Source organism: Pinus tabuliformis, chromosome 3_1 (genome assembly GCF_031772625.1).
Source record: "Pinus tabuliformis cultivar Carrire ecotype Pingquan chromosome 3_1, CPIR1, whole genome shotgun sequence".
Classification (NCBI taxonomy): Eukaryota; Viridiplantae; Streptophyta; class Pinopsida; order Pinales; family Pinaceae; genus Pinus; species Pinus tabuliformis.
Window position 1 is genome coordinate 624,474,357 of NC_142301.1, and position 72,089 is coordinate 624,546,445.

Below are 72,089 nucleotides of genomic sequence, written 5' to 3' on the forward strand. Positions count from 1 at the left end.
GTATGAAAATTGACCCCTAAAAAAAAAATCATTATTCCAGTATCAACACTTTTTTTCTGAAGCTATATTTTGCAGGAAAATTTCGTAGAAAATTTCGTAGTCGCTGCCATTTTTAAAACAACCGCAAAATTGACACCTAAAAAAAAAAAACATCGTTCCAGTATACACACTTTTCGTTTTGAGCACTGTTTTTGTGGTTTTTTTGGGGTTTTTGGGCCAGAGTTCTCGTTTTGAGTTTATAGTTCCCGTTTCAAAGTTTACATTGTTTTTATTAGAATGTTAGAGTACCACACCTTCTCAACCCATGGATTCCCCCTCTTCTTAAAGTTCTCTCATGGGGATAAAATTTGCATGATATACTTCTTCAATAAGTTTGAAAATGATATCTGTAAATACACCCAAGATGTGTGCAAAGCTAAGGAGTAAGACCTATAAATAATCTTGTGAAGTTTCCTAATATAGAAAATGTTGACGGTGATCGATTTCGCAAATAGGTACACATTTACCACAATTAATTTTGATGGTGATCAAGTGAATGTTATCATTTCGAACACTTTTTTATGTTTGTTGATTTTCTATATTCTTAACGTAATATTGATGGTAGAAGTAATAATAATGACACCATCTATATATTAATGATGATGGTATACATGATACATATTCTATTCAACGTAATTTGTGATTCATTGAAAAAACATGGTATTGAATTCAATCAAAATTCAAGCCAATTTAAATCCCCGTGATCATTCTTTTGTTTTTGTCACTTTCACACGAAATAATACATTAGACATTGTTGGAATTTTTATTAGATTGGATATGTAAAAAGAGAGCGCGATGGTGTTAGGGAATGTTGACCACTCTATTTATCAGTTTGTATAATTGAATCAAGTCGTTCAATGATGTAAATTTAATTTAATCCATGAAAATAATATAGTGTTGAGTGACGTGCAAAGATGTGCATATGTTTTGTTTATTGTTACATATTTTAAAGAATAATTTGCTTCTCTTAATGACAATAAAAAATCAATAGGTGTTTAAATATATATGGACATTTCTAATCTACATTCTCTTTTTGAAGGTTGGGATTGATAATGTTGAAGATTTGATTTCATTTGATTCTAGAATTGTTTAAGGATCTATATATTTGTACTAGGGTCATTGAAAATATATTTGCATTTGATGGAATTAAGTAATCATACTATTTTATAGTTGTGTAGATGATGAAGAATTCATTAGGGTAGAAATATCATACCTAATGTATTGGTTTTTTAAATTGGAAAGGTGTATTGGGTGTGTATTAATAGGGGTTAAATAATGTCATTTTTAGATGTATTTTCCAATATGTAGTTAAATTAAATATATTGTTTAATATTTCACGAACGCATGTGATATTTTAGAGATTTATTGAGTAAAACCCCATAAAATCCACATAAAATTGTGAAAACATAATTAACAGTTATATTAAACATTAGAAATATATATATATATATATATATATATATATATATATATATGAGTTAAAAGGGAGGAATAACCATTGCAACCTTTGAGATCATGGTACCCATTGATAGTGATAAAATTTGTGATTTTTTTTAAAGGATGATATATTTTACTTCATGTTCATTTTATTTAAACATTAATTATTTTTTATTGTTCATGTGGCACACACAAATCTATATGTATGAAATACCATATATGTGTGGAATAGTCTTGAATGTAGGTCATGGGTTTATTGGGGTTGTAAATGCTAAATAATTAAAGGAAAGTAAAACATTATTTGATGCGATTAGAATAAAATAAATAAATAAGAAATAATAAAAATTATGATTATAACAATTTTATATGTTTTAAGAAATTATTTATTTAAAAACAAATTGTGAATTATTTTCATTTTTTTAGTACATTTAGGTATATAGTCTAAGCTAACATTATTGTTATTGATTATGGTATAAAATTACATAATTCTAAAAATAAATGCCCCAAGCTGCCATTATTGTTATCTTGTTAATGATGATGGTATAAAGTTACATAATTATCAAGAATGACCATCAAATAAAATGTTTTAGATGAAATTATATTATGATAGTTTTTAAGAATATAATATTTATTTAATTGGTTGCATGAATTTTTTTTAATTTAAGATATGTGGTTTTTTTAATAATTAGTTTATAAAATTATATATTTTGTATAAAACAATATATTGTTGAACAAAATACTTTATTTAAATGATATTATTTATTAAAATAATATAATTGATAAAAAAATCAATTATTTAATTAAAATAATCTATCAATTTATCCACATCTATATGTTGTATATATATATGCTTTATTGAGTAATTTGTTTATAAAATTATGTAGTTTATATATAAAACAATATATTGTTAAAGTGAATATTTTATTGGGTTGAAATGATATGATTTATTAAAATAATATATTTTATTAAAATCAATTATTTAATTAAAATAATCTATCTATTTATCCACATTTCATATATATATATATAAATATATTTTGTTTATAAAAATATATATTTTATATAAAATAATAAAATTATCTTTTAATTTGTTGAAATGGTATGGTTTATTAAAATAATTTGGTTTTTATTAAATGTTATAAGTTTTAGTAAAATGATGTTTATTCATATATATTTTTTTTCTAGTTAAGACTAACCTAAGTACCCACGGGGGATTTGAACCGGTGACCTATTGCAAGGAGTGCCTTAACAGCGCATCCATTCACCATCAATCCAAAGCCCCGTGGGCTTTATTCATATATTTTTTAAAGCTAGTACAAAAATATTTTTATTAATATAAAATGTTTTATATGGATAAAAAATGATTGTCAAAAACATTGATATGGGAGTATAAGTTTCCAAATAGATGGACCAAAAAAAATTGAAGATTATTAAAAACAAAATCCTATAATTGTCATCGATGAGGCTCATCAATAGGTAAACTATATAGGTCATAACGTCACTTTCTAGCTTATTAAAATTGAATTTTCTCCCATTTATTTACATATTTCATTTTATTTTGCTTAGTGAGAAGGGTGAAGGTGAGTTAGTATGTCATGTTGCCTAATATGTATTAAATGCAGGAATTGGAGCAGTTTTGGGTTGACTTAAGTGCAGGAATTCTATGTGGGAATGCAAGAGATATTTTAGGAGATTGGTCTCCCTCCTTAACTCCTCAAATCATTTTAAGATTCCTCTACCATATCTCATCAGCTCAGAGTTACTGGCAGCCAAGCAAGCTGAGTCCATTGGCAGCCAAGCTAGTGACAGTTAAGAAGGAGTCATTCTCGACTTAGGGAGCCAAGTCTCCCTATTTTCTAGGGAGTTGTTGGGAGCTCCATTTTTCTATAAATAAGAGAGTCAAGGGACTCATTAGGATTCGATTTTTTGTTGTAGCCAAGAGGCCATTTTGAGCTAAAACATTGTGATTGTTATTGTTATGTTGTAAGTGAAATTTTGAAGATAATGAGAAATTATATTTTGATCCATAACTAAGTTGAATCAGAGTGTTGAAGCTCTTGGGTTAGAGCCTAACCCTAGCAGCAAAAGTTTCTCTTTTTGTATTTGTATTCTTAGATTAAAATGAGAGTTAGCTTCTTAAGTTTATTTATGTTTCGTTTATATTAACAAGTATTTGAATTATTGCTTAACCTAGTTTCCATTAGTTTGAAGAGGTAGATCAATGGTGCCACAATGAAGGAAAGCACTTCAGAAAATCTTGTGACAGTGGCCTCTATCTCATCTCCCTCATCAGATCATGATTAGAGGGCCCCACTCTCATAGCCCCCAAAACAAAGTTTGTCTTTTGGTCATTGCATAGATTAGGGTTCGTTCTTAGCTAGATCATTGTTGATCATTTCTTGGAAGCATCTGCAATTGTTATCTTGTTTCCTTAAGTTTGTTGCAGCTTAAAAGACATTCCATTTCATAGATCTAGTCCTTAACAATAGATAGATCAACTTTCTCAAATTCAATTCATCTTTTCCATGTTGACATGTAGTGATGCATAAATGAAAAGAAAAGTAGGTTTTGTTGTAGGGATTGTTGATCTACAGGGAGGCAATCATCCAACCAGCTTCACCTAGGTCATCTCCACCTTTTGCCAAGGAATACCAGCCCATAGTCTGAACCTCTTTTTTGCAACCACTGTGAGCAAGATACCTTAGGCAAATCCAGCCTCCTTGGAGTGTTGGGCTTAGTCTTGGGTAATGTTCACCTTCCCTACACCTTCTATAACCATCATACATCTCTTCAATGCCTCATCTCACTTTTATTTCCCCCCTAAACCCTTAAGCTAACTTCCTATAGAAGATTAGGACATCTTGTAGCAAGTTCCTATAACAGCTACATGATCTCATGTAGCAACCCGTTTGACCCTGTTTTGACCAAAGATGGTAGTATAAGAGTAGGTAAGGCCCTCATATTGGATTCCATGCCTATTAGTGAAACCTGAGATCACATCTCACATGCCTTCTCCCTCTGCAAGATCAGAAAAAATAGCATAGCATTTACATTTCTAAATTTAGCAATTAAAAGATTCTTTTTTTGCAAATGTAAAATGAGATAGTTAGTGCATGTATGTAGGAGTCATAGAATGATAGAACAACTTTCCATTTCAAAATAGTCCTAATAGCTAGAGGATAAATTGCAAGGTTAACATAGTTCTTTTTTGCAAGTAATTTGTGTCATTTCCTAGCTAGATGATTTATGGCATTTCATAGAATTTACCATTCAATAACTTTCATTTCCTAAATAGGCAAGCATTTACTTTCTTGCATTAGAACTATATTTACATTCACTCTCAGTAGTCAGACTCCTTCTAGTTAATAGAAGTCTGGTCTAGAACCCTAGTGGTCTAGCGCACCAGTTGAGAAGTGATATGAGTATAATTTTGCATCTGCTATGTATATAGCACTGTCACCTCCAAGTTTGTACAAAACCCCAGGTTGATAAAGTAAATCTGATAGCCCTAGGAGTTGCAACATCCTTGCTACAATACTGAGGCTCATCCCTTTTTGGCACCATTGTCAAGGAGGTGTCTAGGTAGTTGTAATTTATGCTTTTCTTTCTAATTTACATTTAGTAAATCGCTGCAATTTCGACTTTCTTTCTGTTTTGCAAGTGATTCTGGAAAAGACCTAAAAATAAAAGAAACTTTATTTCATGCCTCGTAGGAGTAGAGACAATTTAGGGGAATTTTTGCCAAATACCCCCACACCATCAGGCATTCAACCTTCCCTCTTCTTCGGTGGTTTTCAACTTCCCTTTTTGACTGCAGGAGAGTTAGAGGACCCATTAGTTCAGCAACCAAATATATTTGAAGAACCTATTGGGGAATAAGCAAAAGAAACCATTCCACACACTTACAACATTGCTGAAAATAGAAATGAAGGTGATTTTCCCATTAGAGTGACTAATGGAGATGCTAGGATGAAAAAAATAAGCTCCTCTTCCCTTCCTCACTAAAATGGCTTAACCTCAGAGGCATTGATACCTTTTTGTCTGAGTTTTTTGTCATCTGTAGTACTTATGACTATACCTTTGATGACCAGAAGTTGAATTTGTTCCCATACACCCTTAAGGATGCAACCTTGTGCTAGTTCATTGGTTTACCAGGGAGAAACATCACCACCTAGGCTGAAATGCAAAAATCCTTCATTGACAAGTATAGGGACTATTGTAGGTCCAAGGACATCAAAGAGGAAATCTTCATAATGACCTTGGGACATGATGAATCCTTGGATGATTATGAAGGGCCAGATGCACCCTTGATCCTGTATCACTCAAGTTAGTCCTTCTTAGAGAGATCAAGGAAGATATCCTAGAAACCCTAAACATGTTGTTTGGAGGGGGAATCTATCAGCTATCTTATGATGACATCAAGATAGTTTTCAAAAATCATTCTAGGGCTGCTAGAAAGAAGGGTAGGGCTAATCAAGCTTTGGTCAGTTCCTCTACCTCCAACACATCTATCAAGAGTGAAATTGGAAACATGTTGGAAGACTTTAAAAGTGAAATGTTGCATACCCTTGCTCTGCAAATGGACACCATGTAGATCAAGAGGAAGCAGGAGGAAGCAGAGAGAGCCTTATCTATTTTTTTCCCTATATGCAATAGAAGGAGCCTGAGAAATGAATGTCTGTTGAATGTTATAGAGGTCTGGTCAATTTGTGAGGAAAATCACTCCACAAACAAGTGCCCTTATCTGTTTGGATTGAAAGTTGTATATCAAGGAACTGAAGGTGGGATGAACACCTCTATTATATCAACCAAAGGAGGCTTCAAGGACCTTGACCATACCAACAAGGCATGCAAGGGGTATCCTATTCATATTACAATCCCAATCAGAATGCATCCCTTCCCCCTTAGTGTTCTCCTGATCATCCTTCATGGTTTAGACCTTCTCCATGGTCTTATGCACCTCAATACCATTCCCAACCTGCCAATCAATCGTTTCATCCATATGCTCCCCAAAATCCTGAGTGGAATGCCTCATAATAGTGGTGGAAGCCCTCATTCAACCAATCTCCAGCCATACTTCCTCCACCTCCATCTCAACCATTGCTCCTTCATCCTGCTCCACCTAAGCAACCTTAGATGCCTGCTCAACCAAATCTGAACCCGAAAAACAAACAGGCGTAGCAGGACTATAGTGGAGAGACATCCTACCCTTCCTATGCTATGGAAATTTAAGAAATCAACCTCCAGTCTGGAAGAGTGCATCTAGATAACCAACCTCCACCTGCACTTGAGGAGCTTGAATAGGAAGAGGAAGAGAGTTTTCCTAAAGCCAATCAACCTCATTTTCCTAAAGACTGATACATCCTAGTCAGTACACCCCAGAGGAGACTGAACTTCTGGGAGAATTGAAAAAGTTGTGTTAAAATCCCACTCCTCCAAGATATCAAGGATGTCCCCATCTACAACAAGGTAATCAAGGAGAAATGCTTCAAACATCCTGGAAGGAGAAAGAAAGACACCCCTACCATTAATGTCATTGGACAACTATTTGACTTAATGCTTGGGAGATTGATTTTGCCAAAATATCTAGACCCTAGAAGTCCTGTGGTAGATATGCACATTGATGGGTTCATTTTCCCCCACAATTTGATTGATCTTGGGGCTACCATAAATGTGATGACTAAGGAGACCATACTCAAACTAAATCTCCAAGGATCATTGAGGAAGACCACAACATTATTGCAGCTTGTAGATAGATCCATGGTAGCTCCTGAGGGACTTGTTGAGGATGTGATGGTATCTATTGATTCTGGGAGTACCCTATTGACGTATTAGTTCTCCATCCCAAGACCAAATTCAATGGTTATCCTCTCATCCTTGGAAGGCCATGGATAGCCACTGCTGATGCTTACATAAGTTGCAGGGATGGGAAAATGACCATTAAGAATGGGAATTTGTCCAAATAGTTGGTCTTGTACCCTCCTTCTCACCATCCCTAGAGCATGAATTACCCTTATGGTTGGAAGAGGAGGAGGGAGATGAAGTATACCATACCACATCCTACCCAATTTTTACCCTAGATTATATTATAGGAGGGGGCAACCTGATGAAGATGACCTCATTGATCAAATCCTCCAGAACCAACCCCCTAGCACCATGCCTCTTGATGAGCTAGTGAAGAAATCTGAAGATAACCCCTGGACTGATTTGTGCCTGGTTGACTCAAGTCTTGCTCATATCAAAATGGTAGAATTTGGTCCATCTAAAAAATTGAAAATAAACCCCTCTCTCAGCCCATTAGGAAGAGAGATTGTGCAACATGCTGAGAGATAACTTGGATGCTTTTTCTTGGAGCTATAAGGAAATGAAGGGAGTGCATACTTCAGTGTGTATTCACCACATCTACATTAATGAATGATGCAAACTAGTGCACCAACCTTAGAGGAGAATGAACCCAGCCCTCAGAGACATAGTCATATAAGAATTGCAGAAGTTGTTAGATGTAGGGTTCATTTACCCCATCTCAAATAGTAAGTGGGTGTCTCCTCTAGTTCTGGTCCCAAAAATAATGGAAAATGTAGGGTCTGTGTGGATTACAGGCAATTAAACAAAGCCACTAAAAATACCATTTCCCTCTACCTTTCATTGATAAAGTCTTGGATGGTCTTGCACGAAAGAATTTCTTCTCGTTCCTGGATGGATTCAGTGGTTATAATCAGATCTAGATAAGCCCATAGGACCAAGATAAAAACACATTCACTTGTCCTTGGGGTACCTTTGTTTATAGGGTCCTTTTTTTTGGATTATGTAATGCCACTACGACTTTTGAAAGGGAAGTTCTGAGCATCTTTATTGAGCTAGTCCATGACTCTGTAGAAATCTATATGGATGATTTCACTCCCTATGGGTGTGATTTCCTTGAGGCTCTCTCTATCTTGGGCAAAGTATTTAATAAGTTCATTGAAATTAAACTATCACTTACTCCCAGGAAGTGTGAATTCTTGATGAATGTAGGGACTGTTTTGGGTCACTCAATATCCCAGGAGGACTACAAGTGGACACAAATAAATTTTCTATCATAAAAAGGGTCCCTACTCCTCAAAAGCAGAGGGATGTTAGGAGTTTCTTAGGCTTAGATGGATATTATTAGAGATTTCTCAAAGACTTCAGAAAAGTAGCCTCACCTTTATTTAGAATGCTAGCCAAGGACTCTGAATTTTGCTCGTCAAAAAGTTGCCAAGAGGTCCTAAAAATCTTGGAGGACAAGTTGACTACTACATCCATACTTTGAGGCCCAAATTGGGCTCTTCCTTTCCACATCCATGCTGACTCCTTTGACAAAGATATAGGAGCAGCTCTAGGCCAGATAGATGACAAGTTTCCTTATGCGATTTACTTCATTAGCAAAAAAATTTCCAAGGCTGAATTAAACTACAATGTGACTGAAAAGGAACTCCTAGTTGTTACCCATTTCTTGTACACATTTAGACACCACATCACTGGTTATCAAAACTTTTTGCATACTAACCATGCTACTATCAAATACTTGATGATCAAGCTTGATGTGAATGCTAGAATTATTAGATGGTTTCTTTTATTACAACAGTTTGATTTAACTATCATTGATAAGTCAGGTAGAGAAAATGTAGTGGATGATTTTTTGTCTAGACTTTCTTTGCGTGTGGGTGAGGAAGGAATGGTTGATGATCAGCTTCCAGATGAGCATTTATTTGCTATTTACGTTCTCTCCCCATGGTTTACTGACATAGTCAACTACCTAGTTGTTGCACATTTCCCTCCAAATCTGTGATCCAAGGAAAAGAGAAGAATTGTAAGGAAGAGCACCCCATTCACTTGGATTGGCGGAAATCTCTTCAAGATAGGCCCAGATCAAATTTTGAGGAGATGTGTCAAGTAGGAGGAAGTCTTTGACATCGTTCTAGCCTGTCATGATGGGCCTTGTGGAGGTCACTTTGTAGCCAAGAGGACAACCTTCAAGGTATTGCAAGATGGATACTACGGGCCCACTCTCCACCAAGATACAAGAAGATACACCAGTCGATGTGATCAATGCCAGATAATGGGGAAACCTACACCCAAGATGAAATTCCCTTGCAACCTTAGGTGGCTCTAGATCCATTTAACAAGTGGGGCATGGATTTCATTGGGCCCATTGATCCACCATTAGGGCAGAAAAAGTACATAATTGTATGCATTGATTATTTGACAAAGTGGGCTGAGACCAAGCCTGTAAAGGTAGCAACAGAAGAGAAAGTGGTTGAGTTCTTAAGGGAGAATGTATTTTACAAGTTTGGGTACCCTAGAGAACTAGTCACCAATCAGGGAGCTCAATTCACATCACATCTGATTGAGAATTTGTTGAGGCATGTTACAGATCCATTTGGGCACATAAAACCCAACTTACATATTGATACTATTAGGGCCCATCAACCCCTAATGCAGTTGTTACATCCCCTAAAGAAGTTAAACATTAGAATGCCTCACTTCCCAAGAAGTTCCATCACTGAAAACATCCAGAAATTGCCTCTAAGAAGATCAGTGTAGGTAGGCCTTCATTAGGGTGCGTTGTAATGCAAACCATACACTGTCAGGCTGCTATGCAGTGCACTTGGTCCCTCTTTGGCCTGCGCTAGGCAAATTTGAGCGAATTTTCATGAGGGTTTGAAAGATTCCTTATCCATTGGATGCCTCTAGAAGTTTCTCAAGGCCATCCACTCCTTTGAGTTCACATTTGGATGAGGAAAGGAGTTAAGGAACATCAATTCCATTATCCCTTCTTCCATGGACCTAAATTCGAAATTTAGGAGTGCATTCATTATCACCATTCATGGCATAACTTCCTCCATTCACCTATAAAAAGACCACTCATCTAAGTGATCAGGGGCTGGAAATTATTGAGATATAGGGAGATGGTGTTGGTGTGAGATTTGAGTTGATTGCAAGTAATGCAATGATGTCAAAGTGTCTTGCTTGTTGTGAGGAGAGCATGGGATTGAATTGGAGAGATGATGCTCAGTCAGGCAAATTGGGTTGTAATTCTTCCTTTCACTAATAAAGTGTTCAATTTTTTTTCCATATGCTTGTATTGTCTTTTGATGCTTTCATATGCTTATCATGTACTTGGTTCCATGCTATGTTTAATCAATAGATCATTATCATATGCTTTGATGGGTTCTTGTTTCTGTCTGTGTGCAGGTACTTCTCAAGCGGCTTAAGTATGGGAAGGAGCAACAGAATTGGTCAAGGGAGATAAGGAACAAGTGGAAGCTACAAGTAGGTTCTCTGTTCTCTTATTTTATCTATTTTTTATAGAAAAGGTAGAGAATGCTTTATACTATTGTTTCTAAACTAAGATAATAGTCTAAAGGGTTAGGCGTTTATCCAAGAACACTAAAATCTCCCAAAACAAGGTAGCATAAGACAAAACACAGGAAGTCAACTACCTATCATCCTCAGGGAAATTGATAAGTAGAGGTCACTAATAAGGCATTGGAAGGAACCCTCACTAAGGTTATGAGAAACAACAGAAAATATTGGGTTGATAGACTAGTGGAGGCCACTTGGGCCTATAATACAACCTAGAAGACAACCACTGGCTTCACCGCTTATGACTTGGTCTATGGAAATAAGGCTCTGATCTCCATTGAGTTTGAGTACAACACTTTGAGAATGGTAGCATAGTTACATTTGGATGTTACAAAGGCACAACAAGAGAGACTACACTAGCTGAATCGTCTGGATGAATTCAGGATGCAGGCCCTCCTACACACTGAAGTTATTCAAGTACAGAGGAAGGTTTGGCATGACAAGAACATCAAGGACAAGGTTTTTCAGGAAGGGTATTGGGCTCTGCTATATGACTCCAGGTTCAAGGACTTCAAAGGAAAATTGATGACCAAGTGGTTGGGCCCATATCTAATAGAGAATTTCTATGACAATGGGGTTGTTCAAATCAGAACCATTGATGAGGAAGGAATTCCCTTGCTTGTCAATGGATATAAATTGAAAGCCTATAAAAGACCTTTGTCCAGGGAAGAGTTCATCAATACCATTAGTAAGGAGGTAAATTTGATTAGAAGTGTCTTAGCTTCCAGGTCACTCAATTCTTGCTAACTGTTTTTATTTTTGTGAAAAAATAAAAAAACAATAAGGGGCCTAGATGAAAACCTCTATGAGGAATATGAGGCCAAATCTTGGGTTGAAAACCTCCTTGAGGCGGCCCAAGAGTGAAAGAAGGAAGAAAAAAAGATCCCTGGGTGAAAAACTTCTTTGAGGTGCCTAGGGTAGGCAGACAGGATGGAAACATCTTTTGGGGTGACCTACATTTCTTTCAAAAAGAAAAAGAGAGAAGAGAAAAAAAAAACCAAAAACTCCATGGCAGGGGCCTCAAACCTGCCCACTAATAAATTCTATGATTTTGTAGGATTTCGAAGGAAATAAAAGATTCAGAGCTATAGGTACAACATGTCAAGAATCATCTCATTTCTTCCTCCATCTGCTTCATCCAATTCATGCCTACCATGTCCCCATCACTCATATCCATTTTCAGGCATCATAAATCAATTTTTTTTTTCTAGCTTGCTACAGGATGTCCTCTAGTTGCTACATGAAGATCCTGTAGCACTATTCGATGTCTTGAAATAATATAGGAAATGGTTCCTGATAGGAAAATCACTATGCAGGCCTATTCTAGTTTGAGTTGGGACCCTACAGCTCATCATACCTCACCCATCATCAATGTTCCAAGCCATCATATCCATACCTAGCTCTATTCCATTCAACAAAGCACAGGAAAATGAAAAAAAAGAAAAAAAAAAAAGAGGCCCAGAGGACATGTCCTCCATTTCCTTAGCCATTCACCACTCCACCTGAGCCTTCATCATCATTATCGAACCCCTAAACCACTACCCATCCTCCCTCTAACAAAAAACATTGAGTAAGGAAGAAGAAGGCAGCTATTGTTTCTTCTATAGCAGCTAATGCCATCACAACAACCAGCCTAAGCCTGCATTGTCCTTCACAACGAGAGAAAAGGGGAGCACCAACATCTCTGAAGACCTTATTTCTACTAGCCAGAGCTCCACAACAACAAGGATGTACCAAGCACCTGTAGACATGGAACAACAGGCAGTCAGCTACATAAGCAGGAGGAAATTAATAGGAATGACAAAAAGGAACACTTACCTGAGCAGTAGCACAACAGGCCAATCCTCTAGCATGCATCGATCAACAAAGGTAGGCACAGGTATGGCCACTCATCCAACTCTTCCTCGAGTATGATATTATGAAAATGTATAAATGTTGAAAAAAGTTTTTTTTTATAAGTTGGAGGTGGCCAATCAACTTGGACACCCTCAGCTCGTGATCAAAAAGAGAATTCCTAGTCAACATGCCATGTTGGAGTGTCAAATCAATGGGCATCAGTAAAAAAGGTGGTCAATTCCATTATGTAGGAGTGGGTGATGATTACGATGGAAAAGTGCATGATCACCAGTGGTGTGCCAACGGTCCGAATTAGGAAATCCTGTACCACTGCCAGCCAACACAGTGCTCCAAGCCTCGACCATAAATATCATAAAATTCCAAACTTTCATGCACTTTTTTCTCATTTCGAAATCAGAGAGACTGGGACCGACTAAGAAGCCATCAAAGAGTCAAACCATGTTTTGGCCACCCTACAAGAAACAGAGCTACAGGAAGCTAGAGGAAACTCAGAAAGCTACAAGAAGCACTGGAATTCCACAAGAAGTCTACAAGGGGGTGCCTAGGGTCAAATTGGTCAACAATTCTCATAATGTGTAGATCATCTTCCGGATTCATCGCATTAGGTTACTTGTTGCTCGACGTTTCGAACCATCAATGATGGTTCATCTTCAGGATGTGAAAGAATATGTGGAAAACTGGTCTTATTATTCAATTTAATAAATAGATGTAAGAGATGCATTTCTGACAGATATTAGGGATTATTAATCTATTAATTTATTATTGAATTTTTAATCTGTAATTTTAATTATGTTCTTATTTTAATTGTTTAATTAAAAACAACATAAGTATATAATTAAACCATTAAAATAAGAATATAATTAAAATTATAGATTAAAAATTCAATAATAAATTAATAGATTAATAATCCATAATATCTATCAGCAATGCATCTCTTACATCTATTTATTAAATTGAATAAGAAGACCAGTTTTCCACATATTCTTTCACATCCTGAAGATGAACCACCGTTGATGGTTCGAAACGTCGAGCAACAAGTAACCTAATGCGATGAATCCGGAAGATGATCTACACAACTATGAAGATCACAAAAACCTAAGAGATAAAATTCTCATAATCCGAAGCATCATAGTGAAAATTAAGTGACACATCTCTCCTACATTCATGGTTTGATAACTAAAAAGAAAAAAAAGGAAAAGACTCTGCAATCTTCTAGTAGTTGCAGGGGGGTGGAGAATTAGACAAAATTTTGTGAAATTTAAGGGAATTGTGTGGATATAGAAAAGGGTATAAATTGCATATATGTACCAAAAACATTTTAAGCTCTCATTCACCCTGAAACTAATACTGAAGCTAGCCAACAAAACCTCCTGCATTTAGCTATAACTAGAGAAGAGAAATGGGAGGGGGATTCAATAGAAGAGAACCCATAAGTACATCAAGGATTCACCTTCATCCCCCTTGGTAGATATCTTTAGGAGACATCACTGGTTGGGATTTTTTGAGTTTCTAAAGGGGTACGATGATGATATAGCCTATCAATTTCCATGACACTAAACCCTCAAGCAAGAGCAAGTGCTAACACTATGGTGAGAGGGCTCTCCATTACAATTAACCCTGATGTGATCAACAGAGTAACCACACTTCCTCTAGGGATACAATGGAGAAAAGAGGACAAGCCTAGCAACACCTTTGCTAATAAAAACTTCTTCATAAATGATGAGAAGACAATTGAAGACAAAAATGGGGTCAGGAGGGAGAGTCTTTCCAATCCTTGGGATGATGTGAGCTACCACATCCTCAAATATATTTCTTGTGAAGGGAGGGTTAGTGTAGTCTATGGCTACCAATTCAGACCCCTCCATGAGTTGAGGTTCAAAGATGATTTCCTCATAAACCAAAGGATCAATATGCCTTATTTCTTTTTGCATTCAAATATAGACATGAGCCATAAGGTACAAGAAGGGAAACAACATCCATTAACACATCATGGAATCATTAAGATGATAATGGAGGATGCCTTGAGCCAATTGAGAATTCATGTTCGCTGGTCTACATTTAGAGACATGGATAGAGAGGTATCCTTGAAACCCAAGCCCTTGAATATGGTGAGACCCCAACCTCTAGTGATGAAGAGGAAGCATAAGAAGAGGAAGAAGAAGAAGAAGAAGAAGAAGAAGAAGAAGAAGAAGAAGAAGAAGAAGAAGAGGAGTCAGAAACAAAAAAAAAAACAAAGAGGAAGGAGGTGAAGAAGAAGAAGAAGAAAAAAGGAAGTAGAGATAGATAAAAACAGAGGAAGAAGAAGAAAAAGATTTAGAAGAGGAGGAGCAAAAGGCAGAGACCATCACTGAGAAAAACACTGCAGAAGGGGAAATATATCCAAGATTGTCTCCTGAACCCACATAAAAGGAGGCAGTTGCTACCTTGGTTGACTTGAGCACACCCCCCAAGTCCAAGAGCAAAAGGTAGAAGTAGACTCCCCTCTATTTTAGGACAAGAAGAAGCACCATGATCAAGGAGGGGAAGCCACAAACACCTACAAAAGCTCCCATCATAATTGAAGAATCTCCAAACAAGCAAGAGGAGCTAGGTTCCTTAGTAATGAAGGTTGAGGAAGGCACATCACTGCAAGAAACCCCAAAAGCTACCATTACCTATGTAAGTAAGCCTATCACCAGGTCAACATCATCTAAGGAAACTAAGGCACCTATAACCCTCCCATAGAAAGGAAAGGGCCTGATTCAGGATCCCCAAATAGTGCTACAGGAAACATTGTCAGGGTTACATGAAAGACAATCAGAGCTACAAGAAGGACATTAGGGGTAGAAATAAGGCAAAGAATGAACCCCTTAGGTATAGGAGGGGGCATATTCTCCAAATACATTTGAGGGAGATGTTCCAGAGTTGCAGGAGCCTATCCCAAAACCAAATTTGATCTCCTACTACTAGTTCATTGAGGGAGTTAGAGTAATACGACAGAAATTTGCAATCCCTCTCTTCTTTGAGTTTGAAAAATAAAGGGAAAGAACACATCATTGGATGCAAATTGTGAAGTCAAAGAAAGTAGAAGATGTGGGCCATATGGAAGAAAAACTCCTAGAGATGGGCAGGGAGTTGAGTGAATTGAGAGAGAGAGAACGCACCATAAAAAAACCAGTGTAGGGAGAAAGCACATGGATGAGGAGGAAGTTTCAAGAAAAGGAGAGATAATTGGCCACCATGGAAAGCCTCTCCATGGAGGGACTTCAATGCAGGCTTCCATCCAAATCATATGGAATATATCTCAAATATCAATGGAAGCAGTTTCAAATCAAGACATTGGGACAACAAGGGACTATGACATTCCAAGATTATAGGCAATTCATAGAACTATGTGACAAGAGAACCCTTGAAGATAAGGCCAAATTATTTTAATTCTACCTACACAAAATTGCATTGGCAAAAATGAGTTTGTGGGACCCCAATGCAAAGTTGGGGAACTTGTAACTGATGGCCCTTTGATCATGGATGAGCCATGAGGAGGCAAGGGTTGAGGAAGTGAAGAGAATAGTAGAAAAAGAGGAAGGAGAGCCGCTCTACATCAGAGAAGAACACATAAATTCCATGGATGTTACTAGTAACCATAACATCATTTCCAATGATGCTCACCTTGCACCAAGATACATAGCTACACAAGAATAGGTCATCTCCCATTTTGAAAATACTTTAAGGTTATTAGGGACTAACCTGCCACACAACCTTCGGATCAGTGAGTACCATTCCCTTAAGAAGTTGAGAAATGCATTGGAAAGGACCCCCCATATAAGAATGCCATGTAGAGACTAAAGATCAATTGGATTGGACTAAAAATCGAAGTGGGAAAGAAAGAGATATTTTAGGAGATTGGTCTCCCTCCTTAACTCCTCAAATCATTCGAAGATTCCTCCACCATATCTCATCACCTCAGAGTTACTGGCATCCAAGCAAGCTAAGTCCATTGGCAGCCAAGCCAGTGACAGTTAATAAAGAGTCATTCTCGACTTAGGGAGCCAAGTCTCCCTATTTTCTAGGGAGTTTTTGGGAGCTCCATTTTTTATAAATAAGAGAGTCAAGGGACTCATTAGGATTCAATTTTTTTTTGTAGCCAAGAGGCCATTTTGAGCTAAAATATTGTGACTATTATTGCTATGTTGTAATTGAAATTTTGAAGATAATGAGAAATTATGTTTTGATCCAGAACTGAGTTGACTCAAAGGGATAAAGCTCTTGGGTTAGGGCCAAATCCTAGCAACATAAGTTCCTCTTTTTTATTTTTATTCTTAGATTAAAATGATAGTTAGCTGCTGAAGTTTGTTTATGCTTCACTTAGCTTAACAAGTATTTGAATTATTGCTTAACCTAGTTGCCATTAGTTTGAAGAGGTAGATTAGTGGTGCCGTAGTGAAGGAAATTACTCCAGAAAAGGTTGTAACAGTGGCCTCTATCTCATCTCCCTCATGGGATCATGATTAGAGGGCCCCACTCTCACAACCCCAAAAACAAAGTTTGTCTTTTGGTCATTGCATAGTTTCGGGTTCATTCTTAGCTAGATTTATGTTTATGATTTCTTGGAAGCACCTATAGTTGTTATCTTGTTTCCTTAAGTTTTCTATAGCTTAAAAGGCATTCCATTTCATAGATCCAATCCTTAACAATAGATATATCACCTTTCTCAAATTCAATTCATATTTTCCATGTTCACATGTGGTGATGCATAAATGAAAAGAAAAACTAGTTTTGTTGTAGGGATTTTTGATATACAGGGAGGAACTCATCTAACCAGGTTCACCTAGGTCATCTCCACCTTCTGCCAAGGCATACCAACCCATAATCCAAACCTCTGTTTTGTAGCTACCATGAGCAAGCCACCTTAGGAAAATCTAACCTGCTTGGAGAGATGGGCTTATTCTTGGGTAATGTGCACCTTCCTTACACCTACTATCACCTTCATACATCTCTCCAACACCTCATGTCACTTTTCTTGCCCCCTAAGCCCTTCAGCTAACTTCCTGTAGCAAACCAAGACATCTTGTAGTAGATTAGGAAATCATGTAGCAGTTTCCTATAGCTTCTACATGATATCCTGTAGCAGTCTGTTTGACCCTGTTTTGACCAAAGATGGTAGTATAAGAGTAGGTTAGGCCCTCATATTGGATTCCATGCCTATTAGTTCCACCTGAGATAATTTTTCCCATGCCTTCTCCCTGTTCAAGATTAGACATAATAGCATAGCATTTACATTTCTGAATTTAGCAATTAAAATATTATTTTTTGCAAATGTAAAGTGAGATAGTTATTGCATGTATGTATGAGTCCAATAATGACTGAACAACTTTCTATTTCTGAAGAGTCCTAATAGATAGAGGATAAATTGCAAGGTTAGCATAGTTCTTTTATGCAAGTAATTTGTGTCATTTCCTAGCTAGATGATTTATGGAATTTCACACCATTTACCATTTAGTAACTTTCATTTCATAAATAGGCAAGAATTTAGTTTCATGCATTAGAACTAACTTTACATTCATTGTTAGTATTTAGACTCCTTCTAGTCAATAGAATACTGGTCTGGAACCCTAGTGGTCTAGCGCCCCAGTTGAGAAGTGACATGAGTAGAATGTTTCTTTTGTTGTGTATATAGAACTGTCACCTCTAAGTTTGTACGAAACCCTAGGTTGATAAAGTAAAGTTGGTAGCCCTAGGAGTTGCAGCATCCTTGTTGCAATACTGAGGCTCATTATTCATCATTTACATCCACTGTCCAACAAGAAAAATAATGCCTATAATGCATCAAAGGAAATTAAACCACAGTGTTTGATGCTCCCAAGAGCCACAAAAGAAAGAAAACCACCAACAGAACTACGATGGAAAAATTGTAACAAGGACACCATCCCTTTGTGAGAAGAACATAAAACAAATTCCTTACGAGATAAATACCATTGCATGTTGTAGAAAACATACAAAATGCCTTGTCAGATAAAGGTTTCCATTGCTTTTAGAGTTGGGAGACATAGATACCATTGTTGCCACCTCAGTCAGAGATGACCACTGGAAAGAGGGGGATGTATTAGACGGTGGAGAGGTATTAGTTGGTTGAGAACTAATAACAAAAATAGGCTCAGTTGGCTCCTTTGAATCAGAATCAAATAGCACATATTTCTCAACCTTTCGCAAATGAGACACTATATCATGCAAGAAAAAACATATTTTCCTGAGAATTTGTTTAATATCCTCTTGACCTACGAAGATTGTGTAATTGTCTACTTGCTAAGCTCTCACAACTAGATGAAAGAGGGTATCCATATATTGATGCACATTAAGGGAGTGGAGAAAATGCAATCTCCTCTTTCTAAATTTCCCAGGATTGAGAATCCATTTAAAATCTTCAACACACACTTATGAATCAAAGAAGTAAGGCGTGCCACCAAGAACTCTTAATTTGAGGTGTAGACTTTCCTTTCAAACCTCTAGTTGGACCGAACAAAAAAAATCTTGCAATCGAATTCCAACTAAATAACTATGTACATTGAGAAGTAGATATTCTTGCACCCCCTCATCAACTTGTCATTCTCTATCGAGGGGGCAGAGAACTTATAAACCACTCTAACCTGACCAACAAAAAGACAAACTAGACAATACCCCAAGATTTGGACCCTTGACCAGAGCAGAAGTATTTCATCACCAATTTGTAATAATTGGAATTCATGAACAAGAGATTGCAAGCTATAAACCCATATGACTATTTACAGAGTGAAAATAAAAGTTTTGAAAGAACAACTAGTACGATAACTTTATGTAAGTAGAAACTCAATGTCTCTATGGAAATGAGAAACGATGACCAGAAACTCTTTCTTACCCCTCAAGGAATACATCAAACACACACACACACATATGAAAAGTGTAGGATACCACACACTAGAGACTAGGGTCGACCACAAAGCATAGGCTTGGGACGAAATAGATAAATACCAAAAGCATTAAAAACAAAACCCCCAATTACCCAACTAGACTATAGGAGAGGGAAATATTACTAAAACCATATGGAAAAACTTCTAGGATACCATATGACACAAACCAAGACAGGAGAATTAAATGAGATACCTACAAAATTAGTTCCTTGTAGCGTTGAGGTAGGAAGAACCATGAACAATTCAAAGACCAGTCCTGTCGTAGTGTTGTGAAATAATAGGATAAATAACATTGGACCCCTTTTAAAATCCAAAAGGATATGAGAGTGTTGTGAAACAAATCCAAACTTCTGTCAAAAAAGTAGTGACTCCTCCATTTACAGAAACATGGATTCAAATGACCCCAACACACAATGTATACCATGCCATAGGAATAGAACTGACCAGGTGTGTAGTTCTTCTCACTTCCATCCTCGATCACGTCGTCCCCTTGCCACCCTGTCGTCGATTCCATGCATTTATAATGATAGGACATAAGAGAATGATGCGAGGTGGAAAAATAATTTTCATGACATTGCAAGACTAGGAGAGGACAAGTGTTGGTACTAGCACACTTCTTAAGAAAAACATTCATATCCTATTGCATCCTTCCATTACTGATATCAAAGCATACATCACCCAATTCCTCACATGAATGATCCAATCCTACCATGTATACACCACCCATGATTACAAAGAAACGAAGGAGTGTGATGAAGGGAATAAGACACACACATCCACCAACTTGCACCAACCATGCCTACTTATGAGGAAATGGCATTGGTCGGTAGTATCTAAGCAAACAAATCTTTTCCTCACACGTTATAATTATGGGAGGAAAAATGTCAAATATGGAACACATTTCAACATGAGAATATCGTGGTCATTGTTATCACCCCCATCGGTGATTATTTATAATTTTTTTAATGTAATATTAAAATTGATTAAGAGAAAAAGTTATGGAAATGCCAAACATGTTATAATTCAAATATTAAAACAAAATTTGCCTTAAAAATATTTAAATATTCTTTTGGTAAATAACCAATATGTTAGTTGATTAAACGATATGTTTTAATGAGATAATTTAACTTTTTTCTAAATTAGTATAAACCTATTTTAATCATAGTTGGTCTAGCAAATACTATTGTTCAAATTGAATTTTTGAATGAATATATGGATTCACCCACTTGAAAATTTCCTTGGGTACTTGAGTGTGTAGACTACATAGTTTAAACTTGTAAATTCAATAAATCTTTGTTTAATTTCACACACAAATGACCCAAAAATATATTTGGGAAATGGCCAAAATGTATGATAGTGAGACTATTTGAAATGTTTTAGACATAAGAATTTATTTTTTCAATACTTAGATATATAGAACTATAGAGAAAGAGAATTTTAATATTGAAATATTTACCTTAACATGAGCATTGAAATATTTTATTTGTGGACAACATTGTCCACATTAAAATATTTTTTTTGTTATTAATATATTTGTAAATACACATGAATATTATTTAACCTTTCATATTAAAATATTTTATTTACGATACAGATTGAATTCTCTTTTACTAATATTTTTTAAATGCCACATACTAATTTTATATTAAATGTTAAATGAATTACACATTTCCATTTTTTCATATATATATATATATATATATATATATATATATATATATATATATATATATATATATAGATATATATATATATATAGATAGATAGATATAACTTATGAAATATTTTTAACAATATAAGAATTATAAGATGAGAAACAAAGGGGAAAATGGGCTTTTCATTATACGGTTTCACGTAGCTAGGGTTTCCCTAGATGTTGATGGACGTTTGCAGATTTGGAGAAAACAAGCCCATTTGGATTGCCAAAGATGTGTTGATATCTATGTTGGTTGAGATTATGATGCTTTGACACCCATCGAACCCAAAGCTCCACTTGTTTCCACTACAGATTGCATTTTCTTTGTTGGAGCATTGTGTTCACTATGTCATGTGGGAGGAGGTAGCATTCAAAGCCCTGGTGCAGGCTAAAAGACCTCAGGGGTCTTCATCTGCCCCCCAAAAGTTTGTGAAGAAATTAGTTGTGATCCTTGTGGTCGGTCTCTCTCCTTTGGATATATGCAAGAGGGCCTTAGCTCTCTAAAAAAAGTGGTGATTGGAAAGTTTATGGGCTTGTGTATGGATCTAAAATTTGTTGATTCATGGATCACAGAACAATGGGCCCCTAAGCTTCAAGGTAGGCAAATATCTTTGCAATTGGACGTGGCTTCTATGTCTTTTTGTTTCATAATAAAATTTGATGCAGGAGCATTAAACCCAAGGAAAATCATTGTATTTTAGTATACATAGGGGGTCATGTGTTTTAGGGAAGTTAGTTTCCTAAGTGTTAAGTTAATGTAATATTTAGGCTTTTGAGTGAATAGGATAGGAATTAATTAGATGTTGTGAGGATGTTTGTAAATGCTCTCGAACGAAGGAGAACATGAGTGGTTAGTAATGACGAGAGAGTTAGAAGTCAATTATAACTCTTAAGGTAGTTTCATGATTCGAGGAACTAGAGAGGATTATTAGGGATTAACTGGAGTTAGAAGTGGACTTAGAGGACATTTAGGAGTCAGTTCAATAGATTAAGGATTTGAACCAAAATTAGTTCAACAGAACCTTTCTCGTATAAATGTAAGCCTACGGGCAGAGTGTAAAAGGAGGAGGCCATTGATATTAAAGATCAGGCCTGAGAGACAGAGAGTCTTGGTATGTAATCAGTTGTTCATATTTATATATATAAAGGTTTATTCCAAAACTGTATAGATGTGTGAAATAAATATTGAATGATTGAATTACATGTAATTTGTGTATTCTGTAACACAGGTTGTAGGTAGAGTTTTGTAGAGCTATGCAGAGGAGAAGAGTGATTTGGAGGAATCATAATGGATCATTGAATCCAGTTGAAGGATCAGAGTGAAGCTCTGGAGAGGTAGCAAAGTAAGAATTTGTGGAGTTAAGCTTAGAGAAAGAGTGCAATAGAATAGCGAAAAGGTCGAAACCCTGAAGAAAAACCCGAAACCACAAAACACTGAAAAAATGAATTAAAGTCAAAGAAAAGGGACGAAAGAAGAGGCGAGTCATCAATGCATAGGAGTCGTTGGATCTTGGAGATCAATGGACGAGGTTGTCAGATGATAAGCGGCCAAGATTAAATCACGTAGATTTAAATCAAGGAATGAACGGTGGAGATTGACCAGAAGTGCAGGTGGAAGAGTAATCTAGAGGAGCCGTCGTAGCCATCGATGGTTGAAGATCTACGGTCATCAAGCGCGAACAAGTCTAAATGTTAACCAAGAAGAAAGGCGGGTTTATAAGTGGAAGTGGTATTTTGGGCAAGGTAGAAACCATCAGTGGTAAAAATGAGTGGTCACCCGATTCCACTAACCGAGCGACACGTAGTAGCAGAGGAGAGAGAGAAAACCACTTTTTCAGGCGGGTATTATCCGTACTTGTTGTCTACCCAAAATCATTGTGAACTGTCAGATCCATTGAGTGCAGATCGACAGTGGAGGATTGTCGCGTAAGTTTGATTGATCGGGAATAGATATCAACCGTCAGATCGTGGGGTTGAAATCTACGGTGGAGAGTGAACCTGATAAAGGTGGGCCTCAGTAACTGTGCGAAGGCGTGGTTTGGTAGAAAGGTAAGTTTATGAATGTTTATGTGTATTTCTATTATAAAAGAATTATAATAGAAATAATGCGCGGTTTCACATTTATGGGTTAAGTCCGCATTAACCAAAGTTAAGTGGTTATATATATATATATATATATATATATATATATATATATATATATATATATATATATATATATATATATATATATATATATATATACGACTAAGGGTTAATGAAGGTTTATGAGGGTGAGTGAGTCCCGATAGAAAGGAAAGGATGGATTAAGGGTTAGACTCGATTAGTCTATAAATTATTCTGCAGAGATTAAGAAAGGGGCCTTAACCATATTCTAAATGAAGATTTGACTCCTTAGAGAGTTAAAATTCTTGGGACAAATGTGCTTATGCATTTTACATGCATACTATGGGTGTAAGCGGGGGTAACCCTACATCAAAATGGAAAGAGGTCTAATGTTCAGATCAGGGTCATATTTTATGGGGTCTAGAGGCCTCTTTATCACTCCATGGACTCTTGATTTCAATCCAGATCTAAGATCATTTTCGTGCCAATGTGGGTTTGACTGCCACACCTCCCTCTTCATATTTGAGGGGCTGATGTGCTAAAAGACATTGAGAATAAGCTGGGCCGCTATCTGGATAAAGAAAAACCAAAAGTAGGTCAATTTTCTTGTACCCATATCTGTGTTGAGGTCAACCTAAATGAAGGTTTACCAGAGGACCTAAAGATAAATCTTGGAGAATAGAGCCATCCTCAGAAATTGAATTATTAGTAGATTCCTTTCAAATGCATCATCTGTCATTCTCATGAGTAATTTGTCAAAAAATGCCCCAAGAAAAAATGAGATGAATAGATCTATGCCCCTATTTCTAAAGAGGCAAATTTCCAACTAGCAAAAACATGAAGAAGGAATCAATAAAACAAGGTTGCATCCACAAAGAAATATGTTGAAGCGGATCCAATACCATAACCTTCCTTCAACAAAAACTCCTTTTAGGTTATTTAAGATCTAGAACAAGAATAAGATAACCCTATGGATGAATCCCAAAATGAGGACTAGGGAAATACATAAGTGTCGGTGGAAAATAAAGAGCACGCCCCTTCATAGGTGGACCTCCTTGATCTAAAGTCAATTTTTTTCGAAAAGAGCATTAGAATGGACACCTTTAGCTCTTACAACGATGAAGTGGTCTACCCCAAAGTTTTACAAGAAAGTTATGGAAATTAGAGTAGCCAATGAAAAATCATGCACGAGTTGAAAAATCTCTCTCCTTGAATTCAATGGAACCACCTCTCACAAGAGGTGAAAAATCTAATAAAGAAAAGAGAGAACATGATACATATTCTAACTTGGCTTGAGGATCCCAAATCCGTGTGGATCTCTACTCCAGAAGCCTCCCAAATAACTCAATGTACTATTTTTGCATTCTCTTGTGCTCACAATACATACAAATTTACTCTTGTAAACATACATAAGGACTCATTTTGATTATGTGCAGAAAATGTTGGGATCTATCTCCAATGACTTTAGCCATTATCTTAATGGAAGATACCAGAAAAAAATAACAACGTATGGTATTCTCTGTGTGTTCTTTGTTACCAAGTTCATATATCTCATTTCCTTTGTGTGTGTGTGTGTGTGAGTGTGTATATATATATATATATATATATATATATATATAGATAGATAGATAGATAGATATATAACTTTATCTTCTTAAAATTTTGATATAATTTTTTTTTATTTTACATTATTTATCATGGAGAGGGGTGAAATATTTTACTACATCTCCTCCAGATCGGGTTCAATAATACTATCCTAGATCCATGTTAACTCTTGGCCTACAAATCTACAAAGCGTAGAGAGGGATCAAATATATTTTCACTCTAAAAGACGTTTGCATTTGAGGAGATTTGATCCCATGGATCTAGGATGGTTTGATTATTAATTATCAATTATTGAGTCGAGAGACTCATTCTACAACCCAATATGGAGGGGATGTGTAAGTTTGCATGTCTGTCCACCTCCCCTTAAAATAAAATTAAAAATTATGTTATGAATTGAAAAAATAATGTGCTCGATAATAATAATAAAAATGAATATGCTGTAAAGTAATTATAGAGATAATAAAAAAAATGTGTAAGTAACATGTTTAAATCTTATACTTATAAAAAATATTTAAATGAACTATCTGAAGATTTGCGTTAACTAATTTATGTCCATATGAATTTCATATATATCTATATACATATATAAAAAGATTTGTTAAAATAAAATATTTTAATGTTGTATACAAAAATATTCAATGTGAGTTCTCATAAAATATATTGACATATACTTAAAAGTATATTAATAATAATAATAAAAAAACCATTTTAATTTGAGTGATAAAATGTCTTGATATAATTTTAGAACAATTATGTATATATCACAAAAAAAATGAAGGTTTATGGTTAAAACATTTATTTGGTCCATATATATTATATTTAGCATTCAAAAGTACAATTTAAACCATGAAAAATAACACATTATTTTTTGCACTCTAAAGAAGTTTGTACATGAATTTGCTAGTTTTAATTAAGGCTTATAAAATATCAATTTTCCCACCCTCACTAAACCCAAACTTTGTTTCTCTATCACTTTGACTTTTCCCCATAAGAATTACTCGAACAAGGCAATCCCATGTGCAAACAACATTAAATAGTGGAAATGTGTATGAAAGTGGATACAAAGACATAAAAGGATAGCATTAATAAAAATATAAGATAAAGAAGATGATATCATAGCATTAATAAAAATATAAGATAAATGAAAAGATACCTCTTCAGCCACTTTCCCAACGTCAACAGAGAATTCTTGTTGAATATAGTTTTCTCTCTACTGTTTCCTATCCTACAACATTACGTCTTTTCCTTTGCAACATCTCGTGCAATTGCTAATGTTAATTCAAATGGATATGAGAATATTTTATTTGTAATTTACGAAATCTTCTTAATAATACATTATAATATAATAACTAAAAAACATTAAAAGTGACAATGACACTATAAAAATTTTATAATGTTTTTAATTAAAACTAATCAAAATTATACACTAATTTTTGTTTTCATTACCCTCCACATTATTTAAAAGAAATGTATCATCATGATCATAATAGTAGAAAACATTTCGCTTGATAAAATCCAAGTCATTTATAAAATTTTCAGACACTTTTGCAAACGAAATCTAAAATACATATACCATTATGCTTATATATATTTAAGCTAAGCAACGTGACCTTACCTGGCTTCTCTCCTCTCTTCGGTCGAATAAGAATATCGATCATTGGCACGAAAATGCGGTTTATCCCCACTTTAACCTCACTCTGCTTCTTGGTATTCAGCATGTGGCCCAGCTAGCTGTCTTGCATATTTCATTTAGAGGTTTTTGGTAAATCTAAATTACAGTTATCAAAATTTTAGGTGTTTTGAAGACTTTTAGTGTTATATTCATTTCTATCCTGAGAACATGATTCAAACACTATTCCTATTAAATTTTTTAATTACAATTAAAAAAACTCCAAATTTTTTTTTATGTGAGCCCAGAGGAATTAACAGGATAATTACAAGACTCTAACCTGCATTGATTGATCAGTCTATATCAAATAACAATTATTCTTTACATTCCCATTCATCTTCCTTCTGGAAGGATGTTCGAACTGTCACAACCTCCATCATTGGATCTACTAAACTCCACCGGTGAACGAGGGGGGCGGGATTGCACATCTCCATGTTCAATACCAGTCTCCTCTGAAATTGAAAGAGCAGCAGTACGCTCATTCTCATGTATGAGAGCCTCCTTTATATCTGCCACTACTTCACTCATGCTGGGTCTGGATGATGGTTTTTCCTCGACGCATCTGAGCGCTAGTTTGACAATACTCGTGATTGATCTCATGTCGTAGCTGCCTTCCAATTTCTTGTCTATGATTGCCGCTATTTCGGGAGGATTTTCATCTACGACGTACGTCGTTACCTATACATTCCATATATATAAATGCAGAAGAACAAAGATATATTGTTAGTCACACACGTCCAAATCATAATTCATGTTGTGAAGTGGGGAATGCTGCATATTTGGAGCGAAATGTAACAGATTTCTTACCCACTGGATAAGGTTACGTTCCTCTTCAGATAGTTGTACATTTATGGGTAGTTTGCCGCATATGATTTCTAACAAAACCACTCCAAAACTGTATACATCACTTTTTTCAGTCAACATTTGAGTGCGGAAATACCTGTCAAAACATTTTCCCAACAAAAAAAAATTAATGTTTTCATAACCTCTTCATACTTCATAGATTTCATTAGACTTCATCAATGTTGCGAAGAAAGCGCAAGTTATATGTGTAGTTTACTCTGGATCAAGGTATCCTGGAGTTCCTTTCACCGTAGTGGTAACATGGGTAGCGTCCCCATCAATTGCCATCATCTTTGACAGACCAAAATCTGCTAATTTTCCATTCAAATTGTTGTCTAGAAGGATATTAGAGGTCTTTACATCCCTGTGAAGTATCTTTGGAGTGCAACCCACGTGCAGGTATTCCAGACCTTCAAACATAAATTGCAGGTGGATCAGAGGAGACATATGTTTAAGCACCTTTTGTACTCTGTAAGATAAGATAACAGTTACATCTATACGAAAATCCACTGCACAGAAAATACACTGAATTAATAACGTTACCCTGGGCGGCATCAAATGTTATTTGGAGCCTTGTTCTCCAATTTAGTTTGGAAAGTTCTGAACCAGGTCCTGGAAAATAAATTGATAATTAATAGTAATATTATGCTTCAACTCAATTAGACAATATATGTGAGAAATATATTTACCATAAAGGCGGTCCCTTAGGGACCCTCCAGACATGTAATCGTAGATAAGCATAGGCTCTCTAGAATCATTACAGTAGCCAAGTAAAGACACCAAGTTTTTGTGGTGGACTCTAGAAAGAAGATCGATCTGTTAATCAAGACAATCAAGCTACATCATTTAATTACTATACATTATTATTTTTCCTTGTCGCATATAAGTGGAGAAAAAATACTATCAATATAAATAAACACATACATAAATTGAAGCATATTACATATTTTGAGAATCTCAGACTTGCCTCATTCATAAACTCGCGAACTCCTTGTTTGGAAAACGATGAGAGCACTTTTACGGCTATCTCCTTTCCTTCCGGTAATCGACCAAAAAACACCGACCCAAAACCCCCTTCCCCAATTTTCCGATTAAAGTTTTCTGTGGCTGCTACTATATCTTCTAAAATAAAGGCACGGGCTATTATTGAATTTGGCAACATCATCATTGCGGATTCTGCAATCCAGGAAAATTACTAAGCATTAAAAAATGTGGTAGGCAGTTTCATATGGTAAACTTCCGCTATATCTTATTAAAATTTTCTAAATTTCAAGTTATTTCCTGACCTTCACTAAGACGCTTTTTTGTTCCAAGCTTTTTCCAGTATACAGCAATACCGGCCAGCGATGCTAAAGCCATTAATACAGCACCGCTTAGTGTTATTCCGAGGGCAACTTTGTGGTTGCCTGAGTTTTTTTTGACACATTCACATAGGTAGTGGTTCCCAGAGTAGCTGGAGAACACCAAATGAAGAATTTTTTTAGTGACGTTACGAGTTTTTTTTTTTTTCCATGTAAGAAAGGTAAGAGTTTACTTCAGTAAGATTATGCAAACTTTCACTCGTTTCCTAATTCCTTGCCTAATTCTGAACTTCAAACTATCAGAATGGGAATTTGTTCCGAATACAGCGAGTAAAGTATAAGTTATTAGATTACTTAAGTTTCAATGAAGGCTTTTCCAGAAGCTGAAGAGGAATCACACCGCTAAAATTATTGTTCTCTATAAACCTGTCACAAATGAAAAAAATTAAAAAAAGTTATATGATCCCAGCAGTATTTTCCTTTTCAATTTGACTTAAAGAAGAAAAAAAAAGAAGGTAGACGTACAACTCTTTAAGATTTTTGAGATGATAGAGCCACTCCGGAACACCACCGCTGAAATTGTTGTCTTGCAGATGTCTGCGCAGCAAGCGAATGAATGGCTGCATTTTCCTTTGAAAAATGGCATTCTACCTGGCTAATGAATAAAGGACCAAGAAACTGAACATTTATGTTTAGAAAGGAGTACTTACAATCTTTCCAACTTCGTTAAATTGGAGAAATTTGGCAAAGGTCCTGTCAGATGATTATTATTAAGTGACCTGGTAATTTCAACACAAATAGACCAGTGCCAGTTACGTTGTAATATTAAAAGCAAGCTATGTTCCGTTCGTAATCAGCACCATCAAATTCTATTTGCCATTTAATCTTATGGGATAGATTTATGAAACGCCTTTACTTTTAAGAATTGTTGGGAATTTTTAATGGGGAAAATACCAAAAACCAAATATTCAAACACACAGAGGCAATGCTCTGTTTCTTTTGCTCCAAGATCTTTTGTGCACACAGAAGACTTAAAAGAAATTTCACTGATGTAAAACAATTTTACATACTGCTGTAAAAACAGAACTTACACAAACTTACAAAAACTTACTTCGTGCAAAACCACACATGGTTTTCGCTACTTAAAAAAAACTTCACAAAACATTACTGAATGTATTCGTGCACTGCTGTGCATACATCCTCTGGTTCTTCTTCTTTTTTTACCGCACCATCAACATTTTTCACTGCTGTGAATACACATATATTTTACCTCCCGTGTGCAATACATAAAAGTCAACAGTAAAAAAAAATATTACATACGATTTTTTTTTATTTTTAATACATGCCGTAAAAGTCATAGGCTTCTATTAAAACGTGCCCATACCTATGTTTTAAATGCACCATACCTTTTCCTAAAAAGAAACTTACGTGCTATATAAAAAAATACATATTGTAATGTGCCCATACTCATATTAAAACGGGCCACCAAAATCTTGTACCAACATTAACTCTTTCACCTACGGCGGTCAACCAAAAGTTTAATCCACGCAAGCCTTTAATGCACCTCGTATGCAGCTTTAGTTCATCAACGGTGGAGAGCGATGGAGTAAATCCGACGGAGGTCAACAATATCGGAAACCTGTTTGCTGCCCAACTTTAACGCCCGAGAAAATGACGTTGCGTTACGTCAGGGCTGAACCACGTGTCAGCTCCAAATTGTATCGGAGCTCCTTCCCGGATTATTCCTTCGTCGGCAAATCGCTCCGAGAAAATCCGGTGAACGGTTTCTGGCTTGGTTCACGGTTTCTGGTGGTCTGCGTTGAAATTAGATTTCAACACTCCCCTTTAATTTCAACAGCTGGGCATTCAGTCATACCCAGACACTTTCTCAAAAATTCAAAGCTCTTCTGATCAAGTGGCTTTGTCAAGATGTCTGCTACCTGTTCTTGAGTCCTGCAATGTTCTAGGACAATTTCTCCATTGTTCACTAATTCTCTGATGTAGTGAAACCTTGTATCAATGTGTTTCGTTCTCTTATGAAACACTGAATTCTTTGACAATGCAATAGCTGAGCTATTGTCACAAAAAATCACTGTCGCTTTTGCCTGCTCTTGGCCTAAGCTTCTCAACATTCTTCTCATCCACACTGCTTGACATGCTGCTGCTGTAGCTGCCACATATTCAGCCTCTGCTGTAGACAATGCTACAATGGACTGCTTCTTAGAAGCCCATGAAATGGCTCCTGAACCCATATTAAAAACATAACCGGAAGTGCTCTTCCGATCATCTACACTTCCAGCCCAATCACTGTCTGTGTATCCAACCAAATCTGAATGTTCTGAGGCATGATATAGAATTCCAAACATTTTGGTACCTTTGACATACCTCAAAATTCTCTTTGCTGCCTGCCAGTGTGCCTCCTTCGGCCTCTCCATGAACCTGGAAATTAAACTAACAGCATACATTAAATCAGGCCTAGTAGCTGTTAAGTACATGAGGCTGCCTACAATACTCTTGTACAGACTAGGATCAAAATCCTTGCTGCTGTCCTCTCTGCTGAGCTTTAATCCCATCACTGTGGGAGTGATGGCTGCCTTGCATTCTTCCATCTTAAATCTGCTCAAAATTTGATTTACATATCTTGCTTGAGATATAAAAATTCCTTTTTCATTTTGATCTACTTCTATGCCTAAGAAGTATCTCAAGAAACCCATGTCAGTCATTTCAAATTCATCCTTCATGACTGATTTAAAATACTTAATGAGCTGATCATCATTACCTGTGAAAATAACATCATCAACATATAAGACCACAATCAAAATCTTACCATCCTTTTCTTTGATGTAGACTGTGGGTTCTCCTTCACATTTGTCAAATTCATTATCCAATAGATATGAATCTATCCTGCTGTACCATGCTCTTGGCGCTTGCTTCAGCCCATAAAGAGCTTTCTTCAATTTGCACACTTTGTGCTCTTCTCCTTTCTTCTCATATCCGAGAGGCTGTTCCACATAGACCTCTTCCATTAATACTCCATTTAGGAATGCTGATTTCACATCCATTTGGTAGACTTTCCATTTGTTTTGTGCTGCTATGGACAGCACTGCTCTCACTGTTTCCATTCTTGCAACCGGGGCGAAAGTCTCCTCATAATCTCTTCCATACTGCTGCTTGTAGCCTTTAACAACCAGCCTTGCTTTATGCCTTTCAATCTTGCCTTCAGCATTGCTTTTGGTCTTGTAGACCCATTTCACTCCAATGACTTCTTTGCCTTTTGGTAACTCAACCAAATCCCATGTTTTGTTTCTCTCTATGGCGTTCATCTCCTCATCCATAGCTTCTATCCATTTCCTATCTTTAATTGCTTCTTCAAAATGAATAGGATCATCAACATGACAATACAAGGCAAATAAGGAATTCATTCCTTCTTCATAAATGTCACTTAGATTTCTAAACTTCTTACCTCTTTCACTTGGTGTGCAAGTGCTTGAAGATGCACTTGAGTTTCCTCCTTGTGGTGTGCTTGGAGAAACATTCTCATTGATCCTCAATGGTGTCCCTTGCTGTCCTTGTGTTGGCGCTGCTGTTTGGGGATTCATTTCAGCCACCTCCTCTTCATCTTCATCGTGAGATAAACAGTTTTTGACATTCACTGTTTTCTCTATGCTTCCATCCCAAGCTTCCTCTTCAATGAATTGAACATCCCTGCTGACAAAGAACTTCTTGGTAGATGGAATGTACAGCCTGTAGGCTTTGGATTCATCACTGTATCCAATGAAGATGCATTTCTCCCCTTTGCTGTCCAACTTCCTCCTTAGCTGATCCGGAATGTGTGCATAGGCCACACACCCAAAAACTCTCATGTGGGTGACTCCTTGTTTTCTCCCACTCCATGCCTCTTCTGGCACTTTGTTCATGACTGCTTTTGTAGGACACCTGTTCAATATATAAACTGCACAATGTACAGCTTCAGCCCAATACTCATTTGGCAAATGCTTTGCCTTCAACATGCTCCTTGCCATCTCCATGATGGTTCTGTTCTTCCTTTCAGCAACTCCATTTTGCTGTGGGGTGTACCGAGTTGTAAACTGTTTATGAATTCCATTTTCTCTACAATACTTAAGGAATTCATTGGAGATATACTCACCTCCTCTATCAGTTCTCAAAACTTTAATGTGCAGCCCGCTTTGATTTTCCACAAATGCCTTGAAGTTTTGGAATCTCTCAAACACTTCACTTTTGTTCTTGAGGAAATATATCCAAGTCTTTCTTGTAAAATCATCAATGAATGTCAAGAAATATAGGCTGCCTGCTAATGATGGAGCTTGCATTGGTCCACACAAATCTGAGTGGATAATCTCTAAGGGTGTCTTTGCCCTTATACTCTTCCCTGATGGAAAACTTTCTCTATGTTGTTTTCCCAAAATGCAGCCTTCACATAGGCTGTCCGGTTTCTCTATCAATGGTAATCCTCTTACCATTCCTTTTCTGCTCAATAAGTTTAGACCTCCAAAATTGAGATGACCAAATCTCAAGTGCCACAACCAATTTTCATCCTTTGGCACGCTTTGGAAAGCCTCTTGGGTGACTGCTGCAATTTCACCTTTGTTTTTCAAATCTGCCCTGATCCTGAGAGGGAACATCCTGTTCCTTGTCATCTTTACTTCAGCAATGCATCTTTTGCTGGGTGGTATGTCCATGATGGTGCACACATCATTTTTAAAGAAAACATTGTAGCCCTTATGGACAAGCTGTCCAATACTCAAGAGATTACATCTCATTCCGGGGACATAGTATACATCTGCTATGGTTTTCTTTTCTCCTTGCTTTGAAAGTATTTTTATTTCTCCTTTTCCCATAACAGACACTTTACTATCAGTTCCTAGTGTGACTTCTGATTTCACATTTTTATCTAGGGCAGAAAAGAAGGCTATGTTTCCGGTCATATGGTTGCTGCAACCTGAGTCTAAAAACCATATGTCCTCACTATGTGTTTCAGCCATGTTACAAGCTAACAGGACATTTTCTTGACTGCTGTTTTCTCTTGTAACATTTGCATTTTGTCTGCTGTTCATATCATGCTGTTTCTTTCTACAATCACTAGCATAATGTCCATACTTTTTGCAATAATAGCATTGAACATTAGATTTATCATACCTTTGTCCTTGAGCATGATGTTGTCCTCCTTGTTGGCTGTTGCCTTGGCCTTGGTTCTGATTTGGATTGTTGCCTCTTCCTTGTGCATTTGATGAGTTGTTCCTTCCACCTCTATTCTGGCTTCTGCCTCTTCCTCTTTTGTTTCCTCTGCCTTGACCTCTGCCTCTTCCAAAGGACATCTGGGTCTTGAAGGCTTGCTCAAGAGATGAGTTTTCATTCCTACTCAACCTCTGCTCATGTGTTATCAGTGATGCATGTAGCTCATCAACTGAATAGCTTGAGAGATCCTTTGTCTCTTCAATGGTGGTGACTATGGCATCAAACCTTGAGGGTAAGACCCTCAATATTTTCTCCACAATTCTTCTGTCTTCAATGGTTTCTCCATGACTTCTCATTTGTGTGATTACACCAATCACATGAGTGAAGAATGAGTCAATGTTATCTGACTCCTTCATGTTCAAGTTCTCAAAATCCTTTCTCAGCAATTGTAGCTTTGCTGTCTTCACTCTCTCCATGCCTTGATAGGCTGTCTTGAGGGTTTGCCATGCTTCATTGGCTGTCTTAGCTGCTGCTAACCTTGGAAACATACTCTGGTCTACTGCTAGATACAACAACACACGGGCTTTTGAATCTTTCTTCCTATTGTTCTTCAGCAGATCCTTCTCTCCCTGAGTTAATGCATTGAACTCAGTTTCATCTGCTGGTTCTTCAAAACCTTCTTCAACTATTTCCCATAAATCTTGGGAAGAAAGCAGGGCTGTCATAGTTATTGACCAGTAGTCATAGTTCTTCCCATTAAACTGTGGAAGCTGGGTGTTAAACAAACCCATACCAGTGCTTGTGCTGGCCATTCCTTGACTGTGTATTTAAAACACTGACTGTCTCTTCAATAACAAACAAGATAGCTATGAAGAATACCTGAATCCTTTGTTGTCTGAGTCTTCTGTCTGCCTGAGAAGTTTTGCTGCAGCAACAACCTTCTCCCTTCAGCTTCTTTAATTTTTTTAAAGAGCCTAAGCCTGCTCCGATACCACTGTTGGGAATTTTTAATGGGGAAAATACCAAAAACCAAATATTCAAACACACAGAGGCAATGCTCTGTTTCTTTTGCTCCAAGATCTTTTGTGCACACAGAAGACTTAAAAGAAATTTCACTGATGTAAAACAATTTTACATACTGCTGTAAAAACAGAACTTACACAAACTTACAAAAACTTACTTCGTGCAAAACCACACATGGTTTTCGCTACTAAAAAAAACTTCACAAAACATTACTGAATGTATTCGTGCACTGCTGTGCATACATCCTCTGGTTCTTCTTCTTCTTTTACCGCACCATCAACATTTTTCACTATTGTGAATACACATATATTTTACCTCCCGTGTGCAATACATAAAAGTCAACAGTAAAAAAACATATTACATACGATTTTTTTTATTTTTAATACATGCCGTAAAAGTCATAGGCTTCTATTAAAACGTGCCCATACCTATGTTTTAAATGCACCATACCTTTTCCTAAAAAGGAACTTACGTGCTATATAAAAAAATATATATTGTAATGTGCCCATACTCATATTAAAACGGGCCACCAAAATCTTGTACCAACATTAACTCTTTCACCTACGGCGGTCAACCAAAAGTTTAATCCACGCAAGCCTTTAATGCACCTCGTATGCAGCTTTAGTTCATCAACGGTGGAGAGCGATGGAGTAAATCCGACGGAGGTCAACAATATCGGAAACCTGTTTGCTGCCCAACTTTAACGCCCGAGAAAATGACGTTGCGTTACGTCAGGGCTGAACCACGTGTCAGCTCCAAATTGTATCGGAGCTCCTTCCCGGATTATTCCTTCGTCGGCAAATCGCTCCGAGAAAATCCGGTGAACGGTTTCTGGCTTGGTTCACGGTTTCTGGTGGTCTGCGTTGAAATTAGATTTCAACAAGAATGCCGGACCAGATTACAGATTTCAGTAATATTTTCGAAATTTCAGTTACAGGAGCCAGGTACCACAACTTGAAGACGTACAGTCGTTTTGTGGCCTTCATCGAAATAGCTAATAACCATGTGTATTTGTTGTCTATTGGAAATTTTCACCATGCAAATAAAATTCTACTTACAAGTTAACTACTGCATTCAGCCTTCCAAAATCCTCGGGTACCAATCCTCTAAGATTCCTTCCTGATAAATTTCTGTCATCAAGAAATCTATGCTACCGTGTTATCATTTCAGTTTTACAATTTCGGCGAAGTAGTTAACTCTAAACAAATTGAACAAGTAAACTTACATTTCCGAAATTCTTTTGAACGAAGAGTTATTATTGCTATCACAGAAAATTCCTTCCCACTCCATCAAATAGCAAGGATCAGAAATCCAATCTTTTATGTCAAACCTTCTCTTGACCGCCTCAAGAGCTTCAACTGAGTTTAAGAACTACTTCGTTAGAAATTGACTTATAATTTCTGTAATTACAGTATAGGAATTATAGCTAGGACACTTACCATCTTGTTGATATGTTGCCTGTGCTGTATCCAATATCAGGAAAAGCTCATAGGCGTTGAGTATAGGGCCATGGGTAGAATTTTTGGCCCTGTACAGGTCAAATTGGCAGTAATTTGTTATATCCGATACAATTGCTAGCTCCATGGCAGAGTAATAAGGAACAATTGTAATGATATCAGACCGTCTTTTCCCATTTATCTCCACATAAAAAGATCTCGATTCAGACATATTTAACATCTGGATCTCAGCAAAATAAAGCACCAGTAATGATTTCCAAGACCCGTAAACTTGACTTATAATTGTTCCAAGGCTTTCCTGGTTCGTAACCCTTGCCGTTTGCATGACACTAATTGGAGGAAGGTTTTTGGTATTGTTTGCTGAAATGGGTTTTAGCGAACTTGCATAAGAGTCTTGCGAATACCAGTACGCTCCCCAGATGCGGTCGAAGTTGTCTTGGGGATACCTGCTTAAGCCATCATACAAATCTATCCAGTCAATCGCTATCAAAAAATAACATAGCTGGGCAGAGGTAGCGTATAAAAATTAACCATCACACATCAGAAATTTTTGGGGCATATCCGGTATCAATGTGAAAGATCTCCTTAAATCTCAACCCTTTTCAGCTTTTACAGGAAAACCACAAAAGAAATACGCAAAACCAGAAGTCAATAACACATCTCAAAACCATTTTATTCAATATTTTGTAACCCCTATTGGAATGATTAAAATTTCTAGCTGATAATTTCCGTAGATAAAACATATATAAAGTTAGATTGTGTTCACCTAACCAAAGAATTTCCACCAACATCATCCCTTGATATTAAAGACAGCATAGATCCTGTTTTAGCTTGTCCATACATGCCATCTCGGAGGGTCCTCAACTCGATAGCATTGATAAAGGGATCAAAATTTTCGGAGGTTCTGGTCAAGCAAACATACAACACTCTACCAGAACTAACGAAAATATATTCATAATTAATTGGACTATGACCGACAGCTATTTCTGTCCTCTGTAACAGACCCAATGTCTCCACAGAAAAGGTGAAGATGGTTTCATATCCGCCGTTATTTGCAGTGACAAACCATGCTCTGAACAGGTAAGACACGTTGGAGGCTAACTGATAGCAAGCCTTTTTCAGAAGCTTTGGAAAGAACCGTTGATTTTGCAGGTAAAATGGTAAGCTTGCGTCTCCGGTGCTCGCTGTCTGGCCGCCGTCTATATAATTATCATCAGTGACCCATTTTATATTGTTTTCATCAGTGTGATTTGCTTTGCCTCCGCAGAGGATACTGATAAAACCTGCGACGCCATAATTTAAATCAATGGTTAAAACAATATCTTTTAAAACAAAAAATATGAACTGAGCTGTGAGTGCTAAAAACGTAAGATGTGAGACGGCGAATCTAAAAAGTTCGACAGAAACCTGGTTGAGCGGTAACATTAACAGGTATTGCACCCACGAGCATGCTGATGACTATCCAAACTGAACATTCGCTATATTTGGGTTTTCCCATTGTTGCACAAATATTTAAGTAGCACACTGAACGATTTCTGCCAAATCTTGAGGAAGCTTGAAAGTATATCGAATAATAATCTGAACCCAAGGGCTTGAAGGCGCTTGTCCACGATCAACAGGAGACGAAGCCCAAAAATATTTCAAATCAATCAAAATGGGACTTTTTATAAGAAAGTTCCACATGAAAAAGGTTCATCCGGCTGTTTTCCCGGAAAATTCGCGGACCGAATTATTTGCTTAGTCCGGTCAAATAACTTTTTCAATGTGTTTATGGTAAAGGATGCATGATGATACCAATAAGCTGGTTTGGTTTGGAAAAAGGTTCATCCGGCTGTTTCCCGGAAAAGTCACGGGCCGAATTATTTGCTGAGTCCGTTCAAAAAACTTTTTCAATGTGTTTATGGTAAAGGATGCATGATGATATCAATAATCTGGTTTGTTTTGGTTTTTTTAGGGAGAATGCTTTAAAACTATTTGGGTTAAATTCTAGAGGTATTTGACCTGGTATGAATGAAAATCTGTCTTTATTTATCACTAACAGATTATTCAGATTATTCCATTCCAAGTGATGGAGTTTTTTTAATAATAACCAGAAAAAAATTGTCACAATTAATCTAACAACTAAATTATAATAAATTTTGCTACCATATAAAAACATCAGTAATCTTATTAAATTTTAAAAATCCCAAACATAAACTTATTGCTTATGCTATAAGTTTCCTGATGCTTGCATCCAATTCCCGTTCTTGATCTGGATGATGCTCTTGTTCAGCTTCTAGTCATCTGTCTGCCTTTGTTCCAAATGTGTTACGAATCTATAATCTAGACTATTCTAGAAGTCGCCGACTGAATTATTTGCTTAGTCTAGTCAAATAACTGTTTCATCTGTCTGCCTTTGTTCCTAATGGGTTTGGAATTAAACATGGACCAAAAATTAGGGAATAGTTTTCAGAGAATGTGCGTAAAGAATAAGACGTTTTATCTATATTATATTCGGAGTTGTTTGCTGAGGTCAAGGAATTGCGAGGAAAGTTAAAAGTGATTGAAATTTTGATAAAAGAAATTTCAAAAAATATTGTAGATGCAGAATTTGAATCATGTTTTTATTGTGGAAATAGATTTAATACCATTAAAAATTTCTGAGGCCACTAAAATTATGAATTTTGACAGCTTTTATTTAGATTTATAGAAATCCTTACTAAATTTTTTCAAAAAATGACCCAAATTTTCATAATTTTATAGCAAAAAAACATAATCATTAAACTACAACATTATATTATAGGTTGTTAACTACTTTTAGATTTTATTTTACTTAAAAACATATTGAGAAATAATTATATAACATTAAATACGAAGTTAAATTATAATTTGGAAAATTATGTTCTTTTAAGTATTAAATTACAGCTAAATGACATTAAGTTTACATAATTTAGTTACAAATAAATTAGATAATAACCAGATACATTAATTTTGTTCTTTGATTGGGAAGGCTAATACTATATTACAATATTAAAACAATTTTGCTATTTTTAAATGTAATGAAAGTGAGCTAATTAGGTATATAAGTTAAATGGTTCATTAATATTAATAATTCCATCATCATTGAATATTGAATTTATATTTTATCATGTTACAAATTTTTTATTTTTTATTTTAATCTAAATTTTTACCAACATTTTATAATTTTATTATGTGTATCTAAATGTATAGATATTAAATATATGTATATTATTGTTGAAATAAAATAATAAAAGAAAAGTGGATTGAAGTATGTGTTATTATTAATATAATTGAAAAAACAATAAAAAAAAAGGTTGATTAAATATGAAGGATATCTTTAGAATTTAATCTTATCAATTATGTGTTAGGGGTGAATATAAATAATAGCTTTTGATTAAAAAATACAAAAAATTTGGAAGCTTTATTCTAAAATAGACGTGTTTGTCATAGCCAAATACTAATATATAAAATATGCATCAAAACATTTATGATACATCTCACATTGCCAATATTAAAAAAAAAGCATAAAAATATATCAAATTATTATTATTATTATTATAAAAATAATTAATATATGAATCAAACAATATACCTTTAAAATAACATATAAAATGAAATATATATATATATATATATATATATATATATATATATATATATATATATATCTACCAATAATAAACAATAATAATTTAATACCATAAATAAAAAACAAATTGAATTTAACTTATATTGAAAAGTAAAATGGACCCTTATTTTTTAAATAAATCTGATTCTAAGCTTTTTATTCTTGACTACTAGTAAAAATATTCTATGCACATTTAGTGGAGGTTGAAAATAAAATGAAAATTTGTGAGTCTTATTTTAGTAGGTCATTCTAGATGCGAATTTCCGTAAATAACAATCATGATTTAAACAATATTTATATATAATATCTAGTAAATGTTATCCTTATTTCCATAAGTCTATGTATAACTAGTTTAGATCCAATGGAGAGAAAATCTGTCAAGGTGTAAACCTCTTTTTTGAGTGTAGAACATGAAGAAATGTTTGAACGTCAAGAAATTTGATCCCTCTCCATTGAGATGGATCTAGGTTGATTTAATTATTAATAATTATTAATTATAATTATTTATTTTATTTTATTTTTATGTAATTCGTACTCAAAATGTTTTAATTAATAATTATAATTATTTATTTATTTATTTAATTATTTATTTTATTTTATTTTTATGTAATTCGTACTCAAAATGTTTTAATTAATAATTATAATTATTTATTTATTTATTTGTATTTTTTTTATGTAATAAATTTAAAGAGGCAAAATATTTGCATAACATAACATTACAACATCTCTTCCATGCTAGATTGGAGAGCTCCTCTAGGTGAAATGATATATTATTAGAAAAACTGTTTTTTGAGTAAATATTGAAAAAACGTTTGCACCTCTAGATATGTAGTCCCTTTTGGTGCTTGATAGATCAAGAGTTAAGGTAAATTATCAATAATTATTAATTATAATTACTAATTTTATTATTTTATTTTATTTTTATTTTGTACTTAATTTTATTAAGTCAAAATATTTAGATAACAACATAACATAACATAATAGGACATTAGAACATCTCTTCCATACTTGGATGGAGAGCACCTTTTGGTACAACAACAAATTATATGATAAGCATATATCCATTTTGACTATGGATCTAGGTTTGCACCTCCAAATATTTGATCCCTCTTAGGGCTTGATATATTTGGAGTTAAACTAGGTTGGTTTAATTATTATATATTAATATTTATAATTAATAATTATTTTATTTTGTTTTTTGTTAATTAAATTTAATTTAAATTTTATATAATTTGACTAAGTCAATAAGTAAAAATTAGATAATATAAGCTAATATAATAGGACATTACAACATCCCTTTTATAGTGGCCTGAACTCTCTTAACTCGAATTTGTTAAGTATGGAGGGATCAAATCTTTCAAGGTACAAACTTCTTTTCTGAGTGCAAAACTTGAGAAAATGTTTGCAACCCCAGAAATTTGATACCTCTTAACGTTTAATAAATTTAGAATTAAAATTGATCTAAATTGGTTTTATTATTAATAATTATAATTAATAATTATTTTATTTTTATATTTATATCATTTCGTTAAATCAAAATATTTAAATAGTATAACATAACATTACAATATTTCTTTTATATTAAAAAAAATAAAAAATAAAAATGAAATAAAATTAAAAATTAAAATAAAATTATTATTAATCATTTTATATTAAAAAGTTTGAAATTCTATTTCCTTTTTTTGAACAAATAAGATTTTTTATTTGCTTAATAAATTTTAATTTATTTAATTTTGAAAAATTGGCCAGTTTGTCATCCTCAGGTCATATTACGTGGATCTAGAAGGCTAACTTGGAGTTTCATACCAGAAACGTCTTAACAAATTAATTTACGTCTCACACTTTCGTAAAATTTTATTTTTATTTTAAAGCACTCTCATAAATTAATTATTTATATTAAGAAAGACGTTAAAAACTTTAAATCGAACAAATTAAAAAATATATTCAAATTTACACTCTATATAATTTCACAAAGCAAATGATGGACAAAAGAAAGGATATCATGAACTTACTAATATTCTAGCACTCTAGGGAATGAAGTGTATCAGTTTCTAATATTGTATCAGTTTAGAGGTGTATGGAGATTTTAGAGGAAAATGATGGATTTTATTTAGTTTATGTTTGGTAAAACAATAAAAAATTTCAAAGAAATAGGAAATGTAGCATGAGGATTTGCATAGGCAGATCATTATTCAAATGGTATAATTTGAAAAATATATGATCTTTTTAAAAATAAATAAATGCTTGAGATATTTAAATCAGAATTGCCAAGGTAAGGTATATGGATAAATTATTTAATAAATAGATTTTGGAAGATAAAAAAAAATAAAATATTTTAAAATATTCTATATGGAAGGTTAATATGTTATTAATTTACTAAATAAATAATTAATTGTTTTATCCATTTCTTTTAGGATTCCAAAATGAATCTAAATCATTGAATGTAAAGTTAAGTACTTACAATTCAATTTTTAAATTAATGAAAGATTAAACAAAAAATTTAAAATCATCCAAAATGTAAAGTTGAATAACACAAATGAAAAGAGCGAAAATGAGAGAATTAAATGAAATAGGAAAATGGAATAAGATATAAGGCTTAACCAATTTATTTGAAATCTAATCTTTCTGCAAGTGAAAACTTGTTCCAAGGAGTGGAGTAAGGAGTATACATAAATACAATGAATAACTAGAAGTATTCAGCAAAAAGACAATTCACAAATAAATGGTTAACTAATTCTTCTTCCAATCTACGCAAAGAGCATCGGCTAGGGATGATCCGACCTATTTTTGGTGCATTCTCCATGTCAGCAACTTGTTGGAGAGAGCCAACCAAAGGGCCAACTTGCATTTCAATGGGCCTTTTCTCTTTCATAAGAAACTCCATGCCCAGGTTACCTCACAACTAAAATTGGACTTGAATTGGGCTTGGTACCCATGTTTGGTAGTGTACTCCATAGAGGATGAATTCTTAGACCAAGTGAGGTTATTTTTGTCCTCATTTGAAATTTTGGTCATGGATGAAACAAGTAAGCTAACAAAATCTTCCATTCTAGAGACTTTTGATTATTTTAGGCCGATTCCTCCATGATTTTCCAAGATCTAATTCCCTTGTCCTCAACTTCTCTATTACGAGCATCTATTAGTGTGAAAACTCTAGTAATGTGCAATGTGTCAACTTAGTTTTCTAAGGGTTGATCCCTAGGATCAATCTAAGGGTCCAAAGCTATGCTAATATTTCCACCATTCCCTAGTGTCCATGTGACCCAGGATCCAATAATTTGGAGTACACCATAGAGAGCCTTTCAAACTATGAAAGAGTTTGGACATAAATTACATTAATATCAACTCCGCCCAATCTCAGATTTTATACGAGAATACTTACTCTTCATTGTTATGCCCCATAAAGTTATGTTATTCAAGAGCCTCCATATGGTGTTTTCTACAAGTGATTCATTGAAAAGATGGAGGTATTTTAACTCCCAACAACATGATAGTTATGGTTGAGGAATCATCTTCCACTTTACCAAAGGAATACCTTTCGATTGTTTATCACCCGACCATAAGAATTTACAACTAATTTTCTTAATTCTGTTTAAAATTGAATTTGGAATGAGATTGATCAAATACTCAAAAAATAGGTATACTCTCCACAATAGATTTGATCAAGATCAATCTTCCTGCTCTTGAAAGGATACAATTGATGTAAAGTAATATTCTTGATTCAACCTTCCTAATAAGACCTAACAAATCCTCCATTCTTTAGTCACTAGGTTTAAGATAGAAACCTAAATAATTGAAGCTAACCTAAATATTTGATATATGAAAGAGGAAACATTCAACATCATAATCCTTGACTGCAAAATAAATGTTATCATATAAGATCGAATATTTTTCTACATTAATATTTGTTACGTGCCATTTTGTCACATCCAATCAACTGGCCTTGAAGCCATATCAATCAACATCCATTGACACTTTGCATTCATCCCATGTAAATCCAAGAGAATCATCTCTCCAAAATTTCCAAGAATTCTGGGTTAAACATCTTAAAAACCTAATTTTTGGCCCCATTGCACTCTCCCATTATGAAACCTGCACTATTGCAAGTTGTAAACAGAGCATTTGCACTACCTATCATGTTTCCTTCACACTAAGTGTGATGGCTCTTGAATTTCGGTAAAAATAAAAAATATTTTTTTACTCTTCTCTTTCTAGAAGCTTCCCGAGTGGTTTTAAGTTTTTACTATTAGACCAAGATCTCAAACTCCTATACTTGCGGTTTATCTCCTATCCCTAGAATTTATCCTCCCTCATATGTGGATTGAAGACCTAGATTGGTAAATCCCAAACCACCCTATCTACCCTGTAAATTCACTGCCTACCATAGAGTTTGGGTTGGCTTTTGGAGACTCTTATTTATGCCCTCATATTGTTTCTTTGTGCTTAAGGATCCATTATCCATACATGCACTTGAGTTATGATTGAAGGCTTGTTTTGTGGCAAAGGAAGGACAAGATAGTTGCGATACACCTACAAGGTCAAGATCTGTAAAGGGTTGTAATTTCTCCTACTTTTATTAATATAAAAAGTTCTTTGTTTTCTTATACTTATGTCTCATTAATGCATATGTATTACAATGCCTTCTTGACACGTTGTTTAGAAATGTTAATACATGTTATTTGTATGTTGTAGTGCTCTTCCTTGTTATAGTTGTCTTGTAGGTCCTACTTATAGAATTTAGAGTTGGAGCTAAAGCTTACAAGGAAGGAGAAGAGGAAATATTTTGTTTGACTCCAGGTAGGTATTTCTAAGTCCTTTTTTCTATGTTGTTTCTAGATTAGCTACTACATCTAGGGAGTTCACTTATGTGTGCAGAAGAGAATTATTCATCAAACAATATTCATGCCAAATATTATTTTGAATATGCTTAGAATCATTTTCAATAAAGAAATATATGGTATTGATTCATAAAGAAATAAAAAATTATCATTTAGAAACAAAAGTTGAAATATTTGAACCTGTGTTGTAGTAATAACCTCTTTTAATTCCCCAAAGGATATTTCCTCTTGAATAAACTTACCAAGAACCTTAGTGATAAGAAGAAAGAGGAGAGGAGATAAGGGGAAACCTTCTATCAATTCTCTCGAGGCCATGAAGAAGGATGTCATATGCACATTTATTAAAATCACAAAGATGATAGGGGAAATACATGACATGATCTAATTTACGAGTTATAATTTGAAACCTGACTCAATTAAACATAGTCTGATGAAGGATTACTTTAATCTAGCATAGGATTTTGATAGGTATATCTTCATCATGATAGTTGGAATACTTTTGTTTTTGATTGAATGCATCAAATCCTATGAAATAGCCACTTCCTTATGTATCTATTGTTTCTTAAGAAAATTGAACTACTCTATTGAGATAATATCACTCAAAATTGGCTTGATTCTCATTTAAATACATTTTGTTAGTAACATGTAAGTGGCATTGCAACAGGATGTAGGCTTGAAATTGCTAAGATATTGACCTTCCTGCTTCTTAGGAATCTGACAAATTATTGTAGTGTTTAGAGCCCCATACATACAACTTTTCGACTGAGTTTCCCTCGCCACTTTCAGTATATCCATCTTTAAACGATTATAAAATCTAAGATAAAATTCCACTTTGAATCTATTGGGTTCTGGGAATTCACCCTTATTCATATGAAATAGGGATCCCGACACTTTTTCTTCAAATACCTCTTGTATAAGGGATTCGTTCATTTCTAGAGTAACGGCCTACGAGGATAATCTTATAGTTTCGAGCATCTCAAGAATCAGAAAACCACTAGCTTCAGTAAATAAGAGTTTAAAATGTTGTCCACCAACATTTTTCTTTTTGAAGAAATATTTAGCCATATTCCCATAACCATCCTCTATTTCCCATATACAATTGTTGTCCTTCCTTGAATTGGCAAATTGGTTAAAGAACTTTGTGTTGGAGTTGCCTTCTTTGATCCAAATAGCCATGCTCTTTTGCACTAGAGATCCACCACACTTTCCAACAACTCTCTTTTGGAAATTTCCAAGGATTTAAGTTCAAGAAAAACCTGAGCTAAGAATACATCTAAAACATTATTTACATAAATTTCAACTATCTTTATTTCAACATATTTCAGGGAAAATTCTTTCTTCTCTCTTAAAGATTTTCTCCATTGTTTAAATTTTCTTTTAAATTCTTTAGACTATTAGAGAACTAAAATATTAAAGACGAGCTCCCTTCCTCCCTCACATGAATTTAAGGTTCCTCAACCAATTTCATAAAATCATCCTTCTTCCACCAAGTGTAACAACCCTAGTGAAAATTCCATGTAATAAAAGTTAATAAAGGCAAAATAATAACCACAGTTATGGGAAACTTATTCCAAGTTGAATGTTGGGAAAGACATCCTAGTGTGGGTGTTTATTTGGTTTATTATGGCTAAGGAAATTGGCAAAGGCAATGGAAAAGGCTTTGAAAAGGAAAAATGACATTTTTGGCATTTTATTTGTGAAAATAATGGAAATTAGGAGAAAAGGAATGTGAAAGGTCACAGGTTGCATGTGAGGAGAAAAATCAAGGAAAATAATGGAAAATGAAGAAAATAGAGGCCTCATTAATAAAAAGGCTTCCGGGGACCAGTTGGTACCTTTGTCCAGTGTAACCTTTTCTTAGTTTATTTTTGGAGCTCTCTCTCTATTCTCTCTCTCACACTCTTGGAAACAGAGTTTTTCTTGGAGCACTTCAACATTGGATAAATATTAGCAAAGAAGGCAAGAGGAAGCAAAGCTAAAGAAAGGTAGATTAGGATCTAGTAGCAACAATGGGATTATTTGCGGGCATTTATTTGCATGTGTGATTTCCTTGCTGATTTAGCATGCATGACTATGCATATGTGTTCTTGGTTTTCTTGATGTTAGGGGCATGGGTTTTTCTAGGTGTGACAACGTTTTTTTAGCATAGCCTTTCCATTTTCGGATAGCCATGGTGTGGTGGGTTCTTTTGTATGTGGTTGAGCAGGATTTCTAGATGGAATCAATGCTAAGAGGGGTGGTCTCAGGATTAATCACAAGGCCTAGGAACTCTGGGATGGGATACATAAAAAAGCATGAATGTGGACACCTTTATTAAGCCTAGGAATCTCTTGACTAGTAATGGGAGGAAACACGGTAAATCTAAGTGGTGAGTACCCTTGATTGGGCTTACAAATTTGAGGATGGGATATGCATTAAAGCCTAAAGGGCAGAGACCTTGTAGGCATAGGAATTCCTTAACTGGTAATGGTGGGATACACAGTAACGCTGAGAGGTTGGGACAGAAAAATTCCTCATGGTGTAGGTGGAGAGATCTGGTGGCATCCACGCTTTTTTTTGGCCTAGTGATTGAGTGAGGATTGCGGTAAATCCTAGTATTGTATGTTTATTGTTTATGACTTAGTAATCTAATGGGGATTGTGGTAAAGCCTAGTTCTATTATTGAGGGTGAGGTGGCGTAGCTTCAAGAAGCCCTAGTTGATTATGGTTATAAGTCCCACATTCATGTTTGGAATATGGCATGGGGGTCATTGGCTAAAAGAAATATTTGTTTAAGCCAATCTATGCTTGGGTGGTATATGGAAGTCCCGAACCTAGTTGTCCTAATCATTCATTAATAAGAATTATTTTTCCTTGGTATCTTATGAGAAAATGTACTTGTTCATATTTTGCATTTATTGCTGATGTATCCTTGTTATTTGTGTTGGTTATATGTTGGTTATGAGCATGTTTTATGACAATGATGATGTATCACTCTCATCATGTTTTGATTTATAAATGAATGTATAATGAATATATGACCTAAAAGATGGTAATGCAGCTAATGTGATAATGCATCAATGCTTCTTAGTGATTCTTAGATAAGTATGAGACCCCTATGCTTAGATTTGTTGTTATGACTTGCAGAATGCATATTTGTGACATGTTTGACAAAATGTTTGTCATGGCCAGTAGGGGTCCAGTTAAATCTTTGTTCAAGTATTTGTAATTGTATCATTTTTTCTATGTTACTTTTCAGTCTTGAAAGTCTCATGGAGTTTCGGGTACTGGCCTGAGTCCTGGCCCTAGAAAAGTGGTACAGAGTTGGGGGCCGCAGGCTGTGAACTAGCTAAAAAATACCCTAGTCGCTTGCATGCCCATGCTATAAGAGTGACTAGAGGTCCATAGTCGTGTACATGCCCATGTCATGGGAGTGACTATGGATCTAGGGTAGTGAAATGTTAAGTTGTTGCAAGAGCTGATCATCTGGAAGGATTGGTTGGCCTATGTAGGACCTGTGGTGTGTGTAGAAAGTCATATTGGTTGTGTTGTGTTAGTTCCACTTTGTTGGCTTGATGGGGCCTGACCCAGGTTCAACATTATTTGCGCCAACCAACAAAACCCTAATTGTTGGCCCTTTTGGTAAAAACCTGCATAGTGCAAGCTGAAGTCTCACCCGAAGCAATTTTAGAGGATGATAGAATCATGTTTCTGCATCCAGAGTCCTGTGTGATGGTTTCCTAAAGTTCTTATGGCTTAGATCTACCTTCGCGCAGTTCTAATCCTTCCAAGCAAATAACTACTACAAATCTATCTAAACTACTTCCAGATCTTTGTGAAGGCACTTAATTGTACTTATCATGCATAAAGATTATATATCTACCACTTTCACATAGTAAACAAGCATTAATTCATATAAAATATATCATAGAGTGAAGATACATGAACTTATCAGAAGTAAATGATAAGACACAGATGCATCAATTTCAACCCAAAACAATCTTTATTAAGTATAAGTGTTAAATTACAGACTTCTTATCCCTGCGCACTCAGTTGAAGGGGCCCACACACTTAGCCTGCGAACTTACCAAGGTCTCCGCACACTTAGCTGTATGAGCCTTCCCCTTTTGCCTAAGTACAGGAAACAAACATTTCATGTCTTAGCACCTTCTCTTACAATGATTTTCTTCAAAAAATTACTTCTAAGACTCGCTATGACTCATTTATATATAACATATGCTTTACAATACCATGGTTTGCGGACCATGGGAGGGGCTCAAAACAACTCTATCACCTACCAAACTAAGGGACTAAATCCCCTTTGAATTCTACTAGCTTCGCACTTCGCTTCCACATTTCGGAGAGACTTTACATTCACTACAAAAAGATATTACAATTTTTTCTCAAATTTGACTCAAAAGTTGACTTAACTGACCCTAGGGACCCCTTCCCAACATGCCCCCAACACCAATTGAGTGACTCTCCCTCGAGTCACTCAACTGGTGCAACAATATTGGCTTGGAGTTCATTGAACTCCACCTTCAACACTTGCAAGTCAACAATACCCTGCACTATAGCCTACTACACTTCCTCGACTAGCCTTTTTGTTGTAGTACCTTCCACTGCGAGGTCCATTGTCCACTGTGTTTACTGGATTGTGTTCAAATTTTCCTGTACTGACAGAGTAAGGTGACTTCCTCCCTCTGTCCATGGTTGTGTCTTGGTCTTCAAGATGGCCTCTTTTCTCTGTATCTCCTCAATTTGTACTTGTAGTCGTTTCCCCTCCATTAAGCGAGCAAAGTGCTGGATTGGCGCCAAAGTGCAGACAATCGCCCTAATTTCATCAAATTCTTGCTTCTTCTCTTATATATTTGTTCCAATTTTTTGTAGAGTGGGGTCCTCTTACAGAGTCTTCATAATTCCATTTCTTACTCAAAGAGCTCTGTGAAACCTTTAACGGTTGCATCTAATGTGGTCATTCCTTCTTTGATGGTTTCTCTACGCTACTCCTTGATGTCTGGTGGAGTGGTTGGTTATAATTTCAACTATAGCTTTGAGATCTACATTTGTAAGTTAAATCGGCCTCGACCAACTTCCTCCTTTGATTCTCTAACTGCGGCAGCCAATTTTATAATCTTTGTTGTTGATGTTGCATCTTCGGAATATTGAGCTCTCGAAGCTCATTACATACATGCTTAATGGTTGCCTCCAAAGTCAAGTTTCACGTGGCCAGTTCTTCCTTCTCTTTCATCGCATGTTCCTTCTCTGCAAATATTTTCTCATTATTCATCTTTATTTCGCTCATGACTAACAGTGCGCACTACTCCCTGACCCTGAGCTCATCTTATACCCCCTGATGCAGTTCGTGGAGGGTCTGAATAGACAATGCAGCTAGGCTGATACCCACATCCTTGACTTGTGTGAGCTTTTTGTTCACCTCTTCTACTTGTGTGCGTAGGGATCCTTCTAGTAAGGCTATAACTCTGAGGTCCAAAGTCATATTTGTCTCGAGCACAGCTGTGCTTGCTTGCTGTAGGCTCACTTGAATCCCGCTTGCATGTCCTACACTAGCTTGTCGCCATCTTATTTGAATATGCAACTCATGCTTATCCTTTTGCATGTTCCCCAACGTCTACAAATACTGTTGTTCAAAATTTTTCCATAGTTCAGTCATTCTATCACAGAACTTATCTTCGATCTCATCTAACTCCCCCTCAGTGAGGACCATTGGATCCACATGTACATGCTTATCAAATTTTTGTTTCTTTCTGGGCCAAGAATTCATATCCTTGGTCTGCTTCTACAATTTAAAGGGAGTGCTCTACTCCTCTCCCCCACCTCCTTCAACATCGAAACCCTCCTTGTCTAGAGTGCCGAGAAGCCATCTCCTCAACCTCCACTGTGGCCTCCTTCGCGACGCACTCCTTGTCAGCAACTTCCTTCTTTTTCTGTGTTGTTTTCTCTCAGGCTACAACTTGTTTAACTTCCCTTTGTTTCTATGTTGCCATCATCTGCGCAGAGGAACTCTCTTCGCCCTTTCTTCCTCTTGCATCGAGATATATGGGGTACAGCCACTCCCCTGGCCATTTCCCAACAATTTCCTACACATTAGCCTCATTGACTAGGTATGGTAACTTGTACCAGACCTTTTTCAGATCTCATCATGCGCGGATAGACACGTTGTGAAAATTCGCCTTGAACTCTGCGTATGCCTCCAACTGCTCAAACAAGGTTGGCGACAGCCTAGGCCTCTGGCTTATCACCATGCATAGGTCCATCTCAACCAGTGCCCATAATAAATTCATCTCCATGACCTTCTTCAGATCCTTTGTTGCCCAGAACTAAGCGAACTTCACAGCTTCTAGTAAATCGACATCCTGTGGAGGGAACTGACTATCTTCTAGCAGTCTCAACACAACTAAGGCAATTAACAACATCAGCTAGGCATAGTGGAATTCCTTGTCATCGTCTGGTGCTACGTGAAAATTAAAAAAAAACTCCTTACATAGATATTGTGCCTAGTTGTACTGTACTCCCTTTGCACATTGGGCAGCAAGTGAAATTACTGGTGTCAAAACCTCATGTGCATGACACTTTCTCATGACCTTACAGGCCAAAATATGGGTGGAAAACTGCACCGCCTTATCTGTGATGGAGTGGATAGCATATCCGTGCAACTTCTTTACTAAGCCAAACTCGCTCTCCATTCTGTCTGCGAGTTTTTTTTCCTTACTCTTACCTCCAAACTCCTAAGTTGGATCCACCCCTTGGTAGGGAAACCTTGTGATGCGGTGGATCAACATATCTATGATGGGGATGGGTTCTCCCAGCCAGAGACACCCATCATGAACCAACATGAGTAATTTGCGTATGCACACTGTGTTGATAATGGTTCTGCTGAAATGTAGTACCCATAGCATATTCAGCAATTCGGGCTACTCAACCTCCGCAACCCACTTCATAGACTCCAGTCGCGTGACTCCTATCTCTTCATAATAGATCTTGGCCAAATACTTGTTTGGCGCCAACTACGAGAATTGTTTTTGATTATCTAGATCCCAATATTCAATTTTAAGTGCAGGAATGCACCCTAAGGGTGCCCTTCAAATACGAATTTTTCCGGCAACAATGGTGTAGAGACCATAAACATGCGAGAACCTGGACCTTTCAGGACCTTCGCTTTGCCTTTCAGTGGAGGGATATACTTTAGGAGCCTAGTGATAGGCTCACCCTCCTCCTCAGCATCTAACTCTTCAACACCTTCGTGAAGCTCTTCTTCGTCGAGATACAGGGGTTCATCTGGTTGTTTGGAGTTATCCATCTTGCCTTTCTTCCAAACCTCAGTAGGTTTCTTCCTCGATGACTGCCTCACTCAAAAATATTGTGGTTTCTTCAGTTTTTCCTTAGCGGTAGATGATTTAGGACTAGGCAACCTCGGCGCCTGATCCGAATTGGATCCTTAAACACTCTTAAAGTTCCCTGAACTTTTTAAAATTCATACCAAAGTTTCAAAGTATTATGGATGTCGAAGCTTATTAGAAATAACCTCTGAACAATGGAAATTTGTGGTCGTCAGGGAACAACGAGGACCCTCGGTCAAAGCACGAAGACCATTGGCCCATGGTGACCATGCACTGGCACAAATTGACAAACAGGAGGTCAAATCCAAAAACAGAGGTAGCTTCTGATACACAATTAGTGCTAATCGTAGGGTGTCCATCTCAGTGAAGGAAAGCACTCAAGCACTCGGTCACAAGGAAAAGCATAAAACTGTACAGAAATCGCTAATTTCGTTAGAAGGCAGCTCCCACACTAAAACCGACAAGATATCGAAGGGTCTTCAAGAGGTAAGTGGGTTCAACCGAGTCCTACCCGATGCCATACAATGGGTGACACATGTCCAGTGAGAAAGAAAACCGCTCACATCGCACGGGTAAAGATCATGCTACTTACCTGCGCGATATGGACGGAGACCGTAGGATATGGAGGCTCTAGATCAATAGCGAAGAAATGATCTTATGGATGATCGTATTTGACGGGGAAATAGGTTGTGTCGTATAAGATTTGAGGTTCGACATGACTAATGAGTTGGAAAAGGAATCAATTTCGTGGGAAATCTTGGCGCAACGGAAATAACGACCATTCAAAGAGAACTGACACTTAGTTCGTGAGAGAACAAGTGGCCACATCTCTGCGAAGTGTTATGAAGTGATGATGATGCAGAGCAGGGGAATTCTAGCAGGAAGAGGCAAGAGATCCAGAGAGCTGAGAAGGGGAAACCAACAATCAGGGAGCAGATTGGCTTTAAGCCACGAACAGACAGAGACAAAGAGAGAAAGGAAAAGAAGCAGGAAAAGAGAAGCAGAAAGCTAGAGGCAAGAAATAAGTGAACTGGCAAAGAACAGAGAAGCCGAGCTGACCTGCAGAGCAAAGGCAGCATCGAGTAGACAGAGACAGAGAGAGTTTGAGAGTTTGTGAACTCCAGAGAAGGCTTGAGAGGTTCGACCAACTCTCATGTGTATACCTATCAGGTATTCAGTACCAGATTGGACTCATACCACTGAGACCAGTTAAGGTCGAGATTCAGTAAGGGGATTCTATGTACTCTACAGACTTGGGGAATTCAAGTACAATCCTACTGATCATCATCTGTTAAGTGAGACTCAAATTGAGCTCCTTATTGTAAAAACTATGATTTAAGACACAATAGAAAGGCCGCCACTGAAGGCTGGACTAGGAGACGTAGCCCAGGAGGATTAGGTGAACTCCTTATTAAATTTGTTTTGTTTATGTGTTTGCTTACTGTGTTCTCTTATTGTTTCAGTGTCTGTTTATTTCGCAATCTTATCGATCCGTTGCATAAAATAACATAGGCACACCCCAGCACTTGAGTCTGTAATACCTTCATTATTGCTTTGAGGTCATTTATGGATGATTTTAGATCAAGTGGTATCAGATCTCGTGGTTGTTAAGGTTAGACAAGCTTGTGCTAGATTTTTTTGTTTGAATGCTAACTAGATCAAAGCTTAAATTAGGAGAAGGAGAGTTGTTTGAAACTAACCCAGAAATTGGAAGAGTCTATCCTCAAAAGAAAATGTTAGGAGAAAGTCCCTTGGGATTGGACCCTCAATTTATAGATAGTTTCCTAGCGATGAGATCCATGGTGGAGGAAATGTATAGGGACTTTAGGAAATATAAAGATGAAGATTCATAAGGCTCCAAAAAAGATAATGGAGAAGAATAGTCTCTCCTGCATGGCCACTCAAAAGACAAAGGGAAAGAAGAAAACTTTCTCACACCTCCTAATAACCCTAAACATAAAAAGAAGATATCTTTGATTAAATTAGATGTTAAGTTTGATTTACCAATATATGATGGAGAGTTGAATGCAGAGAAGCTGGATAATTGGATCCGACATATTGATGTTTATTGCAGAGTGCAGAGTATCGACTCAGACAAGAGTAAGATTCAGCTGGCCAGCCTACACCTCGGAGGCACTGCCTTGGTATGGTGGGAAGGCAGGACACAAGCTGACATGAAGAAACATGGTAAGATTCTTTCTGTCTTGAGTCAATTTGTTTCTACAATCAAAAATAGTTCTATCCACTAGCTTACATGCAGCAAGCCATGATGAGCTGGCAAACTCTTCGCCAATTGAAAGGGAAAAGTGTACAAGGTTACACCCAAGAATTTAGGAAAAGAGCTTTGATTCTAGGAATTTCATTAGACTCACCTAAGACTTTGTTGAAGTACATAGGTGGTCTACATAGCTACATGAGGCACACTATCCTCAAGTTTAATCCCATTAGTATAGATGAGGTATCTATTCAAGCTATGCATCTAGAAGTTAGAGGAAAGAATGGGAACCCAGAAGTTGGGGGATCATCCAATCCGCAAACAAGAATAAGGAGAAAATAAAATAGAAATGGAAAGAGAGGAAGGTCAATACTACACAAAAAATCAAGTCTTCATGCACTCACCGTAAGAAGGATGGACATGATGATGAGCATTGTTGGATCCTACATCCAGAGCTGAGACCTAAGAAGTTCGAGGGCAAGAAGAAGAAGACTATTGCAGCTATTCAAAAAGATTTGGGTTCGGACTTAGGAGATGAAACAACCATTGCAGCCATAGGTATAAAAGGTTGTACGCTTTAGAGAATGAAAAAATCAAGAAGCAGGTGCAGGAGTTTCTCAAGAAGGGGTTCATGAAACCTAGCACATCACCATGTGGGTCTCCAATTGTTTTGGTGAAAAAGAAAGATGGCTCCTGGAAAATGTGCATTGATTACTGAGCACTGAATAAGATAACAATAAAAAATAGTTATCCCCTTCCTCGCATAGATGATCTATTAGATCAATTAAAGGAAGATGTTTATTTTTCCAAGTTATACTTGCATAGTGGATATCATCAGGTCAGAGTTGCAAAACAAGATGCATGGAAGACTGCTTTCAAAACAAATTAGGGATTGTATGAGTGGCTGGTTATGCCTTTTGGCTTAACTAATGCTCCTGCTACTTTCATGAGAATAATGAATGATGTACTTATATCTTTTCTTATTGATTTTGTTATTGTATATCTCGATGACATTCTTATATTTAACAAAATGTGGGAAGAACATTTAAAGCATGTTAAGCAGACACTAGATGTTTTGAAAAGAGAAAAACTTTATGTTAAACTCTAAAAATGTGAATTTGGAAAAACATATTTGAATTATTTGGGACATATAGTAGGGGGTGGTGAATTGAAGATAGATCCCTCTAAGGTGGGAGTCATTATAAACTGGCCTAAATCCAAATCTGCTATAGAAGTTAGAAGCTTTTTAGGAGCAGCACAATGTTGGAGAAAGTTCATTTCTAACTTTTCCTTAATTGTAGCTCCCTTACATGCTTTAACAACATTGAACAAGGTGTTTCAGTGGGGAGGCAAACAGCAGAAAGCCTTCGACACCTTGAAATAAAATATTAGTACAGCACCAGTACTAGCACTGCCTGATCTTCAAAGACCATTTGAGATCCAAATGGATGCCAGTGACTATGCCATGGGAGCAATGTTGATACAACACGGTAAACACATATGTTATCATTCTGGGACATTTAATTCTACAGTAGTTAACTATCCCACATATGATAAAGAATTGTATGCATTAGTACAGAGTGTGAAAAAGTGGAAACATTATTTAATGGAAAAAGATACAGTTATACATACTGACCATCAACCACTCCGATATCTACACTCCTAAACTAAGTTGTAGCAATCAAGACACTAAAGATGGATGGGTTTTCTACAACAATTTCATTTAGTCATCAGATATAAAAAGGGCATACACAATAAAGTTGCAGATATGTTATCTAGACCAATTATAAATGCATCTACTATACTTAAGCATAACTCAGTATTGCATGAGAGCTACATTGAGCAATATTCTCAAGATATAGATTTTAAAGATGTATATGCAACTTTAAGTCAAGGAAAACAAGTAGAAGAATTAGATTATCATATTAGAGACCAACTCGTGTATCATTGTGGGAAGCTATGCATTCCACAAACTGAAAAAGTAAAGATAATTTGAGAAGCACACACTTCTCTAATATCATGTCACTTTGGGGTAAGTAAAATGGTTGCACAGCTGCAAAGATTTTGCTATTGGCCAAAAATGAATGACACAGTTTCTAGATATGTAAGACGGTGTACCATGTGTGCTAAAAGAAAGCCCAGCAATAGAAAACTAGGCTTGTACACTCCACTACTAGTTCCTTCTCATCCTTGGGAAAGTGTTTCCATGGACTTTGTTGGAGGACTGCCTAAATCTAGGAAAGGACATGACTATTTATATGTTGTTGTGGATAGGTTCAGAAAAATGTGTATTTTGATGCCTTGTAATAAACAAATTACAGCTGAACAAATTGCAAATTTGTTCTTTCAACATGTATGGGTTCATTTTGGATTACCCACTTCCATTATATCTGATTGAGACACCCAATTTATTGGGAAGTTTTGGTCAAGTCTGTGGGAACTAATGGACACCAAACTGAAGCAAAGCATAGCCTTTCATCCACAGACAAATGGCCAAATAGAATTGGTCAATAGGACAATGATCTAGTTGCTCAGAGGCTATTGCAGCAAGCATCCCAAACTTTGGGATGAAAATTTGTGTTATGTGCAGCATGCTTACAACTGAGCAAAACATTTTTCTACACAAAGATCTCCTTTTGAGACTTGTTTTGGTTTCACACCAAGGTCTCCCTTGGATTTTGTCTTTGGTAAAGACATAGCAGTTGATGGACACAGTGATGTGGACAAGGCAACCAAGTTCATTGAACAAATCCGATATATTCACCAAGCAGTACAAGAACAGCTGGAAAAGAGCCAAGCCAAAAACAAGGCAAGGCATGACAAGCATCAGATGGAGCATAGTTTCCAAGATGCTGATCAAGTCTGGCTCTGTATCAGAAAAGACAAAATGCAAGGTGAAGGTAAAAAGCTAAAGCCAATAAGGTATGGACCTTTCAAGGTACTTGAGAAAATTGGTGAGAATTCTTTTCACCTTGATTTACCAGCTTACATGCACATCTACTCAGTCGTTAATGCAGACAGCTTGAGACTATTTGAACCTTCATTAATTGAAGATCTCAAAGAGCAGATTCAATTACCTTTTATTGATGATCTGCTACTTCAATATCTCAATGAATTTCAGGAAGACACAGTTCTAGACAGGAAGGTGAGGGCGACATGCAGGGGAGATATTGAGTACCTGAGGATTGGACTCAAGGATTCAAAGCCAAGCAGTGCAAAATGGATAGAGATTGGATAAGTGAGATAGCTATACCCTCACTTAGTCGATGCTTGAAAACCAACTTTTGGTGGTCCAAAAGATTTTTCGGTGGGAAGGTTGTGATCTGAATTGGATCCTTAAACACTCTTAAAGTTCCCTGAACTCTGTAAAACCCATACCGATGTTTCAAAGTATTATGGATGTCGAAGCTTATAAGAAATAACCTTTGAACAATGGCAATTTGTGGTCGACACAGAACAACAAGGACCCTCGATCAAAGTTCACAGACCGTTGGCCCATGGTGACCATGCACTGGCTCAAGTTGACAAATGGGAGGTCAAATCCAAAAACAGAGGTAGTTTCTGATACGCGATTAGCGCTAAAGTGCTAAGGGTGTACCTCTCAGTGAAGGAAAGCCCTCAAGCACTCTGTCATGAGGAAAAGCATAAAACCATACGGAAATCACCGGATCCGTCAGAAGGCGGGTCCTACACTAAAACTGGTAGGATATCAGAAGGGCTTCAAGTGGTAAGCGGGTTCGACCGACTCCTGCCCAATGCCATACACTAGGTGACACACATCCAACAGATGAGAGAGAAAATCGCTCACATCGCGCGGGTAAAGGTCATGCTATGTGCCTGCACGATATGGATGGAGACTGTAGGATCTGGAGGCTCTAGATCAATGGTGGAGAAATGATCAGATGGATGACTGGATTCGACGGGGAAATAAGTTGAGTCATATAGGATTTGAGGTCTGACATGATCGATGAGTTGGCAGAGGAATCAGTTTGGTGGGAAATCATGGAGCAATAGAAATAAAAACCATTCAAAGAGAACTGACACTCAGTTCGTGAGAGAAAAAGTGGCCACCTCTCTGTGAAGCGTTACGCAGTGATGATGATGTAGAGCAGGGGAATTTCAGTGGGCAGAGGCAGGAGATCCAGAGAGCCGGGAAGTGGAAACGAACAGTCAGGGAGCAGATTGGCTTTAAGCCATGAACAGATAGAAACAGAGAGAGCAAGGAAAAGAAGTAGGGAAAGAGAAGCAGAAAGCCAAAGGAAAGAAAGAAGTGAACTGACAGAGAACAGATAAGCTGAACTAACCTGTAGAGCAAAGGCAACATTGAGCAGACATAGACAGAGAGAGTCTAAGAGTCTGTGAACTCCATAGAAGGCTTGAGAGGTGCAAGCAACTCTCTTATGTATACCTGTCAGGTATTGAGTACTAGATTGGACTCATACCAATGAGACCAGTTGAGGTCGAGATTCAGTAAGGGGAGTCTGTGTACTCTAGAGACTTGGGGAATCCAAGTACAATCCTACTGATCATCATCTGTTAAGTGAGACTCAAATTGAGCTTCTTGTTGTAAAAAATCTATTTTAAGACACAATAGAAAGGCCACCACTGAAGGTTGGACCAAGAGACATAGCCTAGGAGGATTGGGTGAACTCCTTATTAATTTTTTGTGTTTATGTGTTTGCTTACTGTGTTCTCTTGCTGTTTTAGTGTCTGTTTATTTCGAAACCTTATCGATCCGTTGCATAAAATAACATAGGCACACCTCGGCACTTGAGTCTGTAATACATTCATTATTTCTCTGAGGTCATTTACGGGTGATTTGAGATCAGTGCCGTAGGCACAGAAGGTGTGGCTTCCATCACCGATGCAATTTCATGGGTTGTGGCTTCAAAGTCAGCGGCTTTAGAACTCGTAGCCTCTGTAGGGTTAGTAGCTGTCATGTTTTCTACAAAGGCCTTTGGGAAGGTTTCAGATATGTTAGGTAGTCTTGGACACTAAAAAATCTCGTCCCAATCTTCTCAATTCATAAACATACAGTGATTATTCTCGCAACAAATTATCTGCAGAAAAGTGTTGTAATGCAGGCCAACATGCCATAGTTATTGGTGATTTCAAATTCAAATTTGATCGTTCCCTCCAAATTTCTATCATAAATGCATCTTTTGCAGCATATTTCCAAATATTTGTGCCATAAATGTGCCTACTTGCTCCTCCTAATGGAATTTTCACCATCCAATCAGATACAGTGCACCTAACGACTATTTTTAGACCCTTCTGCATGACACCATCGTCCATGGTGCTACTCCTTCTTGCGTATTTCTTACTTTCGTTGCACAACCCTATTACTTTGTTTCCCCACTTTTTGGGTAGTGTAGTTTATAGTCCTGCACCTCCTTACAGATGCTTGGAGTACTAAGACTATCCTACCATCATCTAATCATTGTGTAGGGGAAGGATCCCCTTGATACAACTTCAATCGACTTCCATTGATTCTTCCAAGAAATAATTCCCCATTTTGCTTCGCGAGCGAAACCCCGCCACCATCTGTAATTTCCTTGACTACATAGGGTCTGAACCAATGCATTTGATACTTTCCAAGAAACATCGTGAAATTTCTATCATAAAGTAGGACCAATTCATTCACCTTGAAGGTACGCAACTTAATATGTTGATCATGCCATGCCTTCTCACGCTCCTTTTTTACCTATTGGTAAAATCCTACGAGAAACATGTCCTCTTCTAATTCCAACAACTGTGTGAGGCTCTCCTCCATAGTTTCAGAATCTGCCATATCAGTCAATGCTGCAATTCGAAAATTGGGCACAATATACTCCATGGGATTCACAACCTCTATCCCATAGACCAACCTGAATGGAGTCTGGCCTATCAACTTTTTGCACGTTGTCCTATTTTCCCATAGGACAACTAGTATGCATACATCCCAATCATTCCTCTTCACATTGTAGACCTTCGTCAATGCGTTCTCCTGTATTTTATTGAATGCTTCAACCGTACCATTTTCGAAGGATGACAGGGCATCCTCTGTTGATGATATACTTGGAATTTTTTTAGCATCGTGGCAATTGTTTCATTCAGGAAATGTGTACCCCAATCACTAATCAGTATCTTAAGACACCCAAAATGAGTCAGGACATATTCAAATAGGAACTTCGCAGTTGTAGCAGCACTATAGTCTTTCGCCATATGTGCTTTTTCCCATATTTCCAAATACTCAGTCACAGTAATAATATATCACACCCCTGTTTTTTTCCCTGGTGGTTGTTTTGGGCCTACAAAATTAATCACCCATTTATCAAAGACTTGTAATGAAATATGAGGATTTAAGGGCAATTCATCCCTCCGCGATGGCTTCCCCTTCCTCTGACAAGCATCACATGCCCTACAATATGCCTTAGAATCCTTATGCACTATTGGCCACCATAATCCTACGAGCGGAATCTTCTGTGTGGTTACGCTACCTGCATAGTGTCCTCCCGCTACTCCTCCATGTGCTTCGGTGAGGATGCTAGTTCCTTCAAACTCCAGAATATATTGACATAATATTTCATTAATGCCCATCTTATACAAGTGTCTTGCGATCACAGAAAATTTAGGTGGGTAGACCACTAATTCCTTTTTCTGCTAGGTAGAATATCCTTTGAGGGCCGTGCCAGTAGTCAAAAACTAGATTATATCAGCAAAATGATCATCTACAACACACACCGCAAAGAGTTACGCATTTGGAAACCCATCTTCTAGACTAGTAGGTTCTTCGCCTGTCTCGATCCTAAAAAGATGATATGGTCCTATGTTTAATCGTCAAGGTTTCACAAATTACCTCAAAATCATATTCCTTAAAAAGAAACAATCACCTATAGATATTACCCCCCAACACAGGCTTGTCGACCATGTATTTGAGAACGAAGTGATATGTGTACATTTTGAAATTCATGCCTAAAATGTAATGTTGAAATTTCTGCAGCACGTAGACCATCGCCAGTCCTTCACCCTCCGTAGTTGAATATTTCTTCTCGGCCTTTAACAGTTTTATGCTTGCGAAGGCTATAGGATGATCAATTTCACCTTCTCCATGCTGGGTTAATACCACACCCAATGCAATATAGGAGGCATCTACATGTACATGAAACTCTATCTTCCATTCTGGAAACACCAAAATGGGCACAGTCACCATATTTTCCTTTAACACATCTAGACTGTGCTTACATTCCTCATCCCAACAGAAAGTCACGTACTTCTTCAACAATTTCTCCATCGACGCAATTATATGTGCATAAGCTTTTATAAACTTTCTATAGACCAGAGTGCCCCAATGTTGCACGCAACTGCTTTACATTCTTGGAAGCTTCTAAATTGGCAATCACAACTATCTATGCATGGTCTACCATTAATCCTTGCTTGCAAATTACATGACCTAGCAATATCCCATAAGGCACGCAAAAGATAAATTTATTTAGATTCAGGGAAATCTGGTATCTATGACAAGTATGAAACATAAGGCACAGACTTGCAACATGGCGCTTTACCAACCCAAAGACAATCCAATCATCAAAATGCACTTCTAAGAATTTATGGGTGAACTCTTTAAATGATACAATTAAAACCCTTGAGAAGATCGCGGGTGCATTCTTCAGCCAAAATGGAATTACTATGTACTAGAAGCATCCCCACTCTCTCGTGAAGGTCATATTACTGTGATCCTCTGGCATGATCTTAATCTAATGGTACCCTAAGAACCCATCGGTGAATGAATAAGCTTCTTGCCTTTCAACATTCTCCAAAATTTCATCCGTAAACAGGGCTGGAAATGGGTCATGAACACACACATCGTTAGGCTTTCTCAGATCCATGCATATCCTGATTTCACCTTGCTACTTCTTTTCTTGGACAACCATAGGGCTTACCCAGTCAGACTCTTATTCTGGCTCAATGATTCCAACTTCCATCATTTTGTCCAGCTCTTTGTGCACCTTCTCCTTATACTTAGGATTTAGATAGTAAGGTATTTTTTTACGGGCTTCCCATCAGGCTTTAAGGTGATGTTCATGACTCCCAGATCCCCTATTATTCCTTTCAGGTGTGAGAACTTGGTAGAAAACGAGTCTTGGTATTCGCGCAACAGTTCCACCACTTTATCAACTGTATCTTCATCCTAATAATCACATACCCTTGCAAACTTAGGCTACGTGTCAGACCCAATGTTTACTTGCCTAGTCTTCAACGGTTATTTTATATCAAGGTTTGTTGCTTTGTGTCCTTCAACCTCAAACTATCCTTCAATTTCTGGAATGTTGATCTTTCGGGGATCTTCTTCTTCTTGTTTTGCAATCACATTGTAGCATTCCAACACATGGCGTAGTTGGGTATTCTAGTCCAGTTGAACCCATTATACTGGCATTTCAAGTGTTCTAAAGATAGCGGCTTTAATTTCCTATAGCACCTCATCAATGCACTCAAATCCATACTCAAAGCTAAATGTTAACAAGAAATTATCCCTCAAGATATCCCATTCAGATATCCCATGGTGTAGCTCTGTTTTGAAGTACCAATTCATCAGAATAGTATCTAAGGTGTGACAAAAGATATGCACCCATTTTGGTTGTGGCTCCTCTCCCCAAGATTTATTCCACCATGCCAAATTCTTGCATGGATAATCCCTTCCTCTATATTTTTCAGTCATACAAGTATTAGTATATCCAAACCTTCACTTCATCATTCACTTAGATTCCTTCCAGTTAGCAAAGCTATCCTTATGCGTAGCCCACCAACGAGTAGGCGTAGCACACAGTGCTAACTCGAGTGCCTGGAAACGATTCTCCTCTAGCACCTCCCTTTCAAACCTATCCAAAAATAAACTAACAGCATCTAAGCCATCATAATGTGGAAGATTTCTCACCTTCACAGATAAGCACCACAACAATTTTGTCATCATATTGCAACGTAGCATGGAAACTTCATGCAATCTATTATGTTGGTGTTCGAGCTCTTCATATGAATTTGAGGTACAGGAGATATCTCTATCCCATGAAATTCTCCCATCTGCAGTAGATTGATCCAATCCTTGTCAAGCACAGTAATCTTGTATATTTTTCCCAAGTTATCATCCTCCACATAGTCCCAGATCAGTAAAGTGTAGCGTGCTCCCTCCGGAGGATCTAGTGGTATAATAACTCGAAGTGCCTTCCTTTCAAATTTCATCCTTCACTTCTTCAAGTTAATTACGTCATCCATGTCAAAGGCCCAATCAATCCCTAATAGAACAGGGTAAGGATTGTTGTCATCCACTATTTCAATTAGCTCAAAATCATCCAGAGCACTTGCTCCTTCAATGTCAATTGTTACCCCATACATGCACCCCATAGGAATGATTTTTTTTTTATTGGCCACGCATAGCTATATAAGAGACCATTGTAGCGCAGGCCTCCCCATCCTTTCCCATGTTTGTTTAGGAAGTATGTTTGCATCAGATCCCAGATCCAAGATGACCTGATCCATTTCATACTCTCCAATCTGCGTGGTCATCCTCATCTTGCGCTCTGTCCGCTTCTTATGTTTACCCAGTTTCCTCACAGCGCATTGTTTTGAAGGAGTTTTAATTTTTCTCATGAAATTATCAAGTAGCTCCTGGAGCCCTTCTACCGCCTTCTTATCCCGCAAGAGCTTCATAAAAGTTTTTATAAAAGTAGCCAATAAAGAGGCATCCATGTCCTGTATTTCACTATTTTTAGCTGATTTCTCTTGACTCCTTGAAGTAGAAGCTTCAGCAAAATTCTCCTTAGCCTCCATAAAAGTTTCTCTGGCCCAATTGAGGTCATATCCAACTTATTTTTCGGAAGCCTTGCACACCCATCCTTCAGTCTCCGATTGCTTTCCTTTATCTTCTCCTATGGATATGCCAATTTGTGTTACGATATTAATGCTATGATCCTCTTCTCGAGGCTCTTCCCTCATCATCTGTGTGTTTTGCATAGGTTGTTTCATCTTTCTCTCCTCCATCTTGGCAATCAACACTGGGCAATCTTCGATCACATGATCAAACTGTTTGCAATATTGAGAAAATGGATGCGTAAGGTTCTGAAAATCATGCGCAAAATGTCATGCTTCGCGATAGTTATAACAAATGATTTTTCTACGACCTCTACCAGCCTCTCCTTCTCTTCCTCTTCTATGACCTTGAAATCCTCCGCATGCTATACTCGTGCCCTGATCCTGACGCCGAGTTTCTATTTTCATTCCATATGTATGGGTTTGCTACATCGTCAATTCATAGCTTCGATAGTATTTCTCATCATTTCCAACTGATTTATAGAAAGTACAAAACAATTGTTGTGGTGTTTAAACAAACTTTTGCAAGAGGTGACAATTATCAATCGCGTGCTTCCTAGCTATCTGGTAGATAGCGCACCATAATTGTACTCACGTGCTCGGTCCCACAATTTTATCAGGATTCAGAGGCACAGGACCTACTCTAATAAAGTAATTCAGATATACATAGTTGTTGGGTCCCTATAATACTAGTGATTACCCCATTACTATTGTAGTTATACCCCTTATTTATATTGTTGTGCCCCTATTACCCCCATATTGTTATTTCTGTGCCCCATAGAATCCCTCTATTGTTATTTTTGTGGCTTTATATTATTATTGTTAGGTCGGCTGGATTATATTGTGACTCCTTAGACTCCTATATATAGAAAGGAGGTTTTGTCATTTGTATCATCCAAGAATTGTTCATTTATGTAATGTAAAGGAGGTTTCCCCCTCGAAGAGGCTGAATTCTAAGGCGTTGATCTTTCTTTTCTATCTTTTCTTGAGCTGGTTTCATAACATTTGGTATCAGAGCTTTGGATTCTAGGGTTTCGCTGCTCCAAACAGGTCATCGTGGAATTTTCGCTATAACTTTTTTTCTGTGACGTTTCAGAAGTCGCAAAAAAAACCCATTTGAGAAGAAATCACGCTGAACCTTGGGTCCGAATTTCAGAGCTTTTCGCGCGATATTTGCGGAGATATGATCTGAGGAAGTTGGTCTTTTTGCAGACTCCTGAATTACATTCAAAACAGGTGACCTAGGGAAAATCGTCATAACTTTCTCTCTAGGGATCGGATTGAAATTTTGTAAGAAGGTACAGAAAGAGGACAGACTGTAGTTTCTTGTATATCTTTTTCAGATCCAAAGGTCGAAACAGTGACACGTGGCACTTCATACAAGTTCGCTCTTCTGAAAGTCTATAATCAAGTCACTTGGGAGATTTGCATAACTCTTTCTTGGAGAATCCAATTTGGATCAGACTAGTGGCATTGGAAAGAGGACACAGAGAGCTACTACAGGTCACAATTTCAGAACTAGATGATTGGAAAGTACAGAGATACATCAGAGGCAATATCAAGCTCCTACAAAGTGAAAAAAGGTGTGTAGATTTTTTTAAATTTTTGCTTAAGCTTGGTTTGAAAATTTATTTTGAAGGAATTCAAAGGGCATAGTAGAGCATTATTATCGGTAACTGATGCCCCGAGGAAAGAAAATGCAAACACCTAGTAAGGAACCTGAAAGCTCTAGCATGACTCATGAAGAAGAGGAAGAAATGCTACATGATATATCAAAATTACAAGACCAAGTGCAAAAATGTCCCTTGCACAAAAAGGAACAGAATCTAAGATGGATGGTTTAAAGAAAGATGTAGAAGCTAAGATGGATGGTTTAAAGAAAGGTGTAGAAGCTAAGATGGACTGTTTAAAGAAGGGCATAGAATAAGATGGATGGCATGGAAGCTAAGGTGAATGGCATGGATGCTAAAATTGATGGCATGGATGATAAGATGGAAGAATTGAAGATAAATATGAATAAGTTGCTACAAGAAATGGTCACTAATGGTGAAAGAGTAGTAAAGGAAACTCATGATGAGAACAAAAGAAATGTTAATCATGATTCCATAGACTCTAATGTTGGATCGAAGACTCACCATATTCCAAAAATCGATATGAGGAAGTTTGATGGCAAGGATCCCGCCACATGGATATTACAGATGGAGCAATTCTTCGATCTCAATAATGTGCAAAACACACAAAAGGTACGTATGGCAACTTTATATTTGGAACCAAATCAGTTTGTATGGTATCAATGGCTTTGTTCTCGTAAACAATTTATCACTTGGGCAATTTTTACGGAAGAATTGATAGCACATTATGAGGATACAAAAAGCAACACTTTTTTTAGCCAATTGATAAGTCTCAAACAAAAGGGTTCAATAATGGAGCACATTGAGGAGTTCCAAAAATTGAACATAAGGGTAAAAGATATTCCAGAGGAGCATAGGATTGATGTGTTCATAGGGTCTTTAAAGGATAATATCCAACATGATGTGCGCCTTTGGGAACCTGATTCATTAGAGAAGGCATTCAGGTTAGCAAGAAAAATGGAAAGCAAAATTATGGCAACCAGGAAGCATACCACTCACAACTATAAAGACGGAAGTGTTGTTGCCCATAGTCTTCCACAACCTACAAGGTTGACACCACAACAATTGGAAGAAAAAAGAGCAAAAGGGCTTTGTTACAATTGTGATAGCAAATACACAAAAGGTCATAAGTGTGCTGAGAAGAAATTATTCTACATAGATTGTGAAGAGGAAGAAGAAAAGGAGCAAGAAAGGTCAAAAGAAGAGGATATATTCCAGGAACAAAGCCTAGATGAAGAACAAATAAATCCGACCATATCTTGTAATGCATTGGCGGGAATTACCACTCCTCAAACCATCAAGATAGAAGGACAAATCAAGAAGAAAAAGGTAATAGTGTTGATTGATTCAGGAAGCACCCACAATTTTATTCATTGTAGGGTAGCAAAAGAATTGAATTGCTTCCTATATCCAGCACCAGAGTGTCAAGTGATGATTGCAAATGGAGGAACAATAAATTGTTCTGGAAAGTGCCATAATATCAAGCTATCCATGGGAGAATATGTATTGACTAGCCCAATGCTTTCCATTCCAATGGGAGGTGCTGATGTTGTACTAGGAGTCCAATGGCTACAATCCTTGGGTACAATAGCTTTTAATTTTCAAGAACTTTTCATGAAATTTTCTGTGGAAGGAAAGGAAGTTGAATTAAGGGGTATTGCAGGGAAACCAGGAAAGATAATCAGCTCTAATGGCATGACAAAGCTTCTAAAAAAGGAGCAAAGAGGTGTAATTGCACAATTATGTTCGCTAGATGTTTCCACATTGGAATCATCTATTTCTCCAGATCTCCAAAAAGTCTGGACAATCATTCCAAGGTATTTGAGACTCCCAAAGGTCTCCCACCTATGCGTGATCATGATCATGCTATTCATCTGATTCCAGGAAGTGTTCCTCCAAACATCAGGCCGTACAGATATCCCTATGTCCAAAAAAGTGAAATTGAACGTATGGTTGCAGAAATGCTAGAGGCTGGTATAATTCAACCGAGTCAAAGTTCTTTCTCAGCTCCAGTAGTATTGGTGCACAAGAAGGATGGATCATGGCGCATGTGTCCAGATTATAGGGAGCTCAACAAGCTCACTATTAAAGATAAGTTCCCCATTCCTGTCATTGATGAATTACTGGATGAATTGCATGGATCAATTTACTTCACCAAGTTGGATCTTCGTTCGGGATATCATCAAATCAGAATGAAGATTGAAGACATTCCGAAAACGGCATTTAGAACTCATGAGGGTCATTATGAATTTTTGGTCATGCCTTTTGGCCTTACCAATGCACCTTCAACATTTCAAGGTTTGATGAATTCAATTTTCAAACCATTCCTTAGAAAATTTGTGTTAGTATTTTTTGATGATATACTAATCTACAGCAAGTCTTGGAAGGATCATGTTGAACATGTTGACAGGGTGCTACAACTATTGGAGGAGAAACAATTATATGCAAAAAGATCCAAATGTTTCTTTGGAGTCCAGGAGGTGGAATATTTGGGTCATATTGTATCTCATGAAGGAGTTAAGGTAGACCCTAGCAAAATTAAAGCCATTAAGGAATGGAAAATCCCCACATCCATAAAGCATCTGCGAGGATTTCTTGGGTTGACAGGGTATTATCGCAAGTTTGTTAAGAATTATGGGAGAATAGCAGCACCTCTAACAACATTATTGAAGAAAGATTCATTTTCATGGACTCCGGAAGCAACAAAGGCCTTTGAACATCTTAAAGAGGCAATGTGCCAAGCACCGGTCTTAGCTACACCGGACTTCACAAAAACCTTTATTGTGGAATGTGATGCTTCAGGAAATGGAATTGGTGCTGTTCTAATGCAAGATGAAAGACCCATTGCTTTTGAAAGTCGTCCAATCAAGGGAAAGTTTTTAAGCAAAGCTATTTATGAGAAGGAAATGTTGGCAATACTCCATGCACTTAAGAAATGGCGACCCTACCTAATGGGAAGACACTTCAAGGTAAAAACGGATCATGATAGCCTTAAATACTTTTTAGAACAAAGATTATCCTCTGAAGAGCAACAAAAGTGGGTCACAAAGATGTTGGGTTATGACTTTGAAATCATCTACAAAAAAGGGAAGCAAAATGTGGTGGCAGATGCACTCTCAAGAAAGGATGAGGATGTGGAAGCATTGTTGTGTGCCATTTCTATTATCCAACCAGATTGGATAAACGAAGCAAGGGAGGAATGGAAGAATGACGAAGAAGTGTGGGCACTTATTCGAAAGCTACAACAAGATTCCAGTACTTCTGATACATTTAGCTGGCAAAATGATTCGTTATGGTACAAAGATCGCTTATACCTCTGTAAGAATTCCCAGCTAAAACAAAAGATTCTTATGGAATTGCACACTTCTCCCTTAGGAGGGCACTCAGGATTTTTAAAAACTTACCACAGGGTTAAGAAGGAATTTTTTTGGGATGGCCTTAAATCAGATATTCAAAAGTTTGTGGCGGAATGTTTGGTTTGCCAACAAAATAAAGTTGAAACAATTAAGACACCGGGTCTATTACAACCTTTATCCATTCCAAGCCAACGTTGGGAGGAGGTTTCAATGGATTTTATCACAGGTTTACCCAAGTCTGAGGGAAAGAGTGTCATCATGGTGGTAGTTGACAGACTTACCAAGTATGCACACTTTTGTGCATTATCACATCCATTTAAAGCCAGTACAGTTTCTACTGCATTTATGGAAACAGTTCAAAAGCTACATGGAAACCCAAAGATTATTGTAAGTGACAGAGATCCCATTTTCACTGGAAATTTTTGGACAGAATTATTTTCTTGTCTTGGTACTCAGTTAGCTCATAGCTCATCTTATCATCCTCAATCTGATGGGCAAACTGAGATAGTAAACAAATGTTTGGAAGGATATCTTCGTTGCTTTGTATCTGATAAACAGACACAATGGGTCAAATGGTTGCCTCTGGCTGAATGGTGGTATAACACTTCCTTCCATACAGCAACAAAAATGACCCCATTTATGGCACTTTATGGGTATCAACCACCATCCATCACATCATATTTAAGAGAAAATTCTAAGGTTCAGGCAGTGGAACATCACATCGAACATCAACAACAAGTCCTCCAACTCTTAAAGGATAACCTCGTGTTGGCACAAAATAGAATGAAACAACAGGCAGATCAACATCGCAGTGAAAGAAGTTTTGATGTAGGTGATTGGGTATTCCTACGGCTACAACCATATAAGCAAATGTCCCTAAAGCAAGCTAAGAAGGATAATAAATTATCACCAAAGTATTATGGTCCGTACAAGGTGTTGCAAAAGATTGGTACTATGGCATACAAATTGGAGCTTCCTGCAGCTTCTCGATTGCACCCAGTTTTCCATGTTTCATGTTTAAAGAAGGTTATAGGCGACAAGCTCCCAGTTCAAACAATATTGCCAGAACTTGACGAGGAAGGAAAAATTATATTGGAACCGGAAGCAGTCACAGAAACAAGAACTCGACAGCTACGAAATCGATCAATTTCAGAGTATCTTATCAAGTGGAAGAACTTATCCGCTGAAGATTCCACATGGGAGGATGAGAATTTTATGCAGAAGTATCCAGAACTACTCAAGCGTTGAGGACAACACTTTTTTGAAGGAGAGGGGCATGTTGGGTCCCTATAATACCAGTGATTACCCCATTACTATTGTAGTTATACCCCTTATTTATATTGTTGTGCCCCTATTACCCCCATATTGTTATTTCTGTGCTCCATAGAATCCCTCTATTGTTATTTTTGTGGCTTTATGTTATTATTGCTAGTTCGGTTGGATTATATTTTGACTCCTTAGACTCCTATATATAGAAAGGAGGTTTTGTCATTTGTATCATCCAAGAATTATTCATTTATGTAATGTAAAGGAGGTTGCCCCCTCGAAGAGGCTGAATTCTAAGGCGTTGATCTTTCTTTTCTATCTTTTCTTGAGATGGTTTCATAACAATAGCAGTGATCCTTATCATGTCCCTTGTCTTTGAATTTTATATACTAGACTTCAGTGCACACCTCTGGCTAAGCCTCCTTCCCTGTCTTCAAGTTTTGTAACTCCATCTGCAGGTTTTCCCGCTGCGACTAAATTTGTTGTACTCCAAAATTCATATCCTACACTCGCGAGGCGTCTAACCTCGTCGTGATCTCCACAACCTCGGCTTGTGTTCGTATCTTCTACTATGATAATGGTAGTCTTAGATGAGGAAAAAGCGAAGCAATGTACCCATCTTTGTGTCGATCATCTGTGATATTCATATTAGCCTGTCTAATCGGGCATTTTAGCCTCTGATCGAAATCCCATGAGGACACATTTACCATCTGTTGTGTTTCCTTAAACTCGGTTACAGACTACACCTGAGACTTAGGCTTCTTAAACTCACTGTTCAATCCTTAGTGAGTCTCTGCCATCATCACTCCAGGTCTATCCGTATAGAACTTGATGTATCAAGTCAATGCTTTTTCCTGCAACGTTGTGACCAGTGTCACTTTCTTCATATTATAATTTGTAGTCCTTGTGTTTTCCATACATAATTTGTGACAAAAAAAACTGTTCAGGGGTATTCTCTTCCCACACCTTTGAAGATCGACCTCTTCATTGTGTTTGCCATGTTGAATAGTTGATGTGGAGGTGGAGGTGGAGGTGGAATGGATGGGTGATGTATCCTCGGGATACCCTGACTTACTATCTACAATGTGCTTCATGGTGTACTCATAATAGTTTCTTCATCATTGCTAGAAGAGGATCCTAACAATGGACTGTATTCAGAGCTTGATTCTTCGTTCCTTCTGAAGGGTTTTCCACTTCCCGTAGTCCCAAACATCAAGGTAATGACATAACCCTTTTTTCACACAACAACATCTTAATCCAATTATTCAGAGATTTTATATAATTACCTCATGGTCCCTTGAAGATCCTGCCCTCTGCTTCACTATAACTAATGGTTGTATCAATCACGAGCTCAGTGATAAATAATCATAATATACGATCAATCCAATGATCAATGACTCGTGCAATGTTATTTTCGGAAGCTTCGAGGTGTT

The 72,089-nt window shown here is 36.8% G+C and overlaps 2 protein-coding genes across 2 annotated transcripts; both read right to left on the minus strand.

The window, feature by feature from the left end:
- Window positions 1-26,967: 26,967 nt before the first annotated feature.
- On the minus strand, window positions 26,968-28,934 carry LOC149188584 (receptor-like protein kinase At3g21340). Its single transcript, XM_089413050.1, has 7 exons — window positions 28,849-28,934; window positions 28,530-28,738; window positions 28,252-28,378; window positions 28,106-28,174; window positions 27,780-27,972; window positions 27,527-27,659; window positions 26,968-27,397 (listed from the first exon to the last, which is right to left on the minus strand). The coding sequence occupies exons 1-7, from the start codon at window positions 28,919-28,921 to the stop codon at window positions 27,053-27,055; spliced, it is 1,149 nt and encodes a 382-aa protein (XP_089269176.1). The 5' UTR covers window positions 28,922-28,934; the 3' UTR covers window positions 26,968-27,052.
- Window positions 28,935-29,213: 279 nt separating this feature from the next.
- LOC149188585 (putative LRR receptor-like serine/threonine-protein kinase At1g67720) lies at window positions 29,214-38,264 on the minus strand. Its single transcript, XM_089410001.1, has 8 exons — window positions 37,947-38,264; window positions 37,306-37,822; window positions 36,522-36,985; window positions 36,308-36,440; window positions 36,141-36,212; window positions 29,574-29,642; window positions 29,389-29,460; window positions 29,214-29,289 (listed from the first exon to the last, which is right to left on the minus strand). The coding sequence occupies exons 1-8, from the start codon at window positions 38,035-38,037 to the stop codon at window positions 29,214-29,216; spliced, it is 1,494 nt and encodes a 497-aa protein (XP_089266127.1). The 5' UTR covers window positions 38,038-38,264.
- Window positions 38,265-72,089: the final 33,825 nt, after the last annotated feature.

Bases quoted from the DNA above. Each gene is read 5' to 3' on its own strand.
- LOC149188585 (XM_089410001.1), bottom strand. From the start codon at position 38,037: ATGGGAAAACCCAAATATAGCGAATGTTCAGTTTGGATAGTCATCAGC. The intron at 36,986-37,305 runs GTGAACACAATC...TGGCTTAAGCAG, and splicing joins GGTGGAAATTCTTTGGTTAG to GTATCCCCAAGACAACTTCG. The intron at 36,441-36,521 runs GTAAGTGTCCTA...TCTTAAACTCAG, and splicing joins GGCAACATATCAACAAGATG to TTGAAGCTCTTGAGGCGGTC.
- LOC149188584 (XM_089413050.1), bottom strand. From the start codon at position 28,921: ATGGCTTTAGCATCGCTGGCCGGTATTGCTGTATACTGGAAAAAGCTT. The intron at 27,973-28,105 runs GTAACGTTATTA...TTATGTTTGAAG, and splicing joins AACATTTGATGCCGCCCAGG to GTCTGGAATACCTGCACGTG. The intron at 27,660-27,779 runs GTAAACTACACA...ATGTTTTGACAG, and splicing joins CCAGGATACCTTGATCCAGA to GTATTTCCGCACTCAAATGT.